This window comes from Macaca nemestrina, chromosome 4 (genome assembly GCF_043159975.1).
Source record: "Macaca nemestrina isolate mMacNem1 chromosome 4, mMacNem.hap1, whole genome shotgun sequence".
Lineage (NCBI taxonomy): Eukaryota > Metazoa > Chordata > Mammalia > Primates > Cercopithecidae > Macaca > Macaca nemestrina.
In genome coordinates, this window is record NC_092128.1 from 125,107,299 (window position 1) to 125,179,387 (window position 72,089).

The window sequence follows — 72,089 nt, forward strand, 5'->3', positions numbered from 1 at the left end:
TAAGCAAAAAAAGTCAAAAAAAGATTACTTCAATATTTTATTAGTTCAGTCCATGCAGTTAACTCCTGTTCTACAAGCTATTCATGGACATTGCTCTCCATGAGAGACCTGAAATTTTTTCCCCTTTTCTAATGTCACAATCTCCAAAGTTATCAGAGCCCTGCATTCAAGAACACCTGCTAGAGTTTTATAGCTGATTATAAAACCACCTCCTAAAGAGGACCAAAACAAGGCAACAAATGTCCATGGATGACAAAAAGTTTTAGGGCAGCCATAGTCAAAGACACAATTGACAAGGAAATTTGTTACTTCTGTGGCACACAATAATTTAACATAACAGTTATAATTATTACTGATAACATACACTAAGTCATATCAGAATTACAGGAGTTTCCCATAATTTTTAAACACATACCAATAACATATTTATGCAAATACAGCCCAAAGAAAGCCAAACATTTCATATTTGACAATGCTTTCTGTCTGATTTTTATGCCAAATAAGCCAAATATGTCATGTTTGGAATTTAGGAAACCTAATATCTTAAAGGAGTAATTAGGTCAGAAAAAGACACAATTTATCATTTGATTTTGGAGAGTTTGTAAATATCAAAAGTTTAAAAATGCTTGCTATCACAAAATAGGATCACAGGTCATTGTAAAATAAGTCATTCCTTTGACCAAAGTGACAATTCAAGGATTAAAAAAAAAAAAAAAGCAAATCCTTTATTCTTTGATAGAGGAGACTAAATTTAATCCTTTAATGACTCACCAGGTAGAGGGTTAGTATGTTGGAGGTAATTACCCTGTAAACACCCACACACCCATTATCTACCTCTGTTCTAGACCCACTCATTACCTACTTCTGCCCCACACCCACTCATTAGCTACCCCCTTGCTATCCCTGCCACTCGCTATCCCACACCACTCACTACCTCCCACACACCTCACACCCACTTGTTCTCACAACTCCATAGCTACTCACTGTCAAACCGCTGCCCCATCACCATTTTCTACTTCCTGCCCCACACCCACCTTTAATTTGTCCTACATTCCCTATGGATACTTACTTAAGTGTTCAATAATCCTGTCTCTCTCTCCATCTATCCATCTGTCTATCTATCTACCAACCATCCATCCATCCAACTACTTTAACAGGGAGTTAGGAAAGGGCAATTCAGCTTTGTTAGCTACTCATGATCTTAAGCCAGAACCTCTACCTTTACCTTGTCCTTACTTATTTGAAACTGCTTGTGAGTGGAGCATGGAGGCTTGGCATCCTGGTGAGTTTAGTGTCTCACACTCAAGAACTGCTCTCTTTCTTTTTTTCTCTCTTGTGGGAGTCTCATGCACACTCACACAGCATGTGTGCAGAGCTGTGCTCTTACGGTTTGCTGGAGAGTCACATGTTGGACTTACTGTGGCCACAGTTATCAATAGTAAGATACCTTAGTAATTCCATGTTGAAAATTACTTAGTATTAGAAAACATCTTCTTGTCATGTGATCAGCTATGTTAAAAACAAATTTTTTTAAAACATTTAAATTATTAGTATTTATTTGTCCTGTCCTAAGACATACTGTTGAAGTGTATTGTTAGGAATTATTCAGGGGCCTGATAGCAATTATGAGGAGCATAGTAGAACCCAGGCAGTCTTTCTTCCTTCCCCCAGGAATGGAAGTTGTTTTAAAACAAAATTGCTTGATTCAGACATTAAATATAAAGCTTCCTGGCCAGGTGCAGTGGCTCACACCTGTAATCTCAGTACTTTGGGAGGCTGTGGTGGGTGGATCACCAGGTCAGGAGCTCGAGACCAGCCTGACCAACATGGTGACACCCAATCTCTGCTAAAAATACAAAAATTAGCTGGGCATGGTGGTGCACGCCTGTAATCCAAGTTACTGAGGAGGCTGAGGCAGGAGAATCACTTGAACCTCGGAGGCAGAGGTTGCCATGAGCTGAGATCGCACCATTGCACTCCAGCCTGGGTGACAGAGCGAGACTCTGTCTCAAAAAAAAAAAATAGATCTTCCTTTTATTTTCATTTTTTGGCTATCTTAGAATAAATTTACAAATATTTATTTTTTTCCTTGAGGCTCTTGGTCCATATGGTAAATAAAATTTAGACAACTTTTTCCTGAGAAGATCCAAACTATTAGACAACAATTTATCAGACAATTGGATCCTGTAAAAGTCCTCTTTATTCATTCCCTCTTCCTCACAGATTGTGCAGTGTCAAATTGATGGAAGGAGTTTCTTTTAAACATCATTTCTATAAAAACATTTGATTTTAAAAGGGCATCAAGGCCGGGCACGATGGCTCACACCTGGAATCCCAGCACTTTGGGAGGCTAAGGCAGGTGGATAATGAGGTCAGGAGTTGGAGACCAGCCTGACCAACATGGTGAAACCCCATCTCTACTAAAAACATACAAATTAGCTGGACATGGTGGCAGGTGCCTATAATCCCAGCTACTGGGAGGCTGAGTCAGGAGAATTGCTTGAACCCAGGAGGCAGAGGTTGCAATGAGCCAAGATCACGCCATTGCACTCCAGCCTGGGTGACAGGGTGAGATTCTATCTAAAAAAAAAAAAAAAAAAAAAAAAGGAACTCAAGTCATCGTATTCCTGACTCCCATGCAGTTGTTTCTATGCAAGAGATAATACAATCTTTTTAGTTCAATTAATGTTTGATTTTAGTTATGTAACCTACGATCTAGTGCTCACAATTACAGAATCGTAATGTAGAAGAATGGGCCCTAAGTCCCTAATACATATCAAAAGATTTACAAAATTAGTTTTACTTAAAAGATTTAGTCGTTTTCAGAAGAATTTACCAGAGGAAATACTAATATTAGTGATTTATATCAAAGGAGTAAAAAAAAAAGCTGAAATGTTCCTTTCAAAGTAAGAAGAATTTGTCTTCTATACAAGTGTTCTAAAAACATGATATAAGCCCTCAATTCAACAAAATAGATCAGAAAGATTCGTTGCTTTCTCCTGCACCTGTTGGAATCTTTTTTATGTGTCCAATAGTTTTGCAATTTAGTGATTCATGCATTTGTTTTGTAATTCATTCACAACACATCTGCTCCAAGGTTTCATCCTAGAGTTTCAATAAGCATTGTCTCTCCAGGTGTCCCATAGCTCTTACTCATCTGCCTAGTATGCACTGATTAAAAGCTAAAAATGTGAACTTTTTATTTTTTTGAATAGTGATATTGCAAAAACTATTGCATAGACTTTCATGTTGCTTATAGTTAGTTTTGGTCCACAATTTATAAAGAATACACAGTTATGCCAATTTCTGGAAATACATGCTTCCAGACCACATGAATAGTTTGAATTATTTAAAAGTAATATTTTCAGTTGACAAGGTGCTAAGATAACAAAAATTAAATTAAATGTTATAGCTACTTTAAGGCTAGACATGGTGGCTCATGCCTGTAATCCCAGCACTTTGGAAGGCCGAGGTGGTTAGGTCATGAGTAGATGTGCAATGGGTTGTGGATAGTGAGTGCATAGGTGGTGAGTCTGCATGACAAACAGTGTCATCTCTGAGTGGGTTTGAGGTGGGATGTAGTTAATGAGTAGGTAGGTAGGGAGTGAATACAAACATTGGACCTAGACCTGTAATTGGAGTTTTTCAGTTCATTGGACCTGACTGTCCATGGGACTTGATCTGGGAACCATACTTGGGATGTGGCTCTTAGACCAGAGCTTTCCATGTAGAGTTTGAACTTGTGCCCTGGATTTGGACTTTACTCCTGGGTGGAACTGGCTCTCTTACCTCAGACTTGGACTTCAGCTTTGACGTTAGATCTCAGCCTAGACCAACTTTTCTCATAAATGTTGTACTGGAACCTCAGACCTGACCTTCATATGTGCTGGACTTAGACCTTGGTATCAGAACCATGGGTGCAAACATCAGCCCTGGACCTTTGTCATACACCTTGTATTTGGATCTGTATCTTGCATCTGAACCTGGATGTGCAAAGTGGATCAAAACCTGGATCTTGAAACTGGAACTTGGACCTTGCTCCCATCTGGACATCAAATCTGACCTGAGGTATAGAAATTGGGCCTGGACCTTGACCTTAGAATTGGACTTCGGACCTTGGATCTGAACTTTGCCCTGGAAATAAAATCTCAGACTTGGATCATGATCTCCATTTCAGACCCTGGACTTGAACCTGGGTCTGAAATGGAAAGTGGACCTTGGATCTGCATTTGTCCAGAATTTAGGACTTAAAATTAGTCCTAGATCTTGGACCCTGGTGCTGTGCCTTTGACTATAATCTGGGGTTTGCACCCTATCTGTGGTTTTCTTGTGTGAGCACAGGATGAACTCCCCACAGAACAGATGTCAACACTGATGATGCAACAGCTCACCAAAAGCGTACGAAAGGTTTCCTATTCGCACAGTGAGGCTTTCTGGGAATGCAGGAAAGGCTTCAGTCTCGAAGAAGCTGAGAGAGCAAGGAGAGGCAAGTGGCTTAGGGCTTTATTGTGGTTAGGGGATGGGGCCAGGGCATGGACCAGGACAGGCATGGTCTGAATTTTCTGCCAATGCCAAGGGAGGAGCCCATGGGATTTCTGATCATCTCTCCAAACTATGAGGCAAGTGGGAAAGAGGGAGGGCTCGACTTGAAAGTCACTCAGACATTAAAAGTGGCATAAGGCTTTTCATTGTAATTCACACCTGATGAATGACTGATGACTGAAACGCACCACATTTCACATAATTGAATTTAAATGTGTTTAAGTGCACCATTATGATGTTTTATGACGCCCTTATTCTGAGTCCAGTAAAGGAGATAAAATTTCCATTGAACGCCATGTTCAAGAGCCCAACATTGCATATTTTTAAAAGTGAACTGAGTATCTTGGCCACTATCAATAATACCTCGACTGTTGGGGGAGATAGAGAGTACCTGAATTGTAGGTTAGTATATGCTGAGACATGCGTGACCTTGGTTTATATTATTGATAGTTGTGAGGCAAGAAGTTCTAAGAGTTCTTTACTCCCAAGGTTGTGTTCTTAGAAAAGAAATTTTTGTTGCCATTGGCTAAACTCGATGGCCAGATCACGGACAATGGCCAAAGATCTATAAGAATGTGCAGGTGGCCGGGTGCGGTGGCTCACGCCTGCAATCCCAGCACTTTGGGAGGCCGAGTTGGGCGGATCACCTGAGGTCAAGAGTTCAAGACCAACCTGACCAATATGGAGAAACCCCATCTGTACTAAAAATACAAAATTAGCCAGGCATGGTGGTGCATGCCTGTAATCCCAGATACTTGGGAGGCTGGGGCATGAGAATCACTTGAACCTGGGAGGTGGAGGTTGTGGTGATCCAAGATCATGCCATTGCACTCCAACCTGGGTAACAAGAGTGAAACTCTGTCTCAAAAAAAAAAAAAAAGAATGTGCAGGTAAGTGCTAAGATGCCTACCTGAAGTTCAGCCAATTGCACTGAACATCCAGTGCCGGACTTTGTCCAAGACACTGATTAAGGGATGGCCAGCAGCAACTCTCAACAGGTTCTAGCATGTGTCATGTTGATGATGCTATCCATAAAATATATTAGCTCCCTTTTTTATTTACTCAGGGGACCCCCAAGTGACCAATGAGTCCAAGAGAGGGATGATTTCCTCCAGGACTATATAGTAAATGACTGAGGACAAGGTGAAGCTGCTTTCTCCTGCAAAGTTGATATGCCAGATGTCACAGATCTTGCTTTATCCTATAAAATGCCATTTTTACTTTAGCAAGGTTTCAGTGGCCATGCCAAGCCTGCAGGGTACTGCCTCCATGACCCAAGGCATAGTGAGAATCTCAGGGCCTATGAGAGCCTTTGCCCAGAAAAACCCAATGTGCAGCGCAATACAGCTAATGGTGTAAAGTACGGGGCCCAGGAAGGCAGAAGCCCAGGAGCAACTTAGAGTCATTCTGGCCAGACTCCAGGAGGCAGCAAAGGAGGCTGCAAAAGCTCTACAATGAAGGAGCCTCTGGGGGCCACCGATGGGAGTGCCTGTTTCGTTGCCATTTGAACACGTACTAGAGCCTTTTGTTGTAGGAGGTCTCATTCAAAGTGGGCCAATTAGCCAGTAACAGAATAAATGGTTTTAGGTAAAATGTAAATGAAACCCAAGCCCAGAAAGTCCTAAAAGATGCCAAACTCTTCTAACATTGTGGGAACTAAAATTGTTGTTTCTTGACAGTGTCAAAGATGAGGTGGCCCTCAAATGATCAAATAAAGCCCAGACATTTTGCTAAGGTGGAAGGGTCTTGTACTATCTGTGGGACAGTAGTTCATCCCTTTCTGTGAGCAATTTTGTGAATATTTCTATGTCCTGAATAAGTGTGTCGGATGAATCTCTTTGGAGAAGAAAGTTACCAGTGTAACATCACACCTATGCTCCTGGAAAAAGGTGGTTGTAGCTCAGATCTTTCCTGCAAAGACAGGCTGTATGATGGTTGGGACAAAGACTGCGTGATGGTCAGGACAAAGACAGACTGTGTGATGGTCAGGCTGTTGAGGTACCTCATGGGCAGCTGGGTAACGGTGCATTGTGTCCCCTTGAAGTTGAAGGCCACCAAGAGGCTGTTGCAACAGTTGCAGGACAGAACATACCAGCCAAAGTTATGACTGCACGCTATTTTCCAGTTGCTCATTGGATAAAGTCAATAATTTTAATAACACTGAGTATGGGGATCATAATGGGTAGAACCATGGCATTAAAGAATTCACTGTGAGACACCATTCATTTTTTTCAGGTTTAAGAATAGGCTAAATTGAACCAAAATAGGACTTTTATAGTCCTATTTATGGGACTTTGATCCTTGAAAGTCCTGATTTAATTTATTTGGAGCTGTGGTAACAATTGATAGATGGGAACAAACCCATAGGATCACATTCTATCATGCCAATTTTAAGTGCCAAAGACTGAATTTAATTCCAATGTATTACTCATTGGGTCAGAGTGTCCATACCTGCTATGGGATATTTTAAGGCAATTGGCACAATGGCCATGGGGAATTTAGGCAAAGCAATAGTTCTGATTGTTAAGGTGCGGCATACCTTTGTTTCTTCTATTTTATATTTGCAGTTCCTCTAAGAGTATAGAGGATATCTTATTTAAGCTTACTGAGGTCCCCAGGTATAGGATAACTTATTTAAATTTAGTGGGATCCCCAACTATAATAGTAATTTGAGGTGCAGTATAGATTAAGGCCATGAAAGTTTACCTGTTGCAGCACTTCAGCAGAGATGAAGTTGTAACCTAAACCATAGAGGCACAAAATCCATTAAGTACCTCTTTTATATTTTTATTATGTATTTTCAGTAAATTTCAGATCTGCATCAAATTGTGGTACAGAGTCGAAGATCCAGGTCCAAACTCTAGGTCCAGGTCTAGTTCCAGGGTTAATATCCAAGTGCAAGGTATGGACCCAAATTTCAGGTTTTAGGTCATGTCCAAGAAACTTAAAATCCCAGGTTCAAGTTTTACAGCCAACATCCATGTCCGAGATTAAATTCAGTTTCAAGTCTAAGGTCCAGATCTGTCTGCCTGATTCCAAAGTAAGAAGCAGTTACAAGGTTTACCTCCAAGGTCCTAGAAATAGGTCCAAAATCCAGGTATTGGTTCAGTTCCAATGTACAGGTTGAAACAATTACAAATTTGTGTTTAACATCTAGGGCAAGTTCAGGGTTCACATCCACAGTATGGATCAAGGATCAAGTTCTAAGTACAAGTTCCAGGTCCAAGGTTATGTCCAGGTCTAGGTATAAGATCCAAGAAAAACTTTAGACATCCAGATCCAAGTCCCAAGTCTATGACAATGACCAAATTAAAGGTCAGGCCCAAGGTCCTAGACATATCCAGGCCCAAGGTTGAGGGCCTACGCCCAGGTCCAAAATCAAAGTCATGGTCCACAGTCCAGATTGAAGTTTGAGCCCCAGGGCCTTGTCTAACGTCCAATTCTAAGTTTCATTGTCCAAGTCTTCATCTACGTATGAGGTCCAGGTTCAGGTCTAAGGAATGATGTTTATGTGCGCATTCCAGTTCTAGCTCTCTGAGGCCTATTTAGAAACATCTCCAGGTATGAGGTCTAGAAATGAGGTCTGAATTTTATTTTCTAATTCTGGGTGCAAAGTCAAAAATACAGTCCAAGATCTACCTCCAGGTATGAAGTCCAGGTCCAAGATCTACATCCATAGTCATGTTCAGGGGCAGGTTAGAAGTTCAGATTTGAAGTTTAAACTGAAGTTTAGAAACTCAGTTCCAAGGTCCTCTTCCAACTTCTTGGGCCAGATCCAGATCTAAGATCCTGATCTAGACCAAAATACAGGTTCAAAATTAATATCTTAGGTGAGATTTAGGTCCAAGTCTAGAACAGAGATCATGATTCAAAGTTCGAGTTCAAGATTAAAGGTCTAGATTCTGTCTTGAGATCAGGTTCAAAGTTCAGGTACCAGGCCTGGCATTAATGTTCAGGGTACAAATTCAGTTCCAGGTTAAAGTCCAGATTGAAATCTATGTCTACTGTAGATAATCCATGGTTGAGGTCCAATATTCAGGACCCAGTCTAGGTTTAGGTCCAATATCTAAGTGCAAGGCCTATGTACATGTTTGAGTTTCAGGCATAATTGCAGGTTAAAGGAACTGGGAAAATCCAGATCTGAGGTCCTGGATTTAAGATTTGCCTGAGTTCCAGGTCTGAGGTCCACTTATGAGTTTAGAGATTCAGTTCCAAGGCGTAAGTCCAATGTCCAATGTCCAAAGTCTGGGTCAAATTTATGTCAGAAGACCAGGTTCAAAATCTAGGACCAGGTCAAGGTTGAGGTCTAAAGTCCTGGTCCAAGTTTGAGGTCCATAATCTTAATTGAAAATCAAGGTCCAGATCCTAGTACCTGGACCAAGATTATGTTGTAAACTAGGTTTTAGACCTAAAATAAAGGTTAGATGTCAAGATCCAAGATTCAGGTCCAAAGTCTAGTTCCATGACCAAAGATACTGACTAAAGTCAGTGCCAAGTTCTTCAGCAGCCAGGTCCAAGGTTGAAGTACAGTTCCAAGGTCCAAATTCGAGGTCCAAGATCCAAAACCATAATCTACATTCAAGGTCTAGGTCAAATCGCAGCTCTATATCCAGTACAAAGGTCAAAAGCCCAGTTTGAAGGTCCAAATCTATGTCAAGTTACAAGGCAAAAGGCGACGTGCAGTGCCTAGGTCCAAGGTCCAGATTGCAAATCCTGGTCTTGGTCTAGTTCCTGGTCCAGTGACCAAGACCAAGATCCAGATCTGGAACCAATTACAAGTTCTAAGTCATTTCCATGTCTAGTGTCCAGGCATAGTGTCAAGTCCCGGATAACATAAAATCTAGATCCAAATTTCAGATCCAAGTTTCTGTCTGAGTTCAAGCCCCAAATCAAAGATCTAGGCCCAGTACCAAAATTCAAGGTCCAAATAGAAGGTCCAGATAGACATCCAAGTTCCAAGTCTAAGGTCAAGTCCAGGATCCTGAGCAAATGTCTAGGTGCAGGCTCAGATTCTGGTCCACTTCTAAGGAAGGTCACAGTAAAATCCATGTCTCCATATCTTACCTTCAGAGTCAATGTCCAGGACCAGGTCAAGATTCAGAATAAAGGTCCAGGTTCAAGGTCAAGGCCACAGCCTCTTTTCAGAGTCGAGGTTTGGGTTTAAGTTCCAGGTCCAAGGTCACAGCCAGGTACAGATATGAGGTCTAGGTCTGAGGTCCAGTTCCAGGCTCTAGGTGTGCAGTACAAGTCTCAACTAAGAGGTCAATGTCCAATATCTAGGTCAAAGTTCAAGTCCTCTGATCAAGACAAGGTCAAAGTTCACATCCAAGGTCCTATACAAATTCAGGTCCAAGCATAAACCTGAAACATAAACCTGAAAGCATAAACCTGAACAGTTCCAAGATCCAAAGCAAGATCCAAATTCCAAGGACAAAGACCAGTTTGTGATCTGAAATTGGTACAACATCCAGGTTCAAAGCCCAGGTCCAAAGTTCAGGAACAAGGTCTCAGGCCCAAATCCAATATTCACATCCATGTTTAAAGACTATCTCCACATCCATGGTCCAGGACCAATGTATATGTCCAAGGTGAAGTCCAGGTCCACATGAGAGTTCTTTGTGGAAGGTGCAGGTTTGAGTTGAGAGGACCAGGTCTGAAAACCAGGATTTGACAGGTCTAAATTCCAGGTCAAATGCAGGGCAAAAGTCCAGCTCCAACATGGAGGAGTGAGTCTAGGTCTAAGTCCTAGGTCTGAGTCTCAGTCTAAGGACTGACTCTAGGTTTGTGTCCTAGCTCCATGTCCAGGTCCATGGTTCAATTCCAACCTACTTGTCCGTATCTGAGGCCCCAGTCACCACCTACCCCCACCTCACATCCCATCACTACTGGCAACCTACCCCATACTCATTACTACTCTCTACCTCTAACTCACTACCTAACGCATCCTTACACTCAGTCACTACTTACTCCTTTTCCCACACCTGCTTACTACCTACATCCCACCTTACACTCACTGATTACCTATCCTCACCCCATAACCACCAACTGATTTCCTCCTGGCCACAGCAACTCACTATGTAGACCTTGCCCCAGGCATACTCAGTACCTCACTTCCCATCTCCTCATTACATGCCCCTCACCCCGTACCCACTCATGAACTCCCCACTGCCCCCTACCCACTCTGTTGACACTCTGCCTCATACACACTCAACACCTATGCCTCAACCCTCACCCATTCACCATCTATACCCCTACCAACACCCTCTCATTCTTTAGCCCCTCCACACTCAGGGTTTACATGCACATGCTCACAGTCACCACCTGCTCCCATTCACACTCATTCATCCCCCAACCCCACCTCACACCCATTCATAAATGATCCACCCACAACCAACTAGGACCTAGCCTCTGCTTCATACATGATATAGTTTGGATGGTTTTTCCCCTCCAAATCGTGTTGAAATGTAATCCCCAATAATAGAGGTGGGGCCTGGTAAGAGATGTTTGGATCAAGGCAGATCCCTAATGGATGGCTTGGTGCCCACCCCATTGTAATCAGTGAGTTCTCACTCTATTCATTCATGCAAGAGCTGGTTGTTTAAAAGAGGCTGGCACTTCTCTTGCTCCCTCTTTTGCTATATGACATGCCTGCTCCCCCTTCACCTTCCTCTATGACTGAAAGTTTCCTGAGGTCTCACCAGAAGCAGATGCCAGAGCCATGCTTCCTTTATAGCCTACAGAATCATGAGCCACATAAACATCTTTTCTTTATAAATTACTCAGGTATTTATAGCAACGCAAATGAACTCATACAACACCACTTACTCCCTACACCCCCACTGCACAGAAAGTGCAAATAGATTACAAAACACGATCATTATGAGATAAAACAGACTCAATCTGGCATTGCCTAATTTGCCCATTCATGCATTCACTTACTCATTTCATAAATATTTATTATTTACCTCATGCACTTATTAACTATCAGCTATTGTTTTAGAAATGGAAAAGAACAGATAAGAGCTAAGCATAGCTCCAAACCTCCAGGATATTTCAGCCTATACAAGACATATGTAAGTACAGAGAAGAGCTAAGGCTGCCATGAAACACAGGGCACCCCACTGACAGGTGCAGCCGTGGAAAAGTGGGGCAGGTGAACTGAGCCCTGAAGCGCAAGTCAGCTCGAAGTGAAAAGAGCCGTGTGGGCAGAGCTGCAGGGCAACAGAGAATGTGGTATCATCAGAGAATGGCACATGGGCCGTAAATAACAGCAAGGTTACTGATGAACGCTTACCGAGAGCCACCATGCTACCAAGTATGATGCCAAATGCTGTGCGTGAATGACCTAACATATAATTCACCCAGCTCCATGAGGCAGGGGCCATTTTACTCATTTCATAGCAAGGAAAATGCGGTGGAGAGAGATTGGATAAGCAACTTCCCTAAGTCATATGGCTTCTACATGGTAGGACCAGGATGGAAATCTGTGGCTACTCGATGTCAGACTGGTTCTATACTGCCTCCTGACACTACCCAGAAGTAAGGGCTAGATCCTAGTGCCCTGTGGGGATGTATCAAGAAGCTGAACCTCTCTTGAAGTCAGTGAGAAGCCCTGAAGAATACAGAATAGCATTTTTTAGGGGTTTTCTCCCTAACTATAAAAGTAATTTTAAGTCTTGTGATAAAAACAGTACAGTAAACCCCTCTCAAATTTGGGAAACACAGGAAAGAAAAATCAGAAACATGAAAGTCAGTCAATATGACAACACTGGGAGTTAAGTGCTGATAGCATGGTAGTTGTTTCCTTTGGATCTTTTCTATCATTTACCATTTGCTCATTAAAACATAATTCAATGAGGCCGGGCCTGGCGGCTTATGCCTGTAATCCCAGTACTTTGGAAGGCCAAGGCAGGCGGATCACCTGAGGTCAGGAGCTCCAGATCAGCCTGACCAACACGGTGAAACCCCATCTCTACTAAAAAAGTACACACACCCACACACACAATAGCCAGGCGTGGTGGTGCGCACCTGTAATCCCAGCTACTTGGGTGGCTGAGGCAGGAGAATTGCTTGAACCTGGGAGCCGGAGGTTGCAGTGAGCCGAGATCGCGCCATTGCACTCCAGCCTGGGCAGCAGAGCAAGGCTCCATCTCAATAATAATAATAATAATAATAATAATAATAACAACAACAACAACAACAACAATTCACTGAGCACTGAACTGGTGCTGTGCACATTGCTAAGCACAGATACACTAGGGAACAGGACAGAAACGTTCCTCTCCCTGAAGAGTCCGCTGTTTGGTGATAGTGACAAACGCTGAAGCAGGAGGGATGGAGGCACCGTGCTCTGTGACGGGGGCTCCACAGGGGCGTGACCCAACCTGGCTGCACGTCCAGTGAAAACCTTGAAGGTCAATCTGAGGAAGAGGCCCTGGCTGGGTGGAGAGTGAAGAAAGACTGCTCCAAATGAGAAGGACAGGATGTGGTGAAGGCGCCAAAGTGGAGAAACGTATGACCCTTTTGAAGGGCAGGAAAATATTCAGATAAGGCTGGAGCATGTCGAGTAAAAGACGAAGTAGCAGGAGATGCATTTGCGGACCTCGTCAATGACCAGTCAAGGCAAGACTTCAGAAGTCATTTAAGGCTGTTGAACTTTATGCTAAGAGCAATGGGAAGCCGCCACAGTTTCTTCAGCAGCAGAGCCGCATGGAGAGATAGAGTGTTTAACGTTCACCCTGGGTCGCTGCAGTTGCAGTGGGTGATGCGGAGAGATCTGATGAAAGGTAATTGTTCAGGCACACAATGATGGAGACTGCTGCAGAGCGCTGTCCATGGTGTGTGTGTGTGTGTGTGTGTGTGTGTGTGTGTGTGTGTGTGTGTGTGTGTGTGTGTGTTCGTTCACAAATTCAGATGCACAACAAAACACCTCTCTGAAAACTCTCTTTAAATTTTTCAGTGATGTAGGGATTTCTCATCCTCAGCCTCCACTCTCCTTCTTGCCCTGGTATCTACTTTTCTTCTGTTTCCCTCTGTGTCTCCTGTCTATCTTCCTCTCCCCAGCTTTCTCTCTTTGTGTCTGTCTCTCTTTCTGTTTCTCTCTTCTCCCACTCTCTCCTTCTCTGTCTCTCTCTCCCCCTCCCTCACACTCTCCCCCTCTGTCTCTGTCTCTCTCTCCCTGCCACTCTCCCTCTTTCTCTCTCTCTCTCTCCCTCTTTCTCTCTCCCTCTGGTTCTCTCTCTCTCACTTTCTCTTCCTTTCTCTCAGTCTCTTTCTCTCTCCCCTCTCCCTTTTTCTCTCTCTCCCACCCTCTCTCTCTCTCTCTCTCTCTCTCTCTCTCTCTCTCTCTCTCTCTCTCTCTGTATCTGGGTCTGCCCAACTTTTTCTCCCCTCCCCATTCTCTCTCTCTCTCTTTCTCTCTCTATCTCCTTCTCCCTCTCGGTCTCTCCCCTCCCCTTTCTCTCTCTTGCCTGTGCACTTTCATTGCCTCTCTTCTCATGTAAGGCATTTGTAAGGCTGGCTGACCTCTCTGGTTTCACACATCACTCTGCCCAGCACTTTGCACGTTTACCACCATCCTTTCTTATTTTGCATCTATTTCGTTAGAAGGCAGGAGATGAATTACAAATCACATGTTTATTACCTTTTATATTTAGCTCACGATTCCGTATTAAAATTATTTCATTGTATGATGTGAATTAAGCATCTATCTTTTTATCTATCTTTTTTGTTTTTTGGGGGGTTTTTTTGTTTTGTTTTGTTTTGTTTTGAGACGGAGTCTCGCTCTGTCGCCCAGGCTGGAGTGCGGTGGCGCGATCTCGGCTCACTGCAAGCTCCGCCTCCCGGGTTCACGCCATTCTCCTGCCTCAGCCTCCCGAGTAGCTGGGACTACAGGCGCCCGCCATCTCCCCCAGTTAGTTTTTTGTATTTTTAGTAGAGACGGGGTTTCACCGTGTTAGGCAGGATGGTCTCCATCTCCTGACCCCGTGATCCGCCCGCCTCAGCCTCCCAAAGTGCTGGGATTACAGGCGTGAGCCACCGCGCCCGGCCTCATCTATCTTTTTAAACTCCAGATATCTGGCCAGTTTTTCCAAAGCCGTGTGCTAGATGGGCTCTGCCTTCCTGGTGTGTTTGAGGCCCCATACTCAAACACAACAGGGCCCTTTGGGGTCTGCTTCCTTAAAATATTTTATTTATTGGTTCTGGTACTACCGTCTTGCAGTGTTAACTTTTTAACATTGCTTGGCGAGTTTCATCTGTTTGTTTTACAAAGATCTTAGAATTATTGAACGATAGTTTTATTTTAATGTTATAAAATTAGAAAATTCAAATTGCATTAAACCAATAAGCCATTTACATTCATGAAAATAGTGTCTTTATAATATTTGATATTTTTGGCCATAATTTGCTTCTCTCAATTAATTCATGTATTCTTTTATGTTTTAGTAATAATTTAATTTTTTTCATATAGCTCTCACACATTTCTTAGATCGTATAGGCTTTTGCTGCTAATGTTATTTTTCTAATACAGTTTATATATTGTTATTCCACTCATTAGCCACTTAATAAATATTTATTGGACACACACCAACTGTCAGACACTGTATGTAATAGGTGCTGATGGCCAAGACGAATTTGGAATGATTAATATGTTTAAAGGGAGTTCAGATGCGCCTTGGTGTATGCAACGGAAGCACTCAGCTCCTATTTCAGAATGACATTGCTTAATGAAATGATGCTTAATGACATTTTAAATAAAATGAGCCTCCAACTAAGTGATCTCAAATTGGACCCCTTAGGTGGCATTTTGGAAATTCATGTGGACAATTTCAGTTGTCACAGTGAATGTGGGTACTCCCAACATTTTGTACATGGCAGATATGACTGACATTTTGTATTCAAGGATGCCTCCTCACTACAAAAAGTATGACCAAACCAAGTTGACGGCGGTGAGAGGACTAGAGATAGAAATTGACAGGGAATTGGGGAATGAGCATAATGAATATCTAATATGAGAACTCAAGAAAAAGCTACAAAACTGTAACTGTGCATCACTGGCACAGGAAACGACAGGATGGTGAAGTGAGACCCAAATACATAATTGATTTTTATAAATTAGAAAGATCTCACTTTTAATCAGTAGAGGAAATATGAATTGGTCACTTGTAGTAAGATAATCATCTAATAGTATGGAAAAAATAAAATTTGATTTTTTACCTTGTAACACACATCCAAATGGATCTAGATAAATCAGAAATTCAAATGGAGGAAAGATCACATAAGGACAAGAATGCAGCTATGTGTAACAAAATATTTTTAATTCTTGAGGTAGAGAAGTTGTTAAAGCATATGAGCAAAGAAACGAAACTCAAAGGAAAAGATTCATAGCTTTGATGATTTTAAAACAGTAATGTATATATGTCAAAAAATACCATATTTTGACTGGATGTAAGGATAACAATGATATGTGTTTATGTAGAAAACAATATTCTCACAGATATATAATTTCTGCAATTTATTTTCCTATTTTCCAATGGTTTAAAGAAATATATAGAGAACACAACAAACAAATATGAAAACATAGTTAACAGTTAGTGAAGACAGGTAGAGGACATAGAAATATTCACTGAATTAGTTAATTACTTCTGGATGTTTGAAAATATTCACAATGAGATTATGGGGAAATACACTGTTAACAAAAGTAAAAGGGAAATGATACACTGAAAAATGTTATTTCCAGTTCACTGTGCCAGAGAACCTAGAGAAATCTTGCCTGGGCCTGAAAAGGCTTTGGTCATTTTCCAAATTAAAAGTTTTCTTCCTTTATCCAGAAAAAAGCAAATCCTGGAAAAATGACACTGGGGGATGATTGTGCCATTAATCATCCCCCAGTGTCATTTTTAATACATGTGCCTTAATAGGCTTATGTGTTAAGTTATAACACAGAGAGAGAGAATGAAAGTATGAGACAAAAAATAATTATAGCTTGTTCTATATGATGAAAATGTCTTCATCGTGCATGTTTTTTATAATGTTTCCATTAGAGTAGGAAAGAAGTTCAGCCCTCTGTAGCCTGTATGAGAAAGAAAATGCCATAACTGGATGCCATTACTGTCAATCATCCTACATATTATAGAGAAAGGCAGGTCACTTCATCTTGGGAAAAATCAGCAACGGTATTGTGTCCACGAAAGTTTACCATTGACCCACTTCATGTTTGTCCCCACCTCTGAAAAGAGAAGCAGTTTCCAAGTTTGCATGGGTCGGAAATAGACCAAAGAAATATACCTTGCCAACCGAAAGCTATAAAGCCAGTACAGATTGCAGCCAATCGTTAATGCTGTTTGTCCAAAAAGTAAAGGACCATTAAAAAAAAAAAAAGGTCACTCTCCAAAATCCTCTTTGCCTTTTACAGAAAAGCAGTGAATAAATTAAGAGTTCTGCAAGAAGAAGGCTCCTAATCTTTGGTTCATAATCCCTGAAATGAACACAGGACATGGAAACGTTAATTCTATTACATAAAGAACTCTAACAAACTAATAAGAAAAATATTTTTTAAGAATAGCAGCATAGGCAAAAGCCACAATCATGAAATTCACAAAATAAGAAATACTAGTGTAGGTAAACAAATAAAAACAAGTTCAATCTTATTATTAATCAATGAAAAGCAAATTACAGCAACCAAGAAATATTTTTATTTATCAAAAAAGCATACATTCTTTAAAGAAGCATAATATGCAGCAATAGACATCTATTATACACCACTCACACATGACAGTTATGGACATAAGTTTGGAGAAAACCATTTGGAAAAATACATTTAGGAGGCAAAAGTCATTGTTTGATGTGTGTATATCTGCACATTTATGTGAAACAATAGCTAATTAGTGAAATAAATTACAGTGCATTCCTAAGATACAGTCAGTAAAAATGAAGTTGAATTAAAAGTAAACATATGTATGCTCTAACCTAATTTTAAAGCAATTAGAAGTTCAGGTGTAGGCAAAGAAAAAATACTGGAAGTATTCACACCAAGTTCAACTGTGTTTATCCTCTGGAGTGGAATCCTGAGAGGTTTATCATCCCTTTTTTGGGGGTGCTTACTCATTTCCTATGAGCATTTGCAATTACTTTTAAAGTGTATTTTTAAAAGAGTGTGAAACAGGTGTCCATGGAAGTATCCTATTTATCAAAACTCAAGCTGTTAATAAATGGTAAAATCAAAATTCCAACGTGAATTTTTTTTTTTTTTTTTTTTTTTGAGACAGAGTCTCCTTCTGTTGCCCAGGCTGGAGTGCAATGGCCTGATCTCAGTTCACTGCAACCTCTACCTCCGAGGTTCAAGCGATTCTCCTGCCTCAGCCTCCCGAGTAGCTGGGGTTACGCACCACCACGCCTGGCTAATTTTTGTATTTTTAGTAGAAATGAGGTTTTATCACGTTGGCCAGGCTGGTCTCAAACTCCTGACCTTAAGTGATCCGCCTGCCTCCCAACATGAACGTTTTTGCATCTTTTAAAGTTCATGTTTTTATTAGTCAATATAACTTGCTTGTTGAAAAAATATTAAATTGAAACAGCAGAGCCAGAATATGTAAGACGAAGAGAACACAGGATGGCCTCAGCTGCTGGATGGATGAGAAGAATATCCCTTCCCTCCTGCTGATGCTGCCCCGCACAACGACCTCACGGCTTGTTCTGTTAGGCGAATGCCTCCGCCCGGCTCTCTCCGTGTCCTGCACACAGTACGCCACCACCTGGGGTATGAAATATAATAAGTTCAAGGTCATTCAAAGGGCATCATATTTAAGATTTACAATCTCTTCAAGTTCCCTGCCCCCTCAGAAAAGAGTAGCAGATAATGAAATTCAGAACTTCGTTGTCTGAGTGACCCGGCACAAGTGAGACTCTCCCGGGTTTTAGGGAGGAAAGCCCTTTATTATATGAAATGCTAATTATGCACGGAGAGAGAGACGTCAATCACATTGAATCAGCAGGAGAGCAGATACTTATCTGCCAAGGCAAAGAAGATGGAACAGTAGCTAAGACACAATCATAGACTGTTAATAAGACTTAAACATCAATATTTTTTTCCCACAACAATGCCAGTGAAATTCAAGAGAATAAATATATAAATATCAGCTATATTTTCTAAAGATGTGTGCAGCTGCATTCAAAGTGAGCAAATTGTAAAAGGGAGATTCTGTGACATACCGTATGTATGGAGTTTTGATAATGCAGTGCTGCCAACAAAATGTGTAAAGGATCCAAGGCATTGTAACTTGAATTAGGGATGTGCTTGATATTCGTTTTAGAAAAATCTTTCCAATATTAGGTCAGTTAATGCAGTATTCTATTTCCAAAATCATGATCTAATCATTTCTATTCTATGTCTCTGTCATTAACCATTCTGCCAGAAGTATACCATGTAGTTTGGCCCTCTATTCAAATACTCATTCTTTAATAGATTTAAGTGGCTTGGATTCTCATAGAAAAAGGTCAGTCCTCCGTGGGCTCCCAGTCAGAGTTCCACTGATCTTCTCCCGTGGCTTCCTCCGTGAATTTCTCAGCAATGTTGCTTGTGGTCTGACATCTGGTTGTGTGTGCCCGTGCTCACCCCACCATGCTCTGAGGAGGATAGGAAGCCCCTCTAGGAAGCACCAGACATAGGGGTGACCATATGGTCACCTCCCAAATGGTATCACTTATTCTGTGTTCAAGGATGATTACAAAGAAAATACATACACACACACACACAATCATATGAGGATAGTGTACAACACCAAAAAACAGGCACACTGTACTGAGAATTTAGAAGCAACATCATCTCTGAAGAAACAGAGAGGATTCTGGGAAAGTTCTATATCTTGATTTGGGTGGTGTTTACCTGAGTGAATGCATATGTAAAAATTAATTGAGCTGTATACTCAAGAAGTGTGCACATGACTGCATTTAAGTTATAAGTCCATTTATAATACGTAAAGGGAGGAGGAACACTAGGGGAAAAGGTTAAATAACTGAGATTGGCTAGGACACCATCACAAACAAACCCCTGTATGTGTCAACATTGAGTGTAATGAAGCATGCGTGAATGCTCTCACAACTGCCAACCACAGTTACCACTCAGGAGAATGAAGAAAAGATAAGCGATTCAGAAGGCATATCCCCGGGATCCAAACTGGAAATGCAGGTGAGCTTCAGAAGCAATTATAGACAAAGGAAAAAGGAAAACAGTGTTGACCTTCCAACAATCTTTATCTCCTAAGAACGCTGGCCCTTTGTCATGTAACATGTGCTGAGTCATGCAACTGTGCTGGGTCTGTTAATTGTAAACAAAGCACCCCCAAACCTCATGACTTCCAGCGCCATTTGTCTCCTTACAGCGCTAGGGGTCAGTAATTTGCTTGGTGGGGGTGGGGGTGTGGAGAGGGAGGCAGCTAGGACTGGGCTCACTCAGGCTGTGCTGTCAATTGTGGGTCAGCTGTGGGTCAGCTGGAGGCTGGCTGGTCCCAGATGGCTTCACTCACTTGAGGAACTCTGCTAAGGTGGCTGAACAGCAGGACTTCTCTCTCCGTATGGTCTTCCATCCTCAAGGAGCCAGCATGGGCTCATGCAGAAGAGGCCGTGCTCCAAGTATTCCAATGCTGGACTGCACATTGTACAGTCTCCTCAGGTCAGGCTCAAAAGTGACAAAGCCTCGCTTCACCAAATTCTCTTGTTCAAAGCAAGTCACAGAGCCAGTTCAAATTCAAATGGAGGGGAAATAGAGTCTACCTTTGGGTGGTACACACAATGAGGTCATGAGGACATGCACATAGGATGAGAGAAATTGTAATGATCATATTTGCAAATATATTTCCCAGGTTTTCATTTGACTTAGAGCATTGTTTATTTGTTGAATTAGTTAATATGCCCAATATATACCATGTGGTTTCTTGTTATATGGAGAAACTCTTATTCCAAAGCAAGTAAACATTCATTGACATTTTCTTTCAATAATTTTAATTGTTTTAGTTCAGGGTTCAGTAAAGTTTTTCTGTAAAGGGCCAGATAGTAATTATTTGAGGCTTTGTGAGCCATAGGGTGTGTGTGACAATTCCCATCTAGGAAAGCAGCCATAGACAACACATAAACCAATGTGCATGGGCATTGATAGGGTTTGGCTGTGCTCCCACCCAAATCTCATCTTGAATTGTAATCCCCATAATCCCCAAATGTCATAGGAGGGACTCATTGGGAGGTAATTGAATGATGGGGGTGGTTTCCCACATGCTGTTCTCATGATAGTGAGTCAGTTCTCATGATATCTGATGGTTTTATAAGCATCTGGCATTTCCCCAGATGGGACTCATTGTTTCTCCTGCTGCTGTGAAGAGGTGCCTTCCACCATGATTGTAAGTTGCCTGAGGTCTCCTCAGTCATGTAGTACTGTTAGTCAATTAAATCCTTTTTCTTTATAAATTACCCAGTCTCAGCTATTTCTTCATAGCAGTGTGAGAATGAACTAATACAGCCATGTACCAATAAACTTTATTTACAAAACCAGGTGATGGGCTGGATTTGGATTTCGGGTAGTAGGATACTGACGCTTGCCTTAAGGTATCTGGTCTTGTGTTTGTGTATGTTATGGGAAGAAATACAAACCTTTTCAAACAATTTTTATGGAATAATTATTAGATGAACAATCCTTTTCATACTGCTCTGTTATAGCTTATTTATCATCTGGTGAGTAGGGCCAGTTTCCATGCTATCCATTTGGTTCCATAATCCTTTCATTCATGCACCTTATGTGTTTAATTATGTTTGCCTTTACATTACATGCTTTGTACCAAAGGTCAAATATATTCTCATTGTTCCTATTCTGCAAAAGTGTCTCAGTTTATCTTTCCAATGCAGTCTTATAGGTAAACTTTAGGATAATATTCAAAGTATCAAAACAAACTTAATTTTTACTGGTATTCTTATGAGAACTACATTAAGTCATATATTTTAATTATTTTATTTTATACTTTTAGGTAAAAAATACATCTTTACAATATTAGGTCTCTCTATCCAAGATCATGACACTTCTCATTACTTAACCCTTTGTCTTGTGTAGTCTCCTGGATGGATGCTGAAGATCCTCTGGAAGATCCAAAGCCCTAGAGAGTGGCAAAACGGCTAGAGGGAAGGACTAAAGACTATCCACCCCAAACTCATTTACACTATGACAGGGAAGATAAACCTTTCTGTTGTTCACCAACTGAGATTCTATGTTGTTTGTTTTTGTTAGAGCAGCTAGTCTTCCCTGATTTATACGGTATCCTATATTCTTGTCCCTATACTAAATGAGTTCTTATTTCGCTTTACATTTCCTAAATGATTACCTGAGAAATCTTAAGAAAACTATTGATTTTGTCATGTACTTTCAGAGATATCTTAATCTTGTACATTACTAATTTGAATGATTTGTGTTGTTTTTCAGTTGATTCTCTTGTGATTGCCAGCTGGATGTGAGTCGAACGATGTTACTTGTCTGTTCCCTTTGGGATAGTGTTACTCTTATTTCTGTTTCTTAATTTATTAGATTTCAGAAATTCTTCAATTATAAAAGAATGGAGAGGATAAAGAGCATTCTTGATTTTATCTAAAACGTATTTAAAATATTATGGTATTTTACCCCATTAAGTATGTTCTTTTTAGAGAAATATATATTCTTTACCATCATTTTATGCTAATTTTTTTCAAGAATGGGCATTGAGGCCAGGTGCCGTGGCTCACGTCTGTAATCCCAGCACTTTGGGAGGCCGAGGTGGGCAGATCACCTGAGGTCAGGAGTTCGTGATCAGCCTGGCCAACATGGTGAAAACCCATATCTGCTAAAACTACAAAAATTAGCTGGGCATGGGTGGTGGGCACCTGTAATCCCAGCTACTCAGGAGGCTGAGGCAGGCGAACTGCTTGAACCCTGGAGGCAGAGGTTGCAGTTAGCTGAGATCTCTCCACTGCATTCCAGCCTGGGTGACGGAGTAAGACTCTGTCTCAAAAAAAAAAAAAGAATGGGCATTGACTTTGAGAAAATCATGTACATTGTTCTTCCTTGACCTATATTTAAATAAACTGTATTCATTGATTTTCCAACATTAAGCCATTCTCCTATTGCCTACTTGGTTATGGTAACTTCATTCTTAAAATACAATATTGTCTTGAGTTTATTAGCTAAGAAATGTATGCATCTATATTTAAGAAATATATGCATCTATATTTTAGATAAAATTTGTAGCTTTAGTTTTGGTTTGCATATGTTAAGTTTTACTATCAATATTAGTTTTAGTTTTATTGAATTTTGAAGTTTTCCATCTATAATCTAGTTTGGAGTCAACATTTTTCCCTCCTTGTGGCCCAAAGATAGTGAGTAGTTAGACTAGTATCGCTGCTAATATGAGTTGGCATAAATAATGGTTAACAAATTCTTCCCTTTTCTGCGTAAGAATTTGATCTTTAGTAAAATATCTAGATCTGATTATCTGGAAACATGATAAAGGTATAATGTCAACTGGTTCTAAAACAATACAGCTTATGGTAAAAATTAACTCCTAAATAGTAAAAAATGCATCCTGACTAGGATAATTACAAGTACCCAGAAAAACTATATGTTTGTGCTTCCATAAATGTAGTGACTTGAAACTGGGCATCTCCCTTGAGGATACCCTAGAAGCTATGCCAGTGCAAATATTACATGGGATTTTAGCTCCTGTGCTTCATGAGGCTTTCAAGCTAGGGGCTCACCCAAGTTAATCAATAAGTATTTTAATTCTTTGCACCTAAGATGTTACCAGGGACCAAAAATATTTTCACCAGACAAATGTATGGACTATTGCAAGGAATACCACAGAACAGAAATACCTGTCACTGCACTGATAGCATACGATGCTTCCTAAGTGATTATGCTGCTGAGAGTGACCTATGGTAATCTATGAGTCTGAACATTTAATTGAGTTTAGGAAGACCCTTTGGTGAACGCTGAAGCACTATTATGAGCACAATACTCTTTATCAGGATGTTAACATAGGTCATTTATTAGAATCATTGTGGACCCATGGATGATTCTAGTCTTGTAAGTATAGCACTTCCACACTCTAGAACACATTACTTCTTGTTGCTTCCTTCCACAGTGTCAGCATGCAATGAAGACTGATGTTTGTGTTGGTGGACATTTCAGCTTTACTACAACTTATATTTCTACTTCTCTCTCTTACTCCTGCATGGAGAACTTGTTCTAGCTGTCTTAAGAAATGCCCATCACCCCACACTGACAGGAAACTAACTGTAGTTACTTTATTTGATAAGCTCAATGTCTGAATTACTTCTAGTTCTATTTCTATTGTCTGATATTACTCTTGATTATTACTCACTTGGTCTTGTTTGCAGACATGCTTGGTGATTTTGCGTGAATGTCCAAGTTTTCGATTTAAATAACTATGTTTTTGTATTTCTAGAAATTCTATTGGCTATTTTTTAAAACTGCCTTTTTAGATTGTCCTTTTCTTTCATTATAGTGCCTATTTCTTCTTTAACCTTTATAACCACTTAAAAAATTAGTATTTTCTAATAAAATAATATTATTTCACTGACATGTTTAGACTGTCTTTTATCTCAAGTCCTCTAAGTGCTATACTTGGACATGTTTTATTTGTTAACTCTCACTTAAAATAGATTATTTTCTTTTGTAGTTTATTAATTATATGTTAAGTTATGCCTTGCAAGCAAATAATCTGAAAGTTTAAATGTTTTTAAAACTCCTATCTATTGGGATATGAGTGTAAATCATTCTATTGGTAGTATGCTCCCCATGACGACTGAAGGGGACATTCTTTATCAACACATGCTTCCGAAATCAACCACCCTGGCAGAATGAGAACCACAAAGAATAGCACACAAACTCTTAAGTGCTTCCACCCAGAAGTGACACATATCATTTCCAAGCAATTTTATTGGCTAAAGCAAGTCTTGTTTCATTCAAGAGGATGAAGGAATGTATTAACACTGAGTGCCTAAAAAAGGGAAAACACAGACATGTTGACGAGTAGCTTAAGGAACTACCACCCATAGTGTCTAATTTTTTATTGTGAGCTCAACTTTGTCGAGAACTACTTTTATGATGGGCACTGTTTGTGCTCTGTATATTTGAGGTGCCCTCACAGAAAATATTTGTATTAACTTCTGCCTGATGCCCCAAGGATTTTAGGATTTTACAGATATAACCAATTTTTGTGTTAACTTTTTAGCTTTGGTTTGTCTATCTCATAAATTATTATCTGTATGTCCAAGGGTTGTTCAGGTTTATAGTTTCAATATTTCACTGGATTTATTTTTACAGAGGTAAGCTTCCTTATTGCTCAGTTAGAAATTTTAGACCAATCACACGAAACATGCAGCCATGTCAGTTTCTACCTTCCACCTTGCCTGTCCTGTGTGCATGTTCAAACCCCTGCCACTAGCACTAATGTTCATATCCTATCTGATGTCCTTGTAAGCCACCACAGTATCACTCTGTATATTTAACATATTTTATTTTATTTTTGAGATGGAGTTTCGCTCTTGTTGCCCAGGCTGGAGTGCAATGGCACCATCTTGGCTCACTGCAACCTCTGCCTCCCGGGTTCAAGAGATTCTCCTGCCTCAGCCTCCTGAGTAGCTGGAATTATGGGCATCCACCACCACACCTGGCTAATTTTTTGTATGTTTAGTAGAGACGGGGTTTCACCATGTTGGCCAGGCTGGTCTCCAACTCCTGATCTTGGGAGATCCACTGCCTCGGCCTCCCAGAGGGCAGGAATTACAGGCATGAGCCACCGCACCAGGCCTACTTAACATACTTTAAATGAATATTCTATTTATGTTACTTGAAATTTCCTGGCTACGGATTCACAAATTTGGTCAAAATTTATTCTGCGTTTTTGTTATTTTATCTGCTATGTTGCCAGAAATGCAAATACTGTGCACGTTTAATTATGAATCTTTTCTACAACATTGTTAACTATCACAAAGATAGGAATTACATCAAAATATTAACTTTATCCCCATCTTGTATCCCAGAGCTTGATAAATGTTTTACAATGAACAAATAAATATTACTACCCTAGGGTACTTGAGTGCTTCATGAAAGCAGACATCAATTCTTTCTCTTCTTTTATATATATATATATATATATATATATTTTTTTTTTTTTTTTTTGAGACGGAGTCTCGCTGTGTCGCCCAGGCTGGAGTGCAGTGGCGCGATCTCGGCTCACTGCAAGCTCCGCCTCCCGGGTTCACGCCATTCTCCTGCCTCAGCCTCCCGAGTAGCTGGGACTACAGGCGCCCACAACCGCGCCTGGCTAATTTTTTGTATTTTTAGTAGAGACGGGGTTTCACCGTGGTCTCGATCTCCTGACCTTGTGATCCGCCCGCCTTGGCCTCCCAAAGTGCTGGGATTACAGGCGTGAGCCACCACGCCCGGCCTCTTTCTCTTCTTTTAAAAGCATGCCTTTCATCTCATCAAGAAATGAAATCTATTTCCCTTCTCTTGGATCTGGGCCAGTTGTGTGACTTGCCTTGTCCATTAGAAAACAGTGGAAGTGAGATTCGGGGACTTCCAAGCTTATGTTTTAATATAATTATAACTTCCACTTTCTTGTCCTGGAGCTTGGGCATTTGAATATAAGGAAATCCACACTAGAGTACTAAATGAATGAGACCACATAGAGAGAAGTCCTGTAGAATGAGAGGTCACCTTGGATATTCCAGTCCCAGCCAAGCTTTCTGCATAACAGACTTCAAATATGACCATCAGAGAAACCACCCAACTGAGCCCTAGCCAACCAATGAAATTGTGAGAAATAATAAATTCTTAGTGTTGAGGCAACCAAATTTTGGGGTGGTTTGTTACATAATAATAAATAGCTGACACACTCAGCTAATGACCAGTAACTGGCTGTGCCACTGAAAAAGACAACTGAACAATTATCTTAAAATTAACATCATAATTTTTAAGGGAAAAAACCCTAGAAAGAAATGACAGTCTTTAAGCTGATGTGACTAAAAGAAAAAATAATTTAAACAATTATGAATGTTTTAAAAATTGATTCTAAAACTCAGATACATTGGTATTTGGAGACTGGTTTATTCTTGGGTTAAAAGGTGCACAAGTAATCATCTTGACTTGTTCAACCAATTTCTGAAAGATGTACTGAATTTGATGTGAGTTTTCTCACATTTATATCACATCTTTGTTTTATACAGTTAAATTTCTTAAGTAGAAGAAAACAATCTATAGATTTCTGGCTGAGGAAACCCACCAAAGGCTTTCCCACATTCTAATCAGTTCAGTTATTTACCTACAGGTCTTTAAATCTGGCATTTTAAAATGATACCACTATAGTACTGATGCCAAACAAAGGCTTCAGCAATGATCATCAAAGATTGTAACTTTTCATGCTTTTGACATTTCATAAATTCTGACTCAAGATTGTACAAAAAAAGTGAAACAAATTCTAAAGTGTTAACACTTTTTATTACAAACATAACACATTTCATATTATAGCACAATAATTTTTGTTTTATGATTGTCCAGATCAAGGCAATATAGCTATTTCCATGCATTTCAACAGAATTGCCCACATGATGTGTTAGGTTGCATGGAAGAGAATGAGTTGGGTGGAGGATCACACTAAAATTAAAGCGCATCGTAGCTTTATAGTTGGTGGCTGCTGATTTCTTCAAAGTTTCTAGAAAATGAAGAACTGTTTATGTGATGGATTACGTTTATTGATTTGCGTATGTTGAACCAGCTTTGCATCCCAGGGATGAAGCCCACTTGATCATGGTGGATAAGTTTTTTGATGTGCTGCTGGATTCGGTTTGCCAGTATTTTATTGAGGACTTTTGCATTGATGTTCATCAGGGATATTGGTCTAGAATTCTTTTTCTGTTGTGTCTCTGCCAGGCTTTGGTATCAGAATGATCCTGGCCTCATAAAATGAGTTAGGGAGGAGTCCCTCTTTTTCTATTGGTTGTAATAGTTTCAGAAGGAATGGCACCAGCTCCTCTTTGTACCTCTGGTAGAATTTGACTGTGAATCCATCTGGTCCTGGACTTTTTTCGGTTGGTAGGCTATCAATTACTGCCTCAATTTCAGAGCCTGTTATTGGTCTATTCAGAGATTCAACTTCCTCCTGGTTTAGTCTTGGGAAGGTGTATGTGTCCAGTAATTTATCCATTTCATCTAGATTTTCTAGTTTATTTGCATAGAGGTGTTTATAGTATTCTCTGATGGTAGTGTGTATTTCTGTGAGATTGGTGGTGATATCCCCTTTATTGATTTTTATTGCATCTATTTGATTCTTCTCTCTTTTCTTCTTTATTAGTCTTGCTAGCGGTCTATCAATTTTGTTGATCTTTTCAAAAAACCAGCTCCTGGATTCACTGAATTTTTGAAGGTTTTTTTTGTGTCTCGATCTCCTTCAGTTCTGCTCTGATCTTAGTTATTTTTTGCCTTCTGCTAGCTTTTGAATTTGTTTGCTCTTGCTTCCCTAGTTCCTTTAATTGTGATATTAGGGTGTCGATTTTAGATCTTTCCTGCTTTCTCTTGTGGGCATTTAGTGCTATAAATTTCCCTCTACACACTGCTTAATATGTAGAAAGCTGAAACTGGATCCCTTCTTTACACCTTATATAAAAAGTAATTCAAGATGGATTAAAGACTTAAATGTTAGACCTAAAGTCATAAAAACCCTAGAAGAAAACCTAGGCAATACCATTCAGGACATAGGCATGGGCAAGGACTTCATGACTAAAACACCAAAAGCAATGGCAACAAAAGCCAAAATAGACAAATGGAATCTAATTAAACTAAAGAGCTTCTGCACAGCAAAAGAAACTATCATCAAAGTGAACAGGCAACCTACAGAATGGGACAAAATTTTTGCAATCAACCCATCTGACAAAGGGCTAATATCCAGAATCTAAAAAGAACTTAAACAAATTTACAAGAAAAAAACAATCCCATCAAAAAGTAGGCAAAGGATATGAACAGACACTTCTCAAAAGAAGACATTTATGTAACCAACAGACACATGAAAAACTATCATCAGGCCAAGTGCGGTGGCTCACGCCTGTAATCCCAGCACTTTGGGAGGCCAAGGAGGGTGGATCATGAGGTCAGAAGATCGAGACCATCCTGGCTAACACAGTGAAACCCTGTCTCTACTAAAGATACAAAAAAAAATTAGCCGGGCGTGGTGGCAGGCGCCTATAGTCCCAGCTACTCGGGAGGCTGAGGCAGGAGAATGGCGTGAACCCAGGAGGCGGAGCTTGCAGTAAGCCAAGACCGCGCCACTGCACTCCAGCCTGGGTGACAGAGCGAGACTCCATCTCAAAAAAAAAAAAAAAAAGCTTATCACTGGTCATCAGAGAAACGCAAATCAAAACCACAATGAGATACCATCTCACACCAGTTAGAATGGAGATCATTAAAAAGTCAGGAAACAACAGGTGCTGGAGAGGATGTGGAGAAATAGGAACACTTTTACACTATTGGTGGGACTGTAAACTAGTTCAACCATTGTGGAAGACAGTGTGGCGATTCCTCAAGGATCTAGAACTAGAAATGCCATTTGACCCAGCGATCCCATTACTGGGTATATACCCAAAGGATTATAAATCATGCTACTATAAAGACACGTGCACACGTATGTTTATTGCAGCACTATTCACAATAGCAAAAATTTAGAATCAACACAAATGTCCATCAATGATAGACTGGATTAAGAAAATGTGCACATATATACCATGGAATACTATGTAGCCATAAAAAAGGATGAATTCACATCCTTTGCAGGGACATAGATGAAGCTGGAAACCATCATTCTGAGCCAACTATCACAAGGACAGAAAACCAAACAATGCATGTTCTCACTCACAGGTGGGAATTGAACAATCAAAACACTTGGACACAGGGCGGGGAACATCACACATGGGGGCCTGACATGGGGTGAGGGGTAGGGGGAGGGATAGCATCAGGTGAAATACCTAATGTAAATGATGAGTTAGTGGGTGCAGCAAACCAACATGGCACATGTATACCTATATAACAACCCTGCATGTTGTGCACATGTACCCTAGAACTTAAAGTATAATTTTAAAAAAAAAAAAGAAAATGAAGAACTAAAGTTTTCTCTAAACTCAACATTCTTTATCTGATTTTGTAGAAATAAAGTATATCTATCATCCGTATCATTTATGTTGATGATTGCTTAAGCATGAAATAAGAGAAAAGAGAGCAGAGGGTCACTGCTCATTGCCACATGCAGGTTAATGAAATCCCTGTCTTCTGTGAATGCTTTTTGCATGAAGCTGTCTTTTGGTCTTTAAATAGCTCTTCCAACGCAGCTCTTCTGACATTATTCTTCCATTAAATCATCATCAAGGTAATTGTATCCTATTGATGAAAGAATCTATTGATGCTCTATTTCCTTTTTATCAAGTAAAGGTCACGTTAAGTGAAACTCGCTGTTAAGCAAATAGCAAATAAATTGATTCCGGTAATGAATGTCTTCATCTGTATACACCACAGAGAGGAAATAATGAAACTGCAAATATAGATTTAAAATTAGTTTAACATAAATGTAAAAATATGGTAGTCTCTTGAGAAAACATTGCATAAATGAAATTCAGATGGCAGTGGGTTTCAAAGTATGGACAATTTTTCATCACTATAGAAAACTTGTACTGTAAGTCCAGTAAAACACTGATACTTTTCTGCTGGTTTGAACAGTATATTTATACAACATTAAACAATTACGAAGAATAATGAAGGATTATACAAATTTTCTTTTTTTTACCCATACAGTGTCATAATACTTATTAGGAATTTTATCTGGACTTAATTAACCAACCTTCTATATACACACATACACACACAGTAATTCTTGAAGCTCAGACTTAATTAATTACACTTTCTACCAAATCACGAAAATATCTCTTTCCATAAAATGAAACTATTCACTAAATAGAAACAACCCTAAATTTTGAATAAGGATAAATTTTGAGTCTTCTAAGCAAGTGTGAACCAAGGAATCAATTATTCCAATTCCCTGTTATAGGCACAGGAACATAAAGCCAAGAGTACTCTTCAGTAAATATTCACAAGCTTCTCATCATATATGCAAATCTTAGAACCACTGCATATATTTCACACAACAAAGAGCCATTGGGAGTGCTATGAGATGGGACTGAGAGTTGATGCTACCATGGGGAATGGGACTGCATGGACAAAAGGTGTGTTCCTGAGAAACGGATTCAAAGAGGGGCCTGGATTTCTCTCTTGCCAGAATGAAAGCTTTGAGAAACCAAAGATCAGCTGCACAGCACAAATTATGTGAGAAGAGGGGTTTCTATATGAAGACAATGTTAAATGTGCGGTGCTAATGGTAGGAGACTAACTCCACAGAACCCTAGAGAACCTAGGAATGCCTGATGCCCAAACCATTTTTTCCACAAATGACAATGTGGTCTTCATAACTCTGCATTTGACTCAAGAACCAAAACCATCTGGATGTCTGTATATTCTTTTGAAACCAGACTAATGGTTTCTGACATGCATAGTTATATGTGCCCCAATTATAAAAAGGTGTGTGATACCATATAACATTAAGATTCTAACATCTACCAAGACCCTTATCTTTCATGGAGGATATCACCAGTAGTCAAAGACCCTACAGAAACACTCAAGGCCCTTAAGCAGCTGCCCAGAGGCAGGCTCTTCTGCTGGGAGTGGCAGCTTACTTTCAATAACGTGAAGTTTTAAAGCAAAGGCCTAGTCTAAGTTTGCATAGTGGGGAGGGGGCTCTTCTCAGCAATTGTTAGGCCCTGATTTAAGAATTTTTAACCAATGTAATTAGAAAGTATGTGTAAACTGGGCATTCAGAGTTGTGGGATTAAAATTAGTTCAAAATTCTAAAAATAAAGACACAAAAATCTGTTATCACACAATGACAAGTGTGGGTAATATTCCACGATGGAATGAGTAGAAGCTGGGGGTTTTAGGGAGAATGGCAAGCCATGGCAATGAGGAATAAGGCAAACACCTGCCCCACCTCCAATCTTCCGTGTTCTTGTGGGTTTAGGGTAGGCACGGGAACTAGTGGAGAGGGCAGTGTGCTCACTGTACACTTCACACTTCTTGTAAAAAAGTGTCCAATCATGTACTCTCAAAGAAAATAGCATTTCCCTCTGTTCCTATCAGAATACTGGTGGGATGGACAGAAACTCTGTCTATCCATGGACAGCATCCATTCCTAAATTGCCTTACTAGAGCCCTTTAGTTACAAAGAAGGGCAACCCACTCATCCCAGCTCAGGTGAAGGGGTCTGTCTATTGTCAGGAAGACTGTCAAGTTGCATGGAAACATAGAAAGCAGCAGAAACAGAGGTGGGCTCCACAGGAACTAGGAACTGAGAACTGAAGCCAAACTAGTCTGTCAAAGGCCCTGTTTCCCTGCATCTCCCAACACAAGGCACTGGGACTCACCAGGGAAGGAGAAGAAAGGGTGACAAAGGGCCTGCCCTGGGAGCAGAAAACCACACACACATAAATGAACTCATGTTTACAGAAAGCCATGTTGTGGGTTTTCATGAAAGGAACAGAGTTCTAGAGTAGCACACAGGAAAGGACACAATTTCATCCATCAGTCAGGGAAATTCTCCCCAGAGACGTGACTTTTCAACTGAGACCAGAAAAACAGCCAAGGGGAAGAAAGAGAGGAGGCATGGGAGACTGTTTTGCACCACAGAGACTGGAGCAGAAGAAAGCCACAGCCTTGCAGCATGCCAGACGCCCCACAGCTGAGACACTGACGCGCGTGGACCCTCTGCACAAAAGCTCCTGGGCTGCGTGCCTAGGATCCATCTTCTCCGAGAAAACTTAACAAAAATGCCCCCTCCTGAGTTCTCAGTGCCTTCCTTAAACATTAAGTATCGCAAAGTACTATTTATGGTCTCCAATATTAGGATTGTCTTTTTTTTTTCTAGTTAGTTGTTTTTAATATTGTTTTTACTTATAAAATCTGTAACTCTACCTATTCAAAAATAATATTCATTTTAAGTAAACAAAGTGTAGCAGTGAACCAAATTCAGTGTGAAGTAGGCAGTGGTTCTTAGCCCTGTCTGCACATTAGAATCACCTGAGGGAGGTTTTTTGGTTGGTTTTTTAAATTAGAGATTCTCGGGGTACATGTTGTGAAAGAGGGTACATGCTGTGAAAATAAATCTTGGGGCCCCCAAATCACTATGCTAAAGGGAAAAGTCAAGGTGGAAACTGCTTAGGGCAAACCTGTCTCCCATTCTATTCAAAGTCACCCCTCTGCTCACTGAGACAGATGAGTATCTATCTGTTGGCCTGCGTTGGAAAGGCTTATCAGAAACTCAAAAGAATGCAACCATTGGTTCCTCTATCACCCATCTGTGACCTGAAGCCCCCTCCCTGCTTCCAGTCTTCCTGTCTTCACTTCAAGTTCTCCTGCCTTTCCAGACTGAACCAATGTACTTCTTCCATATATTGATGGCTCATGCCTCCCTAAAATGTACAAAACTAAGCTGTGTCCCAACCACCTTGGGCACATGTTGTCAGGACCTCCTGAGGCTGTGTCGCGGGCACATCCTCAGCCTTGGCAAAATAAACTTTCTAAATTAACTGCGACCTGTCTCAAAAGTTCGGGGTTCACATTTTGGTAACCATGGGGGGATTCTGAGTGGAGATGCCCCTGACCTTTGACAAGTCTCACATCGGTGCTTGGTACCAGCATGAGCTAACTTTATGGCTCAAATCAAAAGGACAATTTGCTGATGTCTGAACATAATCCCTCCAGAGAATCCCTGATCTCACAAAATTTGAGATCTAAAGTTTATTTTGCTGTACAACTCCTCTTTTTTTTTTTTTTTTTTGGAGTTCTGCTTGCTTCCAACCCAAGGAAAACAAGTTTTTCCTGCCTCTTTGATGATGGAAGACAAGCAACTCCTTTATAGAGTTTCAGCTGTCTTCCAACAGGGAAGATGAGTTGTTTGGTTTTTTTTTTTTTGTTTTTCCCTGCTTCTAAGATGGTAGAGAGCAGTCTACAGCCTGAGACCCATCACTAGTAAGAAACTGGTTTGGGATTCTGTCTTGGAAATTCCCTTCAAATGACTATAGGTAGCATTTAACAACCAGCTTGTGTTAATTTCTGCTTAGAGGGCTCAGAAATCATATAATTTGTGTGATCATGTTCATTTAGCAGCATTTTGTCCTAGCTGAAATATAGTAATAAGATCTTTTTTCGAGTTTTTTTTTTAAAGCATTCAATGGTTAAAATCCAAGATATATGTGTGTGTGTGTGTGTGCGCGCGTGTGCATTTTTGTATTCGAAAGGCCTTCATGGTTTTGTTTTTAAAAGTTAGCTTATTATTAAAGATTTTACTCTCCTAGGACCTTGTCTTTCTTTTTGAGCAAAAGTTTTTCTTTTTCTTTTCATTTGACTGAATTCTGTTTTCACCTTTTTTTTTTTCTTTTTGACTAAAGTAGTTATTGCAACAGAGGATACTCTTGGGTTTTTAAGAAAGAGTGTAGTTTAATTTTATGTTTAATTTGGCTCAAAGAAAAATAAAAGTGTCTCCCTCTAGCACCACCAGACCTTTTCTCTCTGTACCTTAAGTGAGGTAAATTTTGCTATTTGATTTTCACAAACTGAGTTGTTTAATGTGCAAATTTAGGGCTACTTAGTTGACAACTGCCTAGGGTTGTGAAAGAGGTTATCAAGAATCTGAAAGTCTAAGCTAGAGAAAAAAAAAGGGAGGTGACTTTATAAATCTATAAAATGTACTTCCAGGCCAGGCGTGGTGCCTCACGCCTGTAATCCCAGCACTTTGGGAGGCCGAGGTGGGCAGATCATGAGGTCAGGAGATCAAGACCATCCCGGCTAACACGATGAAACCCTGTCTCTACTAAAAATAGAAAAAAAAATTAGCTGGGCGTGGTGGCTGGTGCCTGTAGTCCTAGCTACTCGGGGGGCTGAGGCAGGAGAATGGCGTGAACCCAGGAGGCGGAGCTTGCAGTGAGCCGAGATCGCGCCACTGCACTCCAGCCTGGGAGACAGCAAGACTCCGTCTCAAAAATAATAAATAAAATAAATAAATAAATAAATAAATGTACTTCCATTGGCATGCCTAATATGTCTTTATATGTATTTATGTGTTGTATACAAAATGTTTCACTACTAAAAATATATAAAAGAGCTCTAACTGGTTTCAAGAAAAATAAAAGCACTTAAATCAGATACTAAAAAAGAGTGGTCACATGCTTTTTCATGTTTATGCAACAAGTAAAATCTTTTTTCTTTTGAGACAGAGTCTCACTTTTGTCTCCCAGTCTGGAGGGCAATGGCACGATCTCGGCTCACTGCAACCTCCACCTCCCTGGTTCAAGTGATTTTCCTACTTCAGCCTCCTGAGTAGCTGGGATTACAGGTGCCCGCCACCATGCCCGGCTAATTTTTTTGTATTTTTAGTAGAGACAGTGTTTCACCATGTTGGCCAGGCTGGTCTCGAACTCCTGACCTCAGGTTATCTGCCCGCCTCGGGCCCACAAAGTGTTGGGATTACAGGCATGAGCCACCGCTCCCGGCCAAATTTTGGGTTTTTTTTGAGACGGAGTCTCACTCTGTTGCCCAGGCTGGAGTGCAGTGGCGTGATCTCGGCTCACTGCAACCTCTGCCTCCTGGGTTCAAGTGACTCTCCTGTCTCAGCCTCCTGAGTAGCTCCAGGCTGGTCTCGAACTCCTGAGCTCAGGTAATCCATCCATCTCAGCCTCCCAAAGTGCAAGGATTACAGGCGTGAGCCACCGCGCACGGCCAGTAAATTCTTTAATAAATACACTAGCTTTAAAATTATTTGTAAAGAAATATTAGAGGTTGGACACGGTGGCTCTTGCCTGTAATCCCAGCAATCTGGGAGGCCAAGATGGGCAGATCACCTGAGTTCAGGAGTTGGAGACCAGCCTGACCAATGTGGTGAAACCCCATCTCTACTAAAAATACAAAAGTTAGCCAGGAGTAGTGGCATATGCCTGTAATCCCAGCTACTTGGGAGGCTGAGGCAGGAGAATCGGTTGAATCCAGGAAGAGGAGGTTGCAGTGAGCCAAGATAGCGCCACTGCACTCCAGCCTAGGTAACAAGAGTGAAACTTAGACTCAAAAAAAAAAAAAAAGAAAAAAGAAAATTAGAAATATCTTAAGAATTGCCAACATACATTTTTTGTTTTGCATTTATTAATCAAACAATTTCATACTTATCCCTGATAAATACTGTAAGACGTCAAAATTTGTCATAGGGGTTTCAAAACTATAAACCCAGCCCAAAACAGAATGATGTTTGCTTGTGTAATTTTTAATAAATAAGACATTGATAGGGGTTTACTGAAAATAGCTGCATCTTGAATTTAGTAAGATTACCATAACTTCTAATCCTGGGGCTTTAGGCAGTCTAGTCCATTGGCGGTAAGGAGGTTTGTTTTGAGAAAGCACTGTTATCTTTGTTTCAAAGCTATAAGCTAATTTCCTCCCAAAGTTGGTTCAGCTGATGCCCAGGAATGAACAAGTACAGCGTGGAGGTTAAGAGCAATATGGAGTCAATTAGGGCAAATCTTGTTTCACTCTCTGTTATAATTTTGCAGTGGCAGTTTCATAACTTTAAATTCATGATTATCAGAGTTTTCATAAATAATCTAGATAAACAATTTAATGTAATGAGATAAATACTTATAGATAAACCGGTCATAATTTAGAATATAAAGTTATATTAAGTTAAATAATAGATACTTCATTATTGGGGTATTTTCCAATAAATATATATTGTAGGAAAACATTCTTGCAAAAAAAAAAAAAAAGTGTGTCCTTTTTTTAAAAAAGGTTAAAATTTTTTGTCTTATTCAAAGCTTAAAGGTTATACATAAAACAATGTAAAAGGAACCAGGAAATAAACTCTCTAAATTAACTAAGACCTGTCCCAAATTTTCAGGGTTCACAATGTACAGATTTGTTGTACACATATACTGTGTAATGGTGAGGTTTGGGCTTCAAGTGGACCCATCACTCAAATTATAAATGTTGTTCTCTAATTACTACCTAAGCTAAACTTCCAGTTACTCTTAGACCATCAGACTCTTTGCAGCTGGCAATGTAATACTGCTCACTATGACAACAGGAAGCTTTTGGCTAAAATAATTTTCATTTCATTACAGGGGAGCTTTCTCATGCCCTGTCTTTGCAGTCACCTATGCTTCTTTGTCTTGCATTATGCCTACCTACCTTGAGACCAACGCCAGACCCTCTCCCCGACATCCACTCTTACGGTGGACCTTTCATTATGATACAGACTGGCTGGAAATTCACTGAAGCATTTTTCAGTACTACCTTCTCTAACATGCAAGGGACTTTAATATTAATATAGTAACCATTTGTGTTCATTCGCCAATAAACATTTGAACCTCTATCCTGTGTCAGGCACTGTTTTGTTTGTGGAACACATCCATGAAAACAACAAGGATCTCTGCTTTTGTAGAGTTTACGCCCTAAAATTGCCTCTTACAAAGTTAATAGGGATTAATTTTATAACAACAGTAGTTATAACATACCTGTGTGCCACCCTTTCCACATTTCTACCGCATTGGGGGGTCCAAGGTCGCCATCCTAGGAGAGCTTATGAGTGTTCTGGTTCTTTACAAAAGTGTGAGAGTTGTCCTCATAGGGCAGGTCACATGGGGGCCAGGAGAGAGTTCAAGCACAAACAGTCAAATGCCTGCCAGGTAACACCAGGCATTATTCTGAGGGCATCCATGGAAGGCCCACACCCCACAGGAGGCAAAGCCACACAGTTTTTCTTCCAGAACAGTTGGTGTTATTCCCTCCAAATTCATTCCCTGCAAGGAAATGGTCTACAAATACAGGCTAAGTTCTCCCTGGGTGCTTCCCTGGTGTGGCCCAAGAAGTACTGGCCTCTGTCTAAGAGGGAGCCTCATTCCCTCCCTCACTTCCTACCAGGTCAGACCTCCTTCTCTCCTAGCCCACACCCCAATTCCTATAGGATCCACTGGTTTCTTCCCAAACCCAAGAGCAGATGAGGATGACAGCGGTCTCTTCCTTCCTCTACACACCTACCTCCTTCTAGTTCTACTGTTATGCCATATACTACTCTGTGCCTTCCTATCCTCAAGATTTACCTTTGATTCTCAAAAGGCCTGTCCTATACATCGAATAAAACTTGAACTTTGACTGTACAGCTCCTTTTACTCACGCCACACTAGTCCCTTCTTCGGCAGGCAATGTGTTGCCTCTGACTGATTTGGGAAAAGGAAATTTTCAAGTCATCAGGTAAAAAAAGCACAAAGTTGATTGTTTCTTGATACTGTCTTATTGTCACGGCTTCTCTTGAAGCAATGTGCCAAGTCTAGGAAACTCTGAGGAACAAAACATGTATCCATCCTTTGAGACAACACCGTATTACCTCTAGTATCTGCCTTTTGGAATCCAATGTATCCTAAAATTTTCCTCTACAATATATGCTCCTCAAGAAAACCTTTCTCACCCCACCCGATACACACAAGCTGGTATAAGTATTATGAATACTCTCACGAATTCCTCCAATGCAGGAGCCAATGGGCTCTCGATAAAACTTAAATTTTCTGTCTCCTCTAGCCTTGTCCTCAAAGTAGCATCGGCATCGCCTGGGAGTCCATGCAAGTTCTATAGACATGTGAAATCTCAGCCCCCTCCCACACTTCCCGAACTGGGATCTGCAGCAAGACCTTCAGGTGGTTCATCTGCACACTGCAGTGTGGGAAGCTCTGCTCCTAGCACGACCAGCACATGAAGAGCGGGCCTCAGAACCACACCCTCCCCTGCCCTCCAGTCTCACTGCCTTGCCTCAGTGAATCTCACTACGTTGCCTCACTACTCTCAGGAAAAGAAGGGCAAAAACCATCATGCCCTTAATTCCTACTCACTTCAGAAGACCAAGACTCCTGACCATCCCTCATAAGCCGCTCTCTTATTTCTCTGATTCCATTTTTCACCCTTCCTTAAGTCCCGAAATCCTTCCACACTGCCCTTCAGAATCCATGGTCAGTTATAGAGAATCTCAAACACTTCAACCTCATTTCAGAACATTTCCTTTCCCCTTATGATGTTCCAGCACTGTATAGCCTGTAGCCCTATTCACGGAGATTTCATTCCCTCTCCCATCCTAGTCACAACACTGGGGCTGGAGGGCAGGCAGCTTCTCCTTGTTCCTCAAAGCAACTTCCAGATCATCCTCTTCTCACACCTCCACCCTCCAGTTCTGACATGTGTAGCATCCACTACCCCTCCTAACAGTATTCATCTGAAACAGCGCTCACCTCCAGTCATCGTACCCTCACACCATGCCCCGGAAGACTCTGGCTCCTGGCTTGCTGTCCTTCTTTCCAACCCTACTTCTATGGTAATTCACAGTAATTTAATATCCACAAACATAATCCTTCTCAATACAGTGGCCTCCCAGCTTCTTGACTTCCTCACCTCCAAGAATCTTGATTTTCAACCTGTATTAGCTACTGAATCCCATGGTCTTTCCAATGTTATAACTGGTCATTACCAATAACTACAGGCCCTCCATAATTCGAATCCAAGCATTGTACTTTCCAACCAGCAATTCTACCTTTCCTGTTAATAATTCTCCTTAGGACCTCAATTTAAACAAACTTGTACCTCTCCGGTCCACAGTCTATGTTGCCCCTCACCCACATCTTGCCTTCTACTTCTCACCTAGCTTGAATTCCATGGAACTACTCTATCACTCTCTGACACGTGTCCTCAACCTCACTGTCTCCTCCTGTCATCTCCTCCTTGGAAAGAGTCTGATTCTGTACCCATATGCTCCTTCATCAGCAAGAATGAGTTACTCCCACTGCCACTTGAACCACAGACTCCCTTTCTTCTCACTCCCTCCTTATTAATTTTCCCCTCTCAGACCATTCCTAGCACCATAAAAAACATACTGCTAGTTCTCTCATATTAAAAATAAATCCCCTCTCAACCTGAATACCCCTTTAACCTACTGCCCTTTACAAAAATCACAGGAGCAGTTTGTCCATACTCCTTAACTCCCCATCGTCTTTTGAACCACCCCAGCCAGGTCCTCCAGATTACAACCAACCTCTACATTGCTAAGTCTGTGTCAAACCTCTATCTTTATCTCACACAACCTATCGGCAGCATTTGGTTCACCTGCTCACTGATTCCTGGAAACCCTTTCTTCTGGCTTCACGATTCGCAAATCCATATCTCTAGTTGAAACATTGCTTTGGAACTCCAGACCAGTACATCCAACTGCACATTCAACCTCTACTTCACTAACAAGTATTTCAAACCAGCGTTCCCCAAACCGAACTCCTAGCCATTTTCCAACATCTACCCTTCTCCTCATCTTCCCCATTTTAGCAACTGCAATCTCACCAGGCTTACATTGTTTGTCAGTGATATGTATGTAATTATTCACAAAGGAGAACTATTTTGATGCCTAGTTGATGCTCAGATGATTTGAGATTTAATTAAACAAATTAAAGTACTTTTTCTATTTCTTTTCGAGACAGAGTCTCACTCTGTCGCCCAGGCTCGGCTCACTGCAACCTCCGCCTCCCGGTTTCAAGTGATTCTCTTGCCTCAGCCTCCCAAGTAACTAGGACTACAGGTGTGTGCCACCGCGCCTGGCTAATTTTTTATATTTTTAGTAGAGACAGGGTTTCACTATGTTGGCCAGGCTGGTCTCAAACTCCTGACCTTGTGATCCGCCCGTCTCAGCCTCTCAAAGTGCTGGGATTACAGGCATGAGCCACCATGCCCAGCCACACTTTGTTCTTTTACGCTGGCAGGAGATGACCTATTGTCAGTTAGAATTAATTCCTCAGAGACAAGAGAGGTTCTGAGTAAATAATGCATTGGTACTTGCCTTAAAAAAGAATCAGAAATACAAGATTTTAATTTTACTGACCTCTACCCTGCTCTGCATGGTTGCCCGAGCTAAGCATTTAATGATCTTAGAATGAGAATTGTGCAATCGTACTTCAGAAGTATTCTTTTCTGAATGAGGCTGTCCACGTTTCTGAGTAGTTACCTGCAGCTAGTTACATGGGAGCATTTTCTACTACAAAAGTCATAATACAACAAGCTAGTGACCTTCAGCTGGGCGTTAGCTGAAAAGATGAGCTGTGTGGCTGGGTAACGTTTCTCAATCTCAAATGATGTTAAGAATCACCATCTAAGAGCATTTGTAAAAAGCAAAGAATCCAAGGCTCAACATCTAGACATGCTGATGTGGTAGATCTAAGGTGGGGCAAGTGCCCACATGAGTCTTGTATTTCAGAAAGGTGGAAAGCACTGGTCTGTGAAGAGGAAACTGGGTAATCCTATAAGAAGCTGACAATATTAATAATAATACACACAAAAGTTACAAATGTTAGGTGAAAATATTCACACAGTAAAAATACTATCATTGAGCATTCCTTCATCCCGAAACACCATAAAGTAAATGAAAACACCTGCCAAAAGAAGACAGGCACAATGTACTAATAGGAGAATGTAGAGCAGGAGTCTCTTACTGGAGGGGTAGAAATTAGCATGACTTCAGAAAATGATGGGCATTACCAAGGCTGAACATTGACATACTTTTGACACTGCAGTTTTACTAAGGTATGAGAACAAATGAAATGCTTACACAGCTATACCAGAAGACATGTATACCCACATTCTTAGCAGAAAACTTAGAACAATTATTAAAAGCAAAAAGCTGAAAACAACCCAAATGTCCATCAGTAATAAAATAAATGAAAAAGTTACAGAATAATTTCGTAACAGAAAGTTATATACCAGTGCAAATAAATGGACCACAGTTGCTGCAGCTACGTTAGCAGCACGCACGAACCTCAAAAATACTATTTTTAGAGAGAAGGCAAGTCACAGATGAATACGAACGCATGATTCCAATTACATGATGTTAAAAACAGGTGAACAAAAACGTGTTGTTCACATACCCATACATGTGGTACACAACCTGAAGAACCTGAAGAAAAACGAGATGACTTTGCTTGCAAAGAAGAGAAACTGGGGAACTGCCACAGGAAGTACATTACTATGTTTTGCTACGGGTATTTAAAAAATAGAAAATGTTTAAGAAATTCCTTCAGGTGATTCATGCATGGTGAAGTTTAATAAGTACTGTTACACAGCACAATGTGCCAGTTCTCATATATGCTAGGAGGGCGAATAAGAAAAATCTACTTATTCTTTCCTACTTAAGAAATGCAACTGTTGCTTGTGAAGGTTACTCTGCTCTGTCACCAGAGTTCTTGGTCAGTCCTCATTTCATTTGCATGTATACATACAAAATATTCATGTAATACCTTATCCACTCATGTGTCAAGAACCAAGTAAGTCATCAAAATAATCAGCCTAAATGTATGCTATAAACAGGAATTTACAATCATCTTATGTCAAAAAGTATTAATGTTCAGAATCATCTTAACCAACAACATAATACACATCTGCCAGTGGCAAACCTACGTTTTAGAGTTTCTACCATAAGTGTTTAAAATATACATGTATATAGGTGCATGTATGTAAATATCTATATATACATACATATATGTAAACATATACAAGTATACATGCACTTGCTTATATGTGCACATACAATTTTGATCTTTAAGCAGCTAATAGCTATAAATGTGACTATATGGTCTCCTTAAGCTTAGAGATGATCCAATTTTCACTTTTTTTTTGAGACAGATGTCTTGCTCTGTGGTCCAGGCTAGAGTGCAGAGGCATGGTCTTGGCTCACTGCAGCCTCTGCCTCACAGGTTCAAGCGATTCGCCTGTCTCAGCCTCCTGAGTAGCTGGGATTATAGGCACCTGCCACTGTATCCGGCTAATTTTTGTATTTTTAGTACAGATGGGGTTTCACCATCTCGGCCGGGCTGGTCTCCAACTCCTGACCTCGTGAAACACCCACCTCCACCTCCCAAAGGGTAGGGATACTGGCATAAGCCACTGCACCCGGTCTTTCACTGTATTTTTGTTTTTGAAGACATCAATTAATTCAAGATTGAAACACTGTCAACATTTCATAAGTAGGCAGAAAAATTTGTTACTGTTACTACAAAAACAGACCAGAATCTCTGAACCGTGGATTCCAAAACTGATGAATACTGCCCAGCCACACTAATTAGACACTTCTCTACCTTACTGAGGATGAAAGAACATTTAAACATGTGTTTTGCTAACAAATTTTTAAAAAATACTAGAAGTAGGGAAATAAAGCTCAATAACTAAACATTGAATGAACAAATTGAAGCAATGCAATTGCTTTTTTTAAAAAGGGGGAATAAACTCAAATTTAAATTACTGTTTGTATTTTATTTTTAGAGACAAGATCTCACTCTGTCACCCAGGCTGAGTGTAGTGGTGCAATCATGGCTCACTGCAGCCTCAAACTCCTGGGCACAAGAGATCCTTCCACCTCAGCCTCCCAAACAGCTGGGTCTACAGGTGCGTGCCACCACACCAGGCTAACTGTTAAATTTTTTGTAGAGTTGAGGTCTTGCTATGTTGCCCAAGCTGGTCTTGATCTCCTGGTCTCAAGCAATTCTCCTGCGCAAGCCTCCCAAAGTGCTAAGATTACAGATGTAAGCCACTGCACCTGGCTTTAGTTTTTTTTTTTAAAGGGGAAAGAGGATAAGTCCCCTTTTCATTTCAGACTCTTATCAGTGAATTCTTAATAAAATTCAGAACTCCAGTGTTCAAGACAGAGTGACTAATTTAGCACATCTAGAAGAGGATCTCTCACTTTCAAGTTTTAACCGTAATTCTAGGAAACTTTCCAGTAGCTTCTAAACTATAATAACTTTGACTACCTGTTTAAAATTCCTGAGGTAGGGAGTTCGAGACTAGCCTGACAAACATGGAGAAAGCCCGTATCCACTAAAAATACCAAATGAGCCAGGTGTGGTGGCACATGCCTGTAATCTCAGCTGCTCGGGAGGCTGAGGCAGGAGAACTGCTTCAACCAGGGAGGCAGAGGTTGCGGTGAGCTGAGATCGTGCCATTGCACTCTAGCCTGGGCAACAAGAGCGAAACTCCATCTCAAAAGGAAAAAAAAAAAAAAAATTAAGTGCTTACAGAAAAACTCCTACCCTACCTCAAATTCTACTAGGGAATCACCATACTTTATTTACTGTTTCTTCTTTGACCATAAACATTTATCTGATAGCACATGCTATAACTTGAATGTTTATGTCCCTCAAAAACTCATGTTGAAATTCAATCTCCAGACAAGCACAGTGGCTTAGCTGGGTAATCACAGTGCTTTGGGAGCCGAGGTGGGAGGATTGCTTGAGGCCAGGAGTCCGAGACCAGACTGGGCAACATAGCGATACCCTCTCTCTACAAAAAATTAGACAGACATGGTGGCACGCACCTGTAGTCCCAGCTACCCGGGAGGCTGAAGCAGGAGGATGGCTTGAGCTCAGGAGTTTGAGTTCACAGTGAGCCATGACCTGGGCGACAGAGCAAGACGCACATACGTACATATATATAAAGAAATTTAACCTCCAATGTAATAGTATTAAGAGGTAGGGCCTTTAAGAGGTGAGGAGGTCACAAGGGCTCTTCTCTCATGAATGGGATGAAGTCCCTTTGCCCGTCTATCCCTTTTGCCATGTGAGGACACAACATCGAAGCCACCAGCTTATAAGCAGAGACCAGGCCCTCACTGGACACCAAACCTGCTGGTACCTTGATCTTGGACTTCCCAGTCTCCAGAACTGTGAGAATAAATTTCTATTATTTATAAATTACCCAGTCTCAGGTATTTTGTAATACTAGCACAAAGGGGCTAAAACAGAAGAGCTCTCAGAAAGTGTAATATTTCACCAGGCTCTTTCATTTCTCTTATAAACTAAATTACTCAGAGAAAGAAACTACTGTTTTCTATCACTGAAATGTGATAAGTATCTATGACAGAAAAAAGAGATATTCATTTACTTTGAAATTACTTTAATTTAGAAATAGAAAACATCTTGAAAGGAAAAGAAACCCACAAAATATACAGGCAAATTTGTACTCTGTGAGCTTCTCACACTCTCACACTTGTTCACCAATCTCTAAGATGAAAAACTCTCTTCCAAAATGTATTCAGCCACCACTGTAAAAGAAAGAAAAATCATTACTTCTGAGTAGAGATATAATTTTAATAATTATTATTATTTGAAATGCAATATGCTATAACTTTAATGGCTCAAGACCAATTATTTGAATCCCACCTAACTTTATCTAAAGATGGCATAAAAGAATGGCACAATGAACTTTAAAATCCTGGACCTGGAAAGATGATGTGGTTACTGGCAGAGGTCTATGTCTAAACTCACAATGCTCATTCAGGAAATGCCATTTTGGAACAGTCTAGCCTTTCTGAACACAACAAAAAATATCAATTATATGACAGGATGGTTAGCTGAGAAGCTTTTCAATTTGATAACGTCAACACACCAGCAGAAAGTAGACTGCACATGAGCACAAGGTGCTCAAGCACCACATCTTACCATAATCATTCCAAAATCTGGGTTAGTCATGATGAAAACAAAAATCACGTTTTCTACAGAAGAACTTCTGAGCTTTAAAAGCATAAACATTAAACCTACATAGTCAGATACACATTTTAGTAATGTTAAAGCAAAATAATTCCATTACCAGAAGAAAATTACATAAAATAGGCCAGGTGCAGTAGCTCTCACCTGTAATCTCAACACTCTGGGAGGCTGTGGGAGGCAGGTCACCCTGAGGTCAGGAGTTCGAGACCAGCCTGGCCAACATGGTGAAACCCTGTCTCTACTAAAACTACAAAAAAATCAGCCAGGTATGGTGGTGTGCACCTGCAGTCCCAGCTACTGAGGAGGCTGAGGCAGGAGAATCACTTGAACCCGGCAGGCAGAGGCTGCAATAAGCTAAGATTGCGCCACTGCACTCCAGCCTGGGAAACAGAGTGAGACTCCACCTCAAAAAAAGAGAGAAAATTATTACATAAAATACCCCTGAGCATATACTTTAATGTTTAGCATTTTAAATGCTTATGCTATGAAACAGTATTGCTATAATTAAAAGGCCAGCAAGTGCTTATTTTAAATTCTAATACTGTGAATATTAATTTTGACTGCTATAATTATAAAGAAGAAGAAGAAAAAAATTGTAACAAAAAAAGATAATTCAATCCAATGAGTATTTCCCTTGCTACCATCTCCAAAATGATGTAAACAATGATTAATCCTCTTTCAAGCAGGGAAAGCAAGATTCCTTTCAGTTGTACAGCTATCATGGTATAACATGAGAAAAGAGTAAGTTTTCTGTAGTGTCTCTCACAAAATGTTTTAATTAGCCTTCACATTAAGATTAAAAAATATCTAAAGATAGATTTTTTAACTTCTTAAACACTGAAACCATTTTTTTTTTGGTTTTCTAGAAGAAAAGTTTTCTAAGTAACTAGCTTCTGAAAGGTTTCCCGTGTTGCTCTATCACTAGCCATGCAATCCGAGTGGTTACTTAGCCTCCCCATGCCTCAGTTTCCTCATGAAGATTAAATGAGTTGACACACAGAGTCATGGAAAGTTCTCAATGAATGTTAACTACTATTATTGCCACCATCACCATTAGAAAAGGCAAGGACCTGAAGTTGTTCACTTAATTCAACAAACACTTATTCAGTGCTTTTAACAGATACAAGAGAGCTCTGGACTAGACTCTATAGGAGAGACATACAGTATAAATAACAAGGCAGGCCTGCCTCACAACTCATAATCTAATGTGAAGACGGACCTGAGTATAACCCAAGGCAGACAGTGACGTCTGGCAAAAGGGACAAAAATATAGGTTAAGTGAAGGCTGGCAAAAAAATTTGAAAGGTGCTTGACCAAAAAATTGGAAAAGGTGGGCTTACATGTTCTTCTGAAAGGTACAACTAAGAACAATGATTATCACAGGAAACTAATTTTGTTATCATTTTAAAGAAACACTTCCTATCAATTAAATATGTCTCATGACAGAATGGGAAGTAAGAAGAGCAGAAGCACTGAGTATGAAAAAGAACGGACCTGGCAGAGACTCTGCCACTTCTTTTTACTGATTTCCTCATTCTACTTCAGTATTCTCCCCATGACTCCACAGTTCTACAGTTGGCATTTCTCACTGGTAAAATAAAGGGATTTCTGAACTGACAAAAGAGGTATCAGTGACTTGGGCCCATCTAGTTCTAACTACTTCTGATCCTGAATATCACTTTGTGGCAATTTTACCTTAATAACTATGGTACCCTACTTAAGAAATCCCTCTGACAATATACATTGTTACTTGTCATTTAAAAGGCAACCTGTACCAGTACCTGGAATAAAACACCTAGTATTTAGGAGATTTATAGTTTAGAAATTTTTTAAATCATTGCTTCAAACTTCACCACCCCATAAAATCAATTGATATTACTGATTGATATTAGATTTCAATAGCATATGGAAAGTTCTCAATGAATGTTAATTACTATTGCCACCATTACCATCAGAAAAGGCAAAGAACCTGAAGTTGTTCACTTAATTCCACTAACACTTATTCAGTGCTTTTAATGGATACAAGCACTTGAGGTATATCAGTGCTTACCTGATATTATTATCAGGTAATAATAGATTTTATTAGCTCCAAACAGTGGATGAGGCTGAGATTAAATGCATACAAAATCACAGAGTAAGTACTAAAACCCATACTAAGTCCTTACCCTAAACTGAATTACCTAATTGCTCTAATTGCTCAATGCCACAACATGTCCCAATGACTTGTAATGAATTTAAAAAGCAAAATTATTTGGAAACGAATAAAGTGATCCCAATGTTTCTCAGCCTTTTTTGCCTCCTAATATACTTAAAAGTTATGATATTCTCCCATCAGTAGCAATGGCTCATTACAGTAACAACTTTCACTCGTATTCTTACCCAAATTGTTTCTGGGGCCTTACATGACTTAAAGTCATAATCCAAGTAAGAACTGTTATCCCCACTGAGTAAACTGAGCACAGAGAGGTGAGGCAAATTGCCTGATGCTAGGACAGCAACTGTATAACAAGAAAAAGGATTTGGATCTAGGCAATCTGGTCCACAGTTAGAATTCTATCATAGCAGTGATTTTTGGATGGGAAGCATTTCCTCTGCTCCTTAGAGATTAACAAGATAACAGCACAAAGAGGACTTAGGTTTCAGTGCTGGCTTTGTGACATATGAGTGTCTTTAATACTTTCTTGACTCTGTAAAATTTTATTTATTAAAGAAAATAGTGCCTAGCACACAGAATTTCTGGAAAGATCATTTAAGATCTAAAGGCGCTCAATCATCAGGTACTCATAAATATCAGTAGACTCCAACAGCACTAAAAAGAGATGCATCTCTGTATTAACGAAATAGCAGGCCGTCATCTCAAATGGTTTCAAGTTTCATTCAATCCTAGTCTATTTCATAAAGTTTACTTACACAATGATGTTATTAATAGGAATATGGATCAATTTCACAAAGAAGCCAATGAATCCCATTATAGCAAATCCTATTGCTGTTGCCATGGCAATCTTCTGGAATTCTGCATTTAAAAACACGAAATTCACATATTTTTTGCACTGTCACTGAAAGTATGGGAAAAAAACTATCAGCAACATAAATGAACTTAACTAGTATACATTTATCCTGTTAATAGATATATAACTTAAAAATAAAAAGGTGAAACTGTTAATAGTAAACAAGTTGTTTGACAGGTTTTAAAATTTCCATGTTTTGTTGATATTTAAGGAAACATAACAGTGCATGTCTGTGCCAGTGAGTTCATCAACAAGTACTAAAAATATTTTTTCTTCTTAGCAAATGACCAGAAAATACCAAAATAAGGACATGGATGAAAGAAATATACATTATTTTTCTTAAGTTTTAAAATGTATCATTGTAATTTTTATTATAACATATCGATTATACAGGCAGAAACATACCTTTTTTGGGTACATTATAAACAATGGGTCCAGTGCCTTTGCTATTATGATGAAGCCAAAAATAAGGCTTGAAAAATCAAGTTCGGCTGGGCACGGTGGCTCATGTCTGTAATATCAGCACTTGGGAGGCTGAGGCGAGCAGATCACCTGAGGTCAGGAGTTTAAGATCGGCCTAGCCAACATGGTGAAACTCTGGCTCCACTAAAAATACAAAAATTAGCCAGGCGTGGTGGCAGGTGCCTCTAATCCCAGCTACTCAGGAGGTTGAAGCAGAATTGCTTGAACCCAGGAGGCGGAGGTTGCAGTGAGCTGAGATTGCGTCACTGCACTCCAGCCTGGGCAACAGAGTGAGACTGTCTGAGTTGAGCACTATTTTATAAAACATTACACTGGTAATGTTACCATTTTATGTTACTTCCTAAGAGAAGCTTTCCCTGATCTCCTGACTTGGTTAGTCCTCCTATAATGTGCTGTCAAACTTCCTTCTAGTTATCTTCCATAATACTTACCACAGCAGTAATTAAAAAACATAATTGCAATAATTTGTTTATGACAGTCTTCCTTGATAGAGTCTAAGCTCCATGACAGCAAGGACTATTCCCTTTATTATATACTACATTACATACATGTTATATTCTCTATTATATTACCAGCTCCTAACTCAATGAATGAATACAAGTAGACAAATTGAACACATGAATCATGATAAATAACAAAATTAACTTTCTAGTTTGGCAAAAACTAGATTGTTGGTTTCATGTTAAGGTTTTGTTCATTGGGGTGGGAGTTCAGTAGGGAGACTTCAAAGCTTTTCCAAAGAGAAAATATGTAAGATACTAAAAGTCATAAAATATTATTAACTAAAATGTTACCTGGAACATAAGGCTGTGATAATCTTACACCATTTGAAAATACATAAAATAAAAATTTAGACAAGAGTAAAAAATTTAGGAAGAAGTGACAATGTTAAAAAGCCATCGAGCAGTATCAATCAATAAAAATGTTGGCGAAAGTAATGCAATGGCTATTAATCAAGAAGATGTTAATCAAACAAAAGGCTTAGAAAACTCAAAGATTTAATTTTTTTTCTCATAGTCAAGCAATTACCTTTTCTATCAGGTTTAGTGCATCTTTTAACCAGCCGAATGGAGTCCTTTACAAACTGCCGACTTGGCTCAACAAACTGCATTACCTGATCCATGACTGCCTGTTTAAAATAAACAAAGATACTCACTGGTATTGGTTACCATATAATAAGCACTTACTCACTGATATCAAGATGTAAATGAGACCAGTCATTGAATTCACGTCTAACATGGGTCAATTCCACCTCCTAAAATAAAACAAAAAACAAACTCCAAAGCCTAAATTGATATTATTTTTGTAAATTTCAGTTAATTATCAGATCAAAGGCAATAAGAAAAGCACAGATCTTACTCATGATATCTTCACTGACAAAGAACAGCACACGCAATATAAAAAGCCTATCTCTATTAAGAGGTTAAAAAAGGTTAAGCAATTGATAACACATCCATTCCTTTTCTGACTCTGCAGTCCCATCCATTTCTCATTCTACAGTCCCCTCACCGCTCCTAAGGAACCAACAATGTTGAGATCCAACAATTACTTTCCATATTTTATTTTCAACTATGCAGAAGGCAATGTCTTGTACAGTGAATGCCAACTATGGTGCTGCAAGAGCCTAGAATGGAGGCAAACGTGAATTTCAACCTTGATTTTTCTAAAACGTGCCAATACAATACACTTTTCTAAAGTACAAAGAATAGCTAAAGCAAGACGCAAATTCTGAGAAGCTAATAGCTAAATTCCAAACTTTTCGATTTGAACACATCTTTTAAGGAACCAGGGCTATATATTTTACTATATATGTTTTTTAGAGGAATCTATTACCCAACAGAAATGTCATCCGATGTTAGCTTTGAGAGCCACTGCTTTAGAAAGTAAAGAGATCAAAGTATTACTTGTATTTTCCTCCATTTCCAGTACTCAGAACAGTGGCCAGGTGGTAGTTCAAATCACTGGCTATGGAATGTAAACCTCTGTAAGCCCCAGTTTCCTCACTTAATGTAGGCTGTGGACAACGAAATGAATTAATGTCAATGAAACACCAGGACGTCTGCAACGTTCTGGGGGCAAAAACACAGTAATGTCTGTTTTCTCAGTATTTCACTTAACTTTGCTCTTGAAATCCAAAGGGCTTAAACTTTTTGTAATCATAGTTATCATGAAAGAAGCTAAGAATTTTTTATCCAGAAAAATGCACGCTACACACAATACCGCACTCAATGTCAGGGGTAGAGACCCAAAAACCAACTATGATCTCTCGAACTAGATTCTAGACCACTGCTCTCACTTTAAACTACGGGAGCGGCGGCAGGGCCAGAGCTGAGTACAGCCTTTCCCAGACAAGACTCCACACCCGCACACAGAGCCAACCCCGAAGGTATCGGGCAGCAGGACATCATCTTTGGCTGCAGCACAAAAGAAGCCGGGGCAGGACGCTAAGCCCTGGAACCCCGCGAGCCGGCGACCCCGCTCGCCGGGAGCCCGCGGCCTTGGGTCTGCCTTCCGGCAGAGGCCGAGTTGGTGGGATGTCGGCGGCCAGACCCCGGCCCCAGACTTGAGCCAGGGGACCACTCATGGCCCGCTCCGCGACGGCCGCCCGGGGAGACACGCCGGCTCGCCCACGCCCGCTGCCCCCGCGAGTCGCAAAGGCGTGGCCGCCCGGTTCGCCCGTACCTACTGGCGGGAAGAAACTCACCTGCCCAACCGACACCTAAAATGCCAGGGACACGTAGCACTGGAGCGGACTGATAGAGGCCCACCGGAACCGGAATCCGGGTTTCTGCCAACAGCCCGCCCACTCCTCCGTCCTATTGGTTCCTTACGCGAAACCTCAGTGCGCAATCGCAGCGCGACGTGCGTCCCGGCCACGCTTCCCGGAAGAGATGCATTGCGAAGCTCGTTGTTGGGGCGTTGGTTTTCTTTAGGAGTGTGACGCTAGCGTCAGCCGTTTTTCTCCCGGCTGGGTCCAGGTTTACCCCACCAGCCCGACCTCAAACCACTGGCATCCACAGCACGAGCCCCAGCGGCCTTGCAGGGTGCTTGCTCTCTGGTAGCGGCTGACTAGGTAAATCCTAAGTTGTGGGGTTTTTTTTCCTGCGGTCCAGCTTGTTGTGTGTCCTTACGGTACATACTTTTTGTATGTATATAATGTTGGTCGAAATGAAGCTTATGAGCAATACAACGTTATGGCCTAATTCAAAATAGTATCACCACCCTAAACTTTGACTATGGCTGTCATTCACGGTAATGAATGCGGCTGTAATTGAGGCCGTACTTTGTCAAACGCTAGGTTTGGTTACGGGAGTGGTCATAATGTACACACAGCTCCCCACTTATCCACAAGGATGCATTCCAGGACTCCCCCGCCCCCTGGGGCTGAAACCATCAGTAGAGACGGGGTTTCACCATATTGGCCAGGCTGGGCTTGAACTTGTGACCTCGCGATCCATCCTCCTCGGCGTCCCAAAGTGCTGGGATTACGGACGTGAGCCACCGCGCCCGGCCATATTTCCTTTTAGCAATGGAGCATAACTGGATCTGAGGAACAATATAACTCTGGAACAGCTGATAGAACATTAAGAGGTGTTACAACTCTCAGTGCTTCTTAAACTTCAGTAACTGAAATCTCCTGTTAAGTTTTTTAGTAAATGAAATTTGTAACCCCAGAACCTCCAGATACTGATTGGGTGGGTCAGGGTTAGAGGCCACACACCTCCCTATATGTGACTGTAGGTGGTCTGTACACACTACACATACCTTACCTTAGCCTTAAGAGTCACTTTTAAGGACTGAGATGCGTTTGACTAGTTCTTCCTCCCTAGGACTTCAGCCCATGTATCATCTGTTTAGAGGCCAGTAGTGACCATCTAAGGCAATCCTGTCTATCTCATGCTCTTTTTTCCTTTTTGACAATACCCTCTTCATTTGCTGCATAGCATTTGTATTAATATGTATGTATTTACTCCTCGGTCTGTCTCCCTACACTGTAAATCCCCTTACTAGACCATAAGGTCCAAGTGGGTATAGCATACCTGGGTTACTCACAGCACCTAGTAAAGTATTAAACACAGTAAATGCTCAATAAATAGTTTTCAAAAAAATAATTCATTCCACAAAAAACGTAAAATCACATGTTGGCAAGTTCACCCCAACCACCAAATGTCTGAGTTCACAGTATTTTCAGCAAAACACAGAAAATCAAGTAACACATACAGTGGTTCCCCTTATCCAAGAAAATCTGGTTCAAAAAGAGGTGTGTACCAGAAGGTAATGTGACAGAGGCCACATTCAAATAACTTTCATTACAGTGTATTGTTATAATTGTCTACTCACCTGAGTTCGGGACTTTGCGACCAGCCTGACCAACATTAAGAAACCCTGTCTCTACTAAAAATACAAAAATTAGTCTGGCATGGTGGCGCAGGCCTGTAATCCTAGCTACTCGGGAGGCTGAGGCAGGAGAAGTGCTTGAACTCAGGAGGTGGAGGCTGCAGTGAGCTGAGGTCACATAACTGCAGTCTAGCCTGGGCAACAGAGCAAGACTCCATCTTAAAAAAAAAAAAAAAAAAGCCAGTAACAGCAGATCTGTGCAAAAATACGAATCAACCAGAACTCTAGAACTCTAATTCTTGGTTACTAGGAGTGTAGAATGGCATAAATCTTTGGGAAAAGTTTAGTAGTTTATCATAATACGAAGCATATATACACCAACTATGGCTCCACAATTCGAATTCCAGGTACTTATTGAAGCTATATGAAACTAAATTCACAAAAAGACTTGTACAGGAATGTTCATAGTAACTTTATTGATAACAGAACTAAAAGCAACTGGGTACCATCAATAGAATGAATAAAGATACAGGTATAGTCCCACGACATAATAGTACTCCACAGCTAAGGAAAGAAAACTCTCTGCCACAACATTGATGAGTGACAAACATGGTGAGTGAAACAAGCCTACGCTAAAGAAGGCACAGTGTGCAGTTCCATTTGCAAGAAGTTTTGGACAAAGCAAAAATAGTGAATGGTGGAAAAAATCAGAACAGTGTTTGCCTCGGGGTACAGATTGAGAGGGCAGGTGAGGGAACTGGGGAGTGAAAGTAACACTCTGTAATTTAACAGGTCTTAGGGTTTCACAGGGGTCTTAGTCAATGTGGGCAGCTATAACAGAATATCATAGAGTGCTGGCTTACACAACAAACATTTATTTCTCACAGTTCTGGAGACTGGAAGTCAGAGATAATGGTCAGGTTCTTGTAAAGGCTTTTCCTCGTTTATAGAGAGCTACTTTCTCCTTCCATTCTCACGTGGCGGGGGGTGGAGGAAGAGAGAAAGAAAGGACTGGCTCTCCTCCTCTCGTAAGAACACTAATCCCAACGTGAGGCTTCAGCCTCTTGACCTGATTACCTCCCAGAAGCCCCTCCTCCAATTTGGAGGCACACAAACATTCCATCCATAGCAGCAGATCTGTGCCTTTTACCTCAAAACCAAACCAAACAAAACAAACAAAACAAAACAAATATTGAACTCTAAATTATACAATTGTCGATGCATTTAGGAGGGAAATGTACAGGTATCTACAACTTCTTTTGATTTAAAAAAGGGCAGGTTCATGGTTAGAGGAATAATATGTGTTAGAGGAATTATTTGTGATAATGCAAAGACAACAAAATGTTAAATGTAGACTTAGTTGTGATGTAAGATGTTCATTGAATAACTTTCAGTTTTTCTGTATGTTTAAAAATGTTTGTCAGATGGAAAAAAGTCAATATATAGATCACCAAGTTTTAAAAATTTTGACATGAATTGTATTGAGTATAAATTGAATGTATATATGGCAGAAATTTTAAATTGACCCTCAATTTAAAAATACATGAAATATTAATAACATCATTTGAGATAAGCTGAATTAATATTACATTTATATTCTTGAATCTCTGCCTGAAGCAAGAAAAAGTTTAAGAAGATCTATGGAGAACCAAGGACTCCATAGCACCTGTCTTTTTGTTTTGTATTACTTCATTTAGGTATTATGACAAAGTGGAAAGAACTGTATCTTTTGAAAAATGAAGTTGACACAGTGGTTGAAATTATGAAAGTGTCAACAGTTCCCCAGGAAAAATCAAAGACTGGACCTAGATACAAACATACAGAGTCTTTTAGACAGGAATATTTTAAGAGTTAAATGTGATGAGGTCAAATAAAGTTTACTCCCCTCCTCAAACCCTGTTTGAAAAAACAGAATTTTAAGTACTATAAAAAAAGTTATTCCATCTTATTTAGTTAAAAATGCAATAACCAGAATAGGGTGGTGAAGCTGACGTGGAAGATTTAGATATCACAGAATTAGTTGCCAGTGACTCTATGTTATCAATTACAGTAAACAGTTTCAATTGACTACTTCCTCCTGAAACTCACTGTTCCCTTTACTTCATGATCATTTTCTTAAAACGAAAACAAAAACCTTTTCTGAATCTGCCTAATGGACTTCTTTTCCTGCATCATCCTGTATTAGAGAAGTCTAACTGCTCCAACACACATAGCCACCCTCTGGGCTGGCCAGGTGCTGATTTCTGGCCAGGCCAGTCTCCACGGATCTGACGCAGGGCTGTGTTCTTTCCACATAGTAAGTCTCCGCAGATGTGGCACAGGGCCGTGTTCTTTCCACACGGTCGTGCAGGGTTTCAGGCTCCCCAAGGTGCAGTGCTGCCTGTTAAGGGTTCTTAGTACATTTCAGGAGAAAACAACCCAATTAAAAAATAAGCAAAAGATCTGAACAGACATTGCATAAAAGAAGATATACAGATGGCAATCATATGAAAAGGTACTCACCATTACCTTTCATCAGGGGATTGCAAACTGAAACAACAGTGAGCTACTATTGCAAGCCTATTTGAATGTCTAAAGTCCAAAATACTACATCAAGTGCTGACAAGGATGTGGAGCAACAGGAAGTCTCCTTCGTTGTTGTTGGGAATGCCAATGGTACAGCCATTGCGGAAGGCACGTTGGCAGTTTCTTACAAAGCTAAACGTAGTCCACCATACTATCCAGCAATTGCACTCCTCGGTATTTAAATAACAGGAAGATTTATGCTCACACAAAAACTTACACACAAATGTTTATAGCGGCTTTATTCACAATTGCCAAGACTTGGAGGCAACCAAGATGTCCTTCAGCAGATGAATGAGTAAACAAACTGTGATAAACACAAACAATGGAATATGCTAAAAGGAAATGAGCTCTCAAGCCATGAAAAGACAGGGAGGAACCTCAGCTTCATACTACTATGTAAAAGAATCAGTCTGAAAAACTACACACTGTATGATTCCAACTATATGACATTCTGGAAAAGGCAAAACTGTAGAGACAGTAACAAGATCAGTGACTGCCAGGTCTTGAGGGGCTGAGGGAGGGTGAGAGAGAGGGAAGAATAGGTGGAGTGCAGGGAATTTTCAGTGCAGGTGAAACCATTCTGCGTGATGCTACAATGGTGGATACATGCCATTATGCATTCGTCAAAGCCTAAAGAACTATACAGCGTGAACTCTAGTGTAAACTATGGACTGTAGTTAATAATAATGTATCAATATTGGTTCATCCATTGTAACAAATGTTCGCTAGTACTATATTAATAATAAGGAAAACTGCAGGAAGGATGTATAAAGGGTTGTGGTACCTCTCTACTTTCTACTCAATGTTTCTGAAAAACTAAAACCCCTAAAAATAAAGTCTATTAGTAAAAATTAGAAATAAAATATAAGATCCTAGGAGAGGGAGAGAAACTAGAGTCATGTCACTGCTTCCTTTATGCTCTGTCTGAAGCGACACCCAGCACCATCAGACTCCTGCACTCTTTCCCTCCACTACCAGTCAATCTTTTTTTTTTTTTTTTTTGTGATGGAGTTTCACTATTGTTGCCCAGGCTGGAGTGCAATGACACAATCTCGGCTCACCGCAACCTCTGCCTCCCGGGTTCAGCCGATTCTCCTGCCTCAGCCTCCCAAGTAGCTGGGATTACAGGCATGTGCCAACACACCTGGCTAATTTTTGTATTTTTAGTAGAGACGGGGTTTCTGCATGTTGGTCAGGCTAGTCTCAAACTCCCAAACTCAGGTGATCCACCCGCCTCGGCCTCCCAAAGTGCTGGGATTACGGGCACAGGCCACCACTCCCAGCCCCAGTCAATCTTTTTGTCAAGATGCTGAGAAGCCCAGTGCCTTTCCCAAGACAAAGCAGTTGACAGAGTCCAGTTTGACCACAAACCTTGTTATAACACGGTGACTTATTTAAACAAGGTAAGGGGTTCTGGCTTCTTTACTACATCCCCTGGAGCTGTATGATGAATTACGATTTATGACAGCATGCAGTCGCTTTTTTACATTATTTGAGGTATGGAGGATGTTACAAACTGAACTGTGCCACCCCCAAAATTCACATGTTGATGGCCTAACTCTAAGACCTCAGAATTTGGAGATAAGGTCTTTTCTGTTTTTGTTTGTTTGTTTCTGAGACAGGGTCTCGCCCTGTCATGCAGGCTGTTAGCACTACCTTACACAGATCACTGCAGCCTCAACCTCCTGGGCTCAAGTGATCCTCCCACCTCAGCCTCCCCAGTAGCTGGGACCACAGGCACGCCCAGCTAATGTTTTTTCTTTTCTTTTTTTTTTTTTTTTTTTTTTTTTGTAGAGACAGGGTTTGGCCACTGGAGATAAGGTCTTTAAAGAGTTTATTAAATTAAAATGAGAGGCTGGGCATGGTGACTCACACTTGTAATCCCAGCACTTTGGGAGGCTAAGGCAGTTGGATCACCCGAGGTCAGGAGTTCAAGACCAGCCTGGCCAACATGGGGAAACCCCATCTATACTAAAAATACAAAAATTAGATGAGCATGGGGTCGCACCGCCTATCATCCCAGGTACTCAGGAGGCTGAGGCAGGAGAATTGCTTGAACCCAGGAGGTGGAGGTTGCAGTGAGCTGAGATCAGGCCACTGCACTCCAGCCTTGGTGACAGAGAGAGACTCCATCGCAAAAAAAAAAAAAAAGAAAGTTAAAATGAGGCCAGAGGTGTAGGTTATAATCCAATGTGACTGGTGTTCTTATGGACACAGATGCACAGAAGGAAGGTGATGTGAAGACACCAGGAGAAGATGCACAAATTAAAAAGAGAGGCTTCAGAAGAAACCAGCCTTGCTGGCATCTTGATCTCAGATCTCCCGCTTCCAGAACTGTGAGAGGATAACTCGCTGTTGTTCAAGCTTCCCAGTCTGTGGTATTTTGTTATGGCGGCCCTCACAAACCCACATAGAAGGCAAGCTTTCATTGCTTTTTTTTCCTTCCTGTTTCCTAAGAGAAATATTAACAGTTCAAGCGAATGTGATTTTTGGACACACACAGAGTAATCTCATAGGAGTATAAAAATCAGGAGGTGTCCTGTCCTATTGCTGCAATGTGGAACTAATCTTTTAGGAAGAGAGCTTTGTGAGTACTCACGTGAGGGAAAGGGATCACAGTTTTGAAACTTCATTTTAATACTTCTTAATCAGTTAAATTTTATTGTCAAGTGGTTTTCTTTAAGGAGCTTAAGGACACGGTTTTTCCTGAGTTTATGCGTGCCTGAATATGCCTGTCTGTATACTTTAGTGATGTGGGTGCATATAAATGTGGGCATCACTTTCTTTATAATCTAGTTGAAAGACAAATACTCCATTACATCCTAGCACTCAGTGTTTCAGAGGGGAAATCTGATACTACCTCAGATTGTCCCATCCTTGTCCCCTTGATGCGATTAAAGCATTCTTTCTCTGCAACTGAGATTCAGTGACAAACAGGATCTCAATGAAAAGTGTCATTCTATATCATTTTTTCCCGAGACTGCTCGATTCTTACTTCACTTCAGGGAAATGTGTTCTTGTAATATGTTTTCTGTTTGATATGTTGGAGTATATGTTTAAGGCAACTACCCTTTTGTCAGCTTTTCTTTGTTCTTTTTATATTTTCTTAATTCTGTTACCTTAATTACACCTCTGTACGCACCTTGATCAGCTCGTTTTTAAATGTTTTTTGCACTTAATTAACTCCATTTTTAACTACTGTGTTTCTTGCTATTTTAAATTTATTTTGTGATGTTATTTTGCTTCTCAATTTTTTCCTTAGTGGGACGATCTTCCATCCTGTTTCATTCTATTTTTAGGCGAGTTCACTGATGGAGAAGCGTTTTGCAGGGCTCATGCCCTGAGACCTCTCTGGTTGCAGAGAGTGGCCATGGAGGCCTCCTGTCTCCGAGCTGCCTCCTCACCAGGCTCCTCATCTGGCTTCTGCATGCGACCACCACCTCTCGATACATTTATCTTTCAGTGGCATATTTGTATAATTTAAATTTAGTAGATCCTTTAAGAAAATGTATGTTATAAAAGTTTAAAACTCAAAACTGAAGAGAATATAATCTTGTCATGGGTTTTCTTGCACATTCAGAGCAAGAGGCTCTGCCTTCCGCCTCGCTGTCTGCTGTGTGGCCGGGCTTTCCTCAGTGCCCTTGGTACATTTCTGGAGGCCCCTGTGCCCTGTAGAACTCTCGCCTGTAAGCTGTGCTTTGCTTGTGTTCGCTTCAGTGTAGACAAATGGCTAGCCCTCGTTCCAGCTGCTCCTTTGCAAAGGATATGGATTCTGTTTTCTCCTCAGAAGTCTGACCCAGGGCCCTATCCAGGACACGGTGACAGTGGGGGAGAACCCTGGGTCTCAGGCTCTTCCTCCAGGGCCTCAGCTAACATCCCTCTCGCCCGCGCTATGCATATTGCTGGAGAGGTCTCTGCTCCTGGATTGTGTTTTGACTTTGGCTGAGCTACCAGCTCAACCTTTCAGACAACATTTCTCCAAAGCAGGAACAATTTGTGGAAATTCTCGACATATTGTTCACTCTGTTGTGGGGGCTTAGGGTCCATGATAGGTAGCTATGCCAAGCCATGGCAGAGTGTGCTTTTTCTGTTTTCTTATTTCATTATGGCGGCATGAAGTTGTACACGTTTCCCTGTTGGGTTCTTGCTCTTGCTCTTTTTGCTGCTGTCAATAATTATTGTTGATTACATCAGATGTTGGAGGAGGTGAATTCTGGGTGCCTGTTTTACTTCACAGCCATTGCTATTTTAATAAGAAGATGGGAAATTAAAATATCAGGCCCTGCCATCTTGTGATCCTTTTAACTCAGAAGTCCTTTCTAACTGGAAAACACAGAAATGTCCCTATTATTTCAAGAAGCTATTAGATATGTCCTGTTTTTCTATGCCATTCACTTCCCCTGAATTGCTCTCAGACCTACCCTGTGCTCGTTGGTGCAGTGGGAGTGATCTAACCTTTAAGGGGATAGCTGTTCCAGCCTACCCAGATGACCCCACTAAACAGAGGGTAATGCTAGCAAGGGAGAGAAACCAAAACATTAGAAAAATGAAGGAGCCAGCAGGATTATTGTAAAGAGTTCACTTGCCTAGTGTTACAGACAGAAATGGAAGCAAGTGAGGAAAATACGTATAGAGGCTTTTGAACCAAGCTTCCTAACTCCCAGGACAGACATTTTTTCCCCCGTTTTATCTGTGTGCTTTTCTACCATCCCTTACTGGCCCCTGGATGGTTATTTTCTATCTGTTTTTAGAAATGGGAAATTTAATACCTCGTTCTCAGGTTAGTTCAGTTCAGTCTAAGAACTGAGTATCAATGAAGGACATAATTTACTCACTGTACAAAAGACCATCCAGCTGCAATGCCCAGTTCCCTCAGTTATAACTGGGATTAATTAACTGGATTTTCATATCTCCTCCCTTTTTATTGTTCATAATGCTTCCCACCTAAGACTGATAGTGCTGTCAAGAGCTCTGTTGAGGCCGGGCACAGTGGCTCAGTTATCCCTGTTATCTCAGTGCTTTGAGAGGCCGAGGCAGGAGGATCAATTGGGGCCAGGAGTTTGAGACCAGCCTGGGCAACATAGTGAGACCCTGTCTCTACAAATAAAATAAAATAAAATAAAAATAAAACCTAGTGGGGCCTGGTGGCATGCTCCTGGGTCCTAGCTACTGAGGAGATTGAGGTGGGAGGATCTCTTGGGCCCAGGAGTTCAAGGCTATAGTGAACTATGATTCTAGCCTGGGTGATAGAGCAAGACCCTGTCTCTCTGTTAAAAAACAAAAACAAGCAAAGAGAAAACAGCTCTGTCCAAGGGGTTGGGAGATCCTCGATGAAGGAAGAGGATAATTGGTTGGGTCTGGAGTGTACAAGGACTTCAGCTTCTAGTCATGGTGGAGAAACTGGAGCAAGACCTGTACTCCCAATACCAAAAATGAGAAAACTGGAAAAAATATGTGAAACAACTCTTTCAGACACTGGGAAACAGGAAATATAAGACTGTGATTCATAAGGGGACGGTAAAAAAATAGAGTGAGTCTATCACCTCAGAATTCTGCTTGAAAGGCAGTTTTCAAACCAAAGCCACAAGGTAAGGCGAAAAGATTATATGCAGAGAATGGTAATTATTAGTGACCAGGAAGATAGATAGCTGGAATTTCTAGGGCAGACTAGCATAGAGGAGGGTGCTAAATGGAAAAAGAGCTCTAGAAATCTGCAGAGCTCCCATTGAGTCTGTTGAGGAAAACCAATCCTGCCTATGTAAGATGCAACACCATGAGACTGGGCTAACAATGACCAGGAGCTGTAAGATGAACAATTCGCAGAGGACACAGGGGCTGCGAGACTATGAGTTCTCACTAGCCAGGTGGAGAGTCCTCCCTGACTGTATGGGACATTTTTCAGTAGAAACCTCAGGAGGGTGGCATCTTAGTAACAGGGCTAAATTAGCCATAGCATAAAAACTTGTGCAAAGAAAGGAAGGAAAAAAATTAAAACTACATACTTGAAATTAAAAATTATGTTTGACATCCACTCAGAATTACAAAACATGCAAGAAAGCAGAGAAATGTGGACTTGTAACCAGGAGAAAAATCAGTCAACAGAGGCAGATGCAGAAATAGCAGAGAGGAAGGACTTAAGTGAATGACTTTAAAAATCTTTTGTAAAAATAGAAATTAAAGAAAATTAAACATCATGAAAAGATCCATAGAAAATGTTTTAACAAGAACCAAACAGAACTTCTAGAGCTGAAAAATATATCTAGAATGAAAAATTTCCACTATAGGTGTAACATCCAGTGAGAACTTCAAAAGAAAAGATCAGTAAATTTGAACACAGCAATAGAAACTATGATAGTAGAAGCACAGAGAGAAAAGAAGACTGAAAATGAGCCCAACATTAGTGACCTGTGGGCAGAAATATATTGGCAAATTTTAACAAATACCTTTATGGAGAAAAAAGCCTCAATCTGTAGCATTGGCCAATTTTCATGATGTAAATATTCCCACCGTGGCTGATTTCAAGGTGCCAATGTGACATCAACGAATACAAAATTTTCCAAATTAGACTAATTATAAACTGACATCTCCAATAAGCTCAAAAAACCTAAATAAAAGACACAGTAGAAAAAGATAATCTTAAAAAGCCGAATTTTACAAAGTACACATATATACGAGGACTAAAGATAAAACCAAGAGCAGATACATCATGGGAAACAATTAAGGACAGAATCACCTCTTTAAACCACTAGTTGGGGTGGGGAATGAGAGAAGGGGGTATGAACCTCGAATTCCATATCCATTGGGAATGTTCTCCAAAACCAAGGAATTATTTCTACATCAGAAAGCTAGAAAAAATGAGTATATTAACACCAAAGTAAGTAGAAAGAAGCAAAAAGTAAAGATGTAAAATTAATAAAACAAGGGTCAGCAAATCACAACTTTCAGGCAAAAATCTGGCTTCACATCTGTTTTTGTGAATATTTGTATTTGAAAATAGTCCCACTCATTTATTTACTAATTGTTGTCTAGTGCTGCCTTAGAAATCATATGGTCAGCAAACCTAAAATATGTATTAGTTATTTACAGAAAAATTCACTACCCCTAGAAACAGACAAGAGAGATAAATGAATACAACTAAAAGGAGCATTCTTTGAAAAATCAGTCTTGATAAATCGATTGCTAAACTGATCAGAAAAAAAGAAAAATTTTACATAGAAATTTCCAGTATTAGGGATGAAAGAAAAGACAGTGCTACCAGTCCTACAAACATTAAATGAGTAATAACAGTACAAACAAATTTATGCCATTGAATTTGATAACTTAGAAGCAATGACAAAATTGTACAGCAAAAACTGTTGATAGAAAATCTGAATAGCTCTATATGTATTAAAGAAATTGAATTCATAATTTCCTTCTTATAGCAAAACTCCCAGGCCCAAATGTCTTCACTGGTGAATTTTATCAAACATTTAAAAAAGCACTAATTGTAATAAAACATAACCTCTCTCAGAATATAAAAAGAACCCTTTCCAACTCAGTTTTTGAAGCCAGCATCATGCTGATACCAAAACCAGACAAATACTTTACAGAAAACTTTACACCAACATTCTTCATGAATCTAGATGCAAAAAATCTTTAACAGGATATTAACAAATAGAATCCATATATGTATAAAAAGGACAATATATTACAATCAGGTGGAATATTTCTTAGAAGTATCAGGTTGTCTTAATATTTGAAAAACCAAGGCAACTCCTCATATTAATAGGAGGGGGAAATGTTTTGTTCTCCCTTAGGACTAGAAGAAAGAGTGCACTTGACAAAATTTAGCCATATTTATTACAAAAACTTCCATCAAAGCAGGAATAAAAAGAAACTCTCAAGCTTATCGAGGGCACTTTTAAAAAATGTGCAGCTAACATCTACCTAATGGCAAAAGACTGAACTTATTTTCTCTAAGAACAGGAACTAAGAACAGCCACAGAGCTGATGCTGGTACAATTGCATATCTGTCTGGGGGGAAAAAAAAAACAACCTTTAGTATTTCCAACATATCATGCACAAAAGTCAACATGAAAAAGATCATGGATGAAAATGCAAAAACTAAAACAATAAAACTTCTAGGAAAAATTGAGGAGAAAATTTTTGTGATCTCAATGTAGGCAAACATTTCTGAGGTAATAAATCTATAACTTTTTTTTTTTTTTTTTTTTTTTTTTGAGACGGAGTCTTGCTCTGTCACCCCAGGCTGAAGTGCAGTGGCATGATCTCGGCTCACTGCAACCTCCGCCTCCTGAGTTCATGCCATTCTCCTGCCTCAGCCTCCTGAGTAGTTGGGACTACAGGCGCCCACAGCCACGCCCGTCTAATTTTTTGTATTTTTTAGTAGAGACAGGGTTTCACCGTGCTAGCCAGAATGGTCTCGATCTCCTGACCTCATGATCCGCCCACCTCGGCCTCCCAAAGTGCTGGGATTACAGGTGTAAGCCACTGTGCCTGGCCAACAAATCTATAACTTTACAAAATGATAAATTAGACTATCAAAATTTAAAATGTTTGCTCCCCAAAGGATACTATTAATAGTATAAGAAGACAAGTCACAAACTAGGGGAAAAAACTACATATATGTAATAAGATACTTTTATAGAGCATCATATATATAAAGAAATCTTATGATTCAATAATTAAAAGATGAATAACCCAATTTTATAAAGGGAGACAAGGAAATGAATTAAACAGACTTTAACCAAAAAATATATACAAATAGCCAATAGCCACATGCAAAGATGCTCAGCATTGTTAGCAGGAAAACGCAAATTAAACTCATCATGAGTCACCTCCACACACCCACTAGAATCGATGTTCAAAAGGATGATTATAACAGATATTGGCGAGGACATGGCTCATCCGGAGCTCTCACTGATTGCCGTGGGAATAGAAAATGGTATAAATGGTTAGGCACGATGTCTCACGCCTGTAATCCCAGCACTTTGGGAGGCTGAGGCAGGTGGATCACTTGAGGTCAGGAGTTTGAGATGAGCCTGGCCAACATGATGAAACCTGTCTCTACCAAAAATACAACCATTAGGCAGGCATGGTGGCAGGGACCTGCAATCCCAGCTACTCGGGAGACTGAGGCAGGAGAATTGCTTGAACCTGGTAGGTGGAGGTTGCAGTGAGGTGAGATGATGCCACTGCACTCCAGCCTAGGAAAAAAAAAAAAAAATGGTATCACTAGGAAATACTTTGGCTGTTTTTTTATAGTTAAACATCTACTTACTCTACGGCCCAGTAATTTGCTTCTAGGTATTTACCAAGAGAAATGAGAACATTTGTACTCACTTGTTATACACATTTGCTCATAGCAATCTTAATAGTCAAAAACTGGAAGCAACCCAGGTGCTCATCAGCAGGAGACTGGGTCAATAAATTGGGGTATATTCATACAAGAGAATAGTACTGAGAAGTAAAAATGAATAAGATACTGTTAGATTTAACAAAATGAATAGATATCAAAAGTGTTATGTTGAATGGAAAAAGCAAGTATTTACATAGACACAAAAGAGTATGCGCTATATAATTACTTATCGATGAAATTCTTAAAAGTCACAACGGATCTTTGCTGACAGAAAGCAGATCAGTGGTTGCCTGGACAAGAGCTGGGGTGAGCTTGCCTGTAAATAGGCACAAGGGTACTTTGGGAGTTGAGGGAAATCTACATCCTGTGTTAAGGTTGACTGTGTATATACATTCACCAAAACTCCTTGAACTGATATAAAGGTGCAGTTTATTGAATAAAAAATACGCCTCACTGCAGTTTTTAAGAAGAGTTTATGTGTATTTATTTTCTCCTGTTTGAGCTTTGAAAAAACATTCCAAAGTTTTTCTATTAGAAAACATTTAGAAGTGCTCAAAGTAGCAAAAGGTTTGCCCAGTTTTATCGGAAGTATGGAGAAAAGACACAAGATGGCAGTGTTACTCAAAGAAAGCAAAAGTGTATGGTGCCTTTCTCAGTAAAGTCTCATTTCACCTGGCAGTTCTTCACGTCATTGACACGATTGTCCTCAGTACTTTCTTCTCCAGGTGCTAATGGGAGTCTTCTCTAATGTACTTAATTACTGTCTACACTCAATAACTACGTCACAGATCCTTAAAACATCTCAAGAGCTTTGAAATAGAGCTTGTTTTTCTGTTGTTGTTGCAAATAAAAGTGAAAAATGTAAATAGTTTGCAATCAGTAATCTATTTCATTATTAGGGAGACTCATGTCTACTGCAGTTTGTTACTCAGTAATGGAAGCCCCTGAGAAGTCCTCTTACCTCTGGGAAGAGCGCTTTGCATCCCAGAGAATCGGATTCGCATTTCAGGCAGTCAGCCACTGGAGGGCAGTGCAGAAGCATGAATGTCCTCACCTGCCCCGGAGGCGGGAAACCCTGCAGCAACTGCGTCTCCTAAGGGAGCCTAGGACCAGGTTATTAGCAGAGGGGAAGGGAAAATGAATCCATTCTGGAAACCACCCGTTTGATTCAGAATGTTTTGTTTAAGAGAGTATTTCTTGGGCTGGGCACAGTGGCTTACACCTGTAATCCCAGCACTTTGGAGGGCCGAGGTGAGCAGATCACTTGAGGTGAAGAGTTCGAGACCAGCCTTGCCAACGTGGTGAAACCCCTTCTCTACTAAAAATACAAAAATTAGCCGAGTGTGGTGGTGTGTGCCTGTAATCCTAGCTACCCGGGAAGCTGAGGCAGGAGAATCACTGTAACCAGAGAGGTGGAGGCTGCAGTGAGCCGAGATCATGCCACTGCACTCCAGCCTGGGCAACAGAGCAAGACTGTCGTAAAAAAAAAAAAAAAAAAAAAAAAATTCTTGGTAATGACAAAGTTGTGTCCATCAGACGAACTCTAGAACTCTACAGATAACCGTAGAGCTTCGATGTACAGAGCAGCTAAGTGCAGACTGGAGAGAGGGCAGGCAGGGGCCAGCTGAGGGCAGGGTCCTGCAGGGGGAGGAGGCGCCAGGTGAATCTCCCATTTCCACGACTTGTACTCTTGGGGCAGCCCCTGGTCTGTGCCATGTGGATGGTGAAAGCTCACATGGAGAATATCTCACTACCTTGAAGAACCAGAGGACGGGCCGGGCGCGGTGGCTCAAGCCTGTAATCGCAGCACTTTGGGAGGCTGAGACGGGCGGATCATGAGGTCAGGAGATCGAAACCATCCTGGCTAACACGGTGAAACCCCGTCTCTACTAAAAAATACAAAAAAAACTAGCCGGGCGTGGTGGCGGGCGCCTGTAGTCCCAGCTACTTGGGAGGCTGAGGCAGGAGAATGGCATAAACCCGGGAGGCGGAGCTTGCAGTGAGCTGAGATCCGGCCACTGCACTCCAGCCTGGGTGACAGAGCAAGACTCCGTCTCAAAAAAAAAAAAAAAAAAAAAGAACCAGAGGACGAAGTTTAGGACAACCACAGTCACTAGCGGCCGGGGGGGTGGGGTTCTGACAAACAGAAGAGCGCAGAGACAGGGAACCTCAGACGGTGAGTAAAGGCTGACTTCCTAGCAGGGCCATGCATGGACCTGACAGGCTTCCCTCGCTAAGGCCCAACCTGCAGCCCTGATGGCCCCGCTGCCCCACCCAGGTTCCCCACGCTGTGGGGAGATGAGTGGAAGGTGGAAGAGGGCAACCCTGGGCTTACAGCCTGGTTCTGCTCCCAACCACTACTCCTAATGTCTTGAGCTTGTTACCAAAGCTCCCTGAGTTTTAGTTTGTTTTCCAGAGAAAAGATGAAACCGGACCTCTCTCCTAGGGCTGCTTTTGAGGACTACCAGGGATAACATGTGCAAAGCGCCTGACACAGAGGGCTTCACTCTGTCATTAATTTGCTTCCCACCTCTTGTTTGTGGTTTCCCTGGCATCTTGTGACTAACTCCGTTTCTGAGATCAGTTCTAGTGGCAACCTTCCAAGTCAGCTGGGTCTCAGGTCCTGATCTTACCCGTAAACGCAGTGAGTTTGCTTCTCACAAGCTTTGGTTATCTTGTCTGTCTCCCTTTTTGAAATCCAGGTTTGAAGACTCTTCGGCCACGCTTTTGCAGTGAGCAGCAGCTTTTAGACCTCCCCAGAGGAGCCCCTGGGGGGCTGCAGCCAGCAAACTGGAGAGTTATCAATGTTCCAAGAATGTTTCAGAACCACTTGCTTTGTCAAACCTTGGCCTTGCGGACTTCCCATTTACATGAGATTCTCTAGTCTTTGCCCATCTTCATTTCCTATTGCCTCCTATATTTTTTCTTTTTTTTTTTTTTTTCTTTTTTTGTCAGTGGCAACTTTTACATGATTTTCTGTGACCGTGCACACAAGGACTAAAAGCACTCACTCTCTGCATCCAGGACCCATCCTCTCCTCCACCTCTCACTGCAGTCAATGGTCTTTGCTCCTCTGCCCTTCGCTCTTGCTGGGCCATGGTGACAGCTTCCTGGCTAGGTTCTCTGTCTTCTTCATTCATGGCCCTGCGTGCCATTTTCCCGACATCCAAGACTTAAACTTTTAAATACGGTCATCACATCATGTTAACTCTTCACTTTGACTTCTTGCATAGCTGCTTGCTGTAGCTGGAGTCAAATCAACCCTCCAAAGACCCTGGCTCCCTCTCTTCCCCTCACTCGCTGTGCTCCTGGCTCTTTCTGACTACACGCGTGTCAAGCTTGTCATTCAGGCCTCCCCATTTGCTAGTCCAGTGCTCTAATATTCTTTCTTCTCCCGGCTGCTGCCTTTTATCAATTCCTGCTTTGGTTTTATCACTGTCTCCTCAAAGAGGTCTTCCCGGCTGTGCCAACTGAAGTAGTCCTCACTTAGCCTCAGCCCCTGTGTAAGCCATGGTAACATTTCGTTTCCTTCATCACACTTAGCGCGGTTGAAAATTGTCTTTATTTGTTCCAGCACCACAAAGTTCAGGTGTAAAATAGAGTTTACTGGAGGAAAACAGGCCAAGAATTAGTGGGGTGCACGATCTCCTTAAGGCGTGTTACTCCTTAGCGCTTAGACAGGATATAGACAGTTTGGTGCATCAGGGCCAAGGCACCAGCAAGGAAGAGCAATGTCCCCATGATGCTCTGTATATTTATGGTGTGTATTTAAGAGAAGAGGGCAAGGGATATCTGTGGGACCGCACACATTTCCTAGTTGAGAAAGTGGCCTTGTTGGAAGGGAAGGTCCTCCAGAACCTGGAAACCAGACACTGACCCGTCCTCCTATTAGGCTCGGGTAGGGTGCCTACCAAGTGCTCTGCTGAGCTATTACATAAAAGCAGGGAGGAAGTGAGTCCCTGGGGCCATGCTTTTCTGCCTCTCCTCAGTAAAATATAAGCCCCATTAAGAAAGAGACTTTATCTTGTTTACCACTACAGTAGGACCAGGCACATAGAAAGGCAGTCAAAAAATATGTATTGCATGAATGGGAGAATAGTAGAATGAGTAATAACAAAATCATGATTCAAAAGTAACTGAAATTCAGAGAGAAAGACCAACTTTACTGGAAATGATATCTTGCTAGTGACCTGGAGCTGATGGGGAGGGGGTGTCTAATTTACTGCAGCATTGTAACTGCGCACAGAAGGCACAGCAGGAGGGCAGCCACTGATGTGGCTCCAACTCTTAGAGGTTCCTTTCCTGGTTTTAAATACATACCATGGCTGGGCACGGTGGCTCACGCCTGTAATCACAGCACTTTGGGAGGCCAAGCAAGGCGGATCAGGAGATCAGGTAGAGACCAGCCTGGCTGACACGATGAAACCCTGTCTCTACTAAAAATACAAAAAAAAAAAAAAAAAAAAAGCCGGGTGTGCCTGTAGTCCCAGTTACTCAGGAGGCTAAAGCAGGAGAATGCGGTGAACCCGGGAGGCAGAGGTTGCAGTGAGCCGAGACCACAAGCAAAGTTTCATGTTTACTTTTGTCAGAGAAAGAGATTGGGATTCTTTGGAAGACATAGGCCAATTGCCTTTCATACCAATAAAAATCTTTCTCATTCTGACTGTTTTGTTCATCTCAAACCAGCATCACAGACTGCCCTGGATGGGTTTTGGCAACAAGAGTGATAATGAAGTCATTTCCATGGTGATAAGGTCAACGTTGTTAATGCTTACTGCATCACAATCAATTTTTGAAATGCTTCTAAATTAGAAAAGTGAACAAACTTGTTAAATGAAGGAAAAGTGTACGATGAGCTAAATGCTGAGGAGAATGACTAATACTACACATGAAATACTCATCAGGCACTTGATCACATGCACCTCAGGAGGGTTTCTTATTAGAATACGCTTCCCTGGAGATGAAGTCAGTGTTCTGGTTGCTCCCATTTCACAAATACCAACCTTGTAATAGATATTATTGACTTGTAAAGTGGACAAAATTTGTTTTCAAAATGTCAATAAAAACTATTAAGTAAGCAAAACAAATCTTTAGCGGTCTCCATGATGGCCCATTAGTGGAATTACTTTTCTCCACCAATGTAATACCTGTGTTTCAGGTCTCTTAGGAACTGAAAAAATTACACATAATGAAGAAATTATACCCATTAGGTCACTATGTATTTCTACAAGTCAAGTAGTCTGTTGCAGTAGCTTTAAAGCAGTTTTCTTTTTTTTTTTTTTTTTTTTTTTTTTGAGACGGAGTCTCGCTCTGTCGCCCAGGCTGGAGTGCAGTGGCCGGATCTCGGCTCACTGCAAGCTCTGCCTCCCGGGTTTACGCCATTCTCCTGCCTCAGCCTCCCTAAAGCAGTTTTCTTAAGCTAATGATTAGTTTAACACAGTCTTACCCTCTCTGACATTTTACACTCCTGACTACTTTTTTCTTAGAATTCTCCTTAGCGCCATCTTTCCCCATTTTGATGCTGCTCTCTTCCTGCTCCCTGTCAGGGCTTTTAAGTGATGTTTCTTTCTTTGATCACCTCCTGAACATCAATGGTAGTCCCCAATCAATCCATTCTCCTCCTGACACTTTTTTTTTTAACCTCATCTGATCACATAGATTCAAATTTCGCTTAAATACAGGCTTTCAGTCAAACTTCTCAATAACGTTTGTAGCTATATCTAAAATTGGGCTAATCTCCACTCAACAGCCCCCCAGGTTCCTGACACTCAACTCACCCACAGCTCCTCCGTCCCCACCACCAACTCCAGGTGCTTCCTTGATGTCCACATTGGGATGGACGTGATTCACTTTCCAATGCTAAGTGTGGGAACCTTTCTGCATCCCACCCTTTCACTCACTACGGTTCTTTGAATCCAGCCATCAACCCAGCAGCCTGCAATTCCTTAGAATATTTTCTCTTTTCCTTCCTATATATCTTATTCCAACCAGAACTACTGAAGGCCTCATGCCTGGTCTCCCTAAGCTCAGAAGGTACTCAGCTTCCACCTGGGAGGAGTAGGCCCCAGTCACCAAGTCTCTTCAAGCCTCTTCGACGAGACGAAGTGGGACCTCTTCAGTATTAATATGGCTCTACAGTCATTATACTTACATTACAGAGAGTTTATCAGGAAGAAATACAATTTATGCTAATAAATATTTCTTCTATATAAAAAATGTATAAGAATTTGAGAATAAAAACTATGGAAGTGAAAGATACTAATGCTGACCTTCAGAAGGCATGGGAGTGGGTGAGAAACCAAGATTGCTGTGACCTGGTTCTGGATTTCAGCTCCTCCATTTGTTTGACTGGGGCAAAATATTTTAGTTTGGGTTTCTTTGTAAAATGAAGAAGAACACTTCAGTCAAAGATACGTTTTGACAGTTAAATTATGTTGCATATGAAGTATATATCCCCAAAAGTTGCACATGGTAGATTCTCATCAAATCATAATTGTTATAACTTAGAAGCACAAGACTTTCATACTTGAAAAGTAAAATATCAGTAATAGTTTAAAATAACGGTTTAAGTAAACAATAATAGAAACGCCATGAAGAAGCCACCCTGTCTGCCAGGGAACAGTGCTGACAGTCATTCCTCAAGGAGCCCAGATTGTCTGGAGTGGAAAGAAATTACAGATAGGAAACCCCTACCTAGACATAGCAGCACCACACACCAAATGTTCTCTGACTCCTCTGCTCCTGAAAAAGAAGATTTTGCTGCACAAAGCACAAAAAAAAAAAAGAAAAAAAAAGTTTTATAGATTATTATGGTCTTTAAATAAGATCAGGGCCGGGCACGGTGGCTCACACCTATAATTCCAGCACTTTGGGAGGCTGAGGTGGGCAGATCACAAGGTCAGGAGTTCAAGACCAGCCTGAACAACATGGTGAAACCCATTTCTACTAAAAATACAAAAAATTAGCTGGGCATTGTCGTACTTGCCTGTAATCCCAGCTGCTCAGGAAGCTGAGGCAGAATTGCTTGAACCCGGGAGGCGAAAGTTGCAGTGAGCCGAGATCACACCACTGCA

At 40.7% G+C, this 72,089-nt stretch overlaps 1 protein-coding gene across 1 annotated transcript; it reads right to left on the reverse strand.

The window, feature by feature from the left end:
• Positions 1–44,654: 44,654 nt before the first annotated feature.
• Positions 44,655–51,571, reverse strand: LOC105493064 (SEC61 translocon subunit gamma). Its single transcript, XM_011760501.3, has 4 exons — positions 51,460–51,571; positions 49,785–49,884; positions 48,175–48,277; positions 44,655–44,819 (listed from the first exon to the last, which is right to left on the reverse strand). The coding sequence occupies exons 2-4, from the start codon at positions 49,876–49,878 to the stop codon at positions 44,810–44,812; spliced, it is 207 nt and encodes a 68-aa protein (XP_011758803.1). The 5' UTR covers positions 49,879–49,884; positions 51,460–51,571; the 3' UTR covers positions 44,655–44,809.
• Positions 51,572–72,089: the final 20,518 nt, after the last annotated feature.

Excerpts from the sequence above, each read along its gene's own strand:
- LOC105493064 (XM_011760501.3), bottom strand. The coding sequence starts at position 49,878 with ATGGATCAGGTAATGCAGTTTGTTGAGCCAAGTCGGCAGTTTGTAAAG. Across the intron at positions 48,278-49,784 it reads CACTAAACCTGATAGAAAAG|AATTCCAGAAGATTGCCATG; the intron begins GTAATTGCTTGA and ends TTTTAAATGCAG.